The 68,020-nt window shown below is 50.3% G+C and overlaps 1 protein-coding gene across 2 annotated transcripts; it reads left to right on the top strand.

Moving 5' to 3' along the window:
• Positions 1–7,547: 7,547 nt before the first annotated feature.
• Positions 7,548–36,417, top strand: GRHL3 (grainyhead like transcription factor 3). Of its 2 annotated transcripts, XM_069875526.1 has the most exons (17): positions 7,548–7,710; positions 8,328–8,590; positions 18,180–18,366; positions 19,047–19,108; positions 20,632–20,965; positions 21,268–21,347; positions 23,197–23,350; positions 24,168–24,279; positions 25,023–25,117; positions 26,788–26,946; positions 27,531–27,609; positions 28,012–28,145; positions 29,030–29,064; positions 29,753–29,841; positions 29,984–30,069; positions 31,220–31,284; positions 35,522–36,417. In XM_069875526.1, exons 1-17 carry the CDS (start codon positions 7,666–7,668, stop codon positions 35,634–35,636), a joined length of 2,094 nt encoding a protein of 697 aa, XP_069731627.1. In that variant the 5' UTR covers positions 7,548–7,665; the 3' UTR covers positions 35,637–36,417. The 2 variants fall into 2 exon arrangements, with proteins under 2 accessions (XP_069731627.1, XP_069731628.1); XM_069875527.1 differs by lacking the exon at positions 7,548–7,710 and having other exon boundaries at positions 8,335–8,590.
• Positions 36,418–68,020: the final 31,603 nt, after the last annotated feature.

Below are 68,020 nucleotides of genomic sequence, written 5' to 3'. Positions count from 1 at the left end.
AGATCTTGAAGTGAAAAAAGATTGAGTGATTTAACAAAGCTAAAACAACAGTTTGTTTTGTAGTAAATATGTGCTTCGTGCAGGAGGCATTTTCTGTGAGGAAGGAAAATCCCCAAGTCCCAGGGGCCAGTTAGCAGTGCTAACTGCTACCCAAGATGTTCTGGGTGCGTCTCTTTTAATGTTGCAAAACTACCTGATATTTTTCCACGCCACGGGATGGCTAGTACCTTGCAGTGACCTTTCTGCTAACTCCCACCGACAACCTTCCCCGAGAAAGGAGTTCTAGCCCTTCAGAGGCTGACAAAAATTAAACTCTCTGCTGGATCTGCTGTGCAGGAAGGCTTGTGGATTTGTACATTTGACCTGGATGCTGGGCACTAGAACAATCTAATAAGTTATTCAAAGTTTTGGTTGGATTTGTTATCTGGAAAGGTGACAACGCTGATACGATTTGGACTCAGGTTTAATTTAAGATGGCAAGATTTTTCACCATAGATGTTGGATTATGGCCTGGCCAAGAACAGTAGGCAATATGAGCAGGTAGCATGAATGAAGCGTGCCTTTATTTGGTATCAAATATGATAGGCAGGTGCCAGCTAGGGAGCAAAGAGAGCTTGCCCTCCACTAGAGGGTGGAATAGATAGGTATCTCTTTCTTTCTCAGCTAGACTTCAGAACCATGGGGAGGATGTCTGGGAGATACTGCTGGTAGCTTTGGGCTCCTCCAAGCTACCATGTCTCATTTCGTGTACAGTAGCTCTGATAGGGAGAGATAAGAGTGGAGTCCAAGTTCCTTGCAGCTTTTGGTCTCTTTGGCAGAGGTGTCAGCAGGAGATGGGCTGCAGTGTGTGGGCTCTAGCAGGTGAAGACTCAATACCTGGCTGTGATTACCTGCAATCCGCACCAGACCATAGGTTCATCCGGGGGTGGATGCAGCTGCAGTGTGGGTGGAGGGGGGCTGTGCAGCTGAGGGGTGCTGGAGTGACAAGTCCCATGGGCCCCTGATAATGCTTTCTTTCCCTTCTGCTACTGCATCCTGGTAGAGTGCCATCACGGCAGTGGTGTGCAGCACGAAAGGGGAGTCAGAGAGCCACTGACTCGCTCCTGCTGTCAAGCGAAGGTGACATCCTGCAGTGAATGCCTTCAGCCGTGCTTCCTCCATAAGTTCAAAAGATCGAGTTTCCCTTTTCTTCAGCCCAGAACTGTATTTTTTCACAGGAGGCTTCAACACTGCCAGCTTTGCTCGGGTTTTGCTGCAGCATCCAACGCACTGTGAGCTCCACATATTCTGTGAAGGAAGCTCTCCTTTTCCTTTGATGGCTGCATGTTAGCATGACAAAGCTAGAGCCCTTGGGGACGGAGCAGGGCCAACCCTGGGCCAGTTTGCAGGAGGTTTTCAAAGGGAAATCTCTCTCCACCTGTAAAGAACTGAGAACTAGAGCTCTAAGTACCAGGTGCTTCTCCCACAGGAGTCTGATTAAAGGTTTGTGCTGTGTTACCCGTGCAGTATCAGCCAGCCAGCTGTTAGCTGGTGACTCATGCAGGGCCTTTGGCAGAGGTTTCCAGTTTTCTCAGTGAAAATGAGATTCAGTTCCCACAGTTGATGTACCAAGCCCCTGCCCAGCCTCACTTCTCCCCTCCCTCTGTGTTTGTCTTTTCATTTGAATGCTTCAGGAGCAGAGGGTGTCTCCAAACCAGGCCTGGGATCTAACACAGAATCTCAACTCCAAGGACAATTTTAGAGTCAAATCAAGATTGTGGAGCCAACAACTTCTTCCTCTTCTCTATAAATAATCGGATCCAACAGCTGTCTGATCAAGGTATTGTGGGAAAGTCAGCTCCTGCCAAAGTACTGAGACAGAGAAAAGCAAGACAACTGCTGCTGCGTGCCAATTCTGGACATCTCAAAACATTCCCTGTACCTGTATCCCATGACTGATTCAGTTAAGTAATGACAGGTGTAGAAGAGAAGTGAGAAATGATTAAAACTGACTTTGATGACAGTCCTGGTCAGCCTTAGCACTAATGTCATGAGCTGTGGCACAAGCCAGGTCCCTGGTAGACGTAGGATTGGCTTTAAAATTGCTTAACCTTGCAAGGTGTGTGAGGGAGCTATTTTCATTTCTGTCTCTTCATTCCTAAGCCTGTAGGGACTGGGTTTTGAGGCATTTTGCAACAGTTATGAAAGGTGGATTTTTATGTCGAGAAAACTTTCCCATGAAAACTTTCTCAATGGTGAGACCGCTTCTTGAATACTGTGTTCAGTTCTGGGCCCCTCACCACAAGAAGGATGTTGAGGCTCTGGAGCGAGTCCAGAGAAGAGCGACGAAGCTGGTGAAGGGGCTGGAGAACAGGCCTTACGAGGAACGGCTGAGAGAGCTGGGGTTGTTTAGCCTGGAGAAGAGGAGGCTGAGGGGAGACCTCATTGCTTTCTACAACTACCTGAAAGGAGATTGTGGAGAAGAGGGAGCTGGCCTCTTCTCCCAAGTAACAGGGGACGGGATGAGAGGGAATGGCCTCAAGCTCTGCCAGGAGAGGTTTAGGCTGGACATTAGGAAAAAATTTTTCACAGAAAGGGTCATTGAGCCCTGGCAGAGGCTGCCCAGGGAGGTGGTCGAGTCACCTTCCCTGGAGGTGTTTAAGGGATGGGTGAACGAGGCGCTGAGGGGCATGGTTTAGTATTTGATAGGAATGGTTGGACTCGATGATCCGATGGGTCTTTTCCAACCTGGTGATTCTATGATCATGTGGTTACGGGAAGTCAGGCTTTAAAAAGGAAACTAAATAAACTAATAACAACAGCGAGTGTCAGTGGATTTGTGACGAAACCATGAAAGGTGGCAAACCTGAGACATTATGAATTCCAGATGTTGCACGCAGGTAAGTATCTCTGGCCTGAGCTTTTCTAATTAGCTGCAGGGACTAAGTTGTCACATAAAGATGTCTTTCAAGGCTCCCTGAAACAGTTCAATGTAGTCCACCAAGACGGACCGATATTCATTCATATCTCCTTTTTTATACGCTACTTGGGATATACTGAATGAAATTGAAATCTCATTTCTGTGCTGTGCTTAGAATCAAATCAGAACTGGCATCTCTGCAACGATGTGAACGGAGCAGACACCGGGATCCAGACACTATTTGTGCTTCAGCTGGAGCCTGAATCTGAGCCCAGTCCTTGCTGCTGGGATCTAACCCGCTGGCTGATAAGGGTAATTTAGGCTGAGCAGTTTGGGACAGCTCTGCCAGTGACATTTCCATATCTCTGCTCAAGAAGGGCTGATTAAGGATAAATGGAGTCGACTGAGGTATCTCAGACCAAACCCATCTCTGCTGTAGCGTCACTGGCTGACATCAGATAACTTCCTGAAGGGAGGCAGCTTTGATCAGGCTGCAGCAGTGCGGGAAATGGTTGGGAGCAATACCTGATGTTTTGCATATGGTCCATTTTAAAAACTGTTTTCATGTTTAAAAACAAGTTGCTCTCAGTGAGGAATCTCAGCGCTGTGGTACCTGTGGGCCCAGTCCTGAGCCCTTCCTTGCTCTGCTGGCATGGTCGACAGAAACTTCTGCTCCTGGTGTGGTAATCCCTGGGGAAGAATTAAATTTCTTGGGTTTTTTTCAAGGTGAAATGTGCATTTGTGTTTCAAGGTGCATGCCTGAGACACATGATGGGAGGGAAGCTCCACAAGTTAGGTATGGCTGATGAGCCGCAGCAGGTGTTCACTGTTGGGTGCTGGGGTTTAGAAGACAAAGTTTACTTGCAGCCAGTCTGAAATCCCTTTTAAATAGGACCCAATTTTCCTTAGTGAAACCTTCCCCTGACTCCTTCCCTGTATGTATTTGTACATGAGTGTCACAGGAAGTCTGGGCCTGGGCAGGAAATTTGGCTGAAGTGGAAAACACTCTTGCTACACCTTCAACCAGCTCCCTCCTGCTAGAGACTAAACTAGCAGGTCCGTTCACTGTTGTGGGTTCCTTCTGACTGGGTTTGGATTTATGGGTGTCAGCTATAGTTACCTCCAGAGTGAGAGCACCGGCCACGCTCACGTTGGAGCATGCAGAGAGAACAAGTGTGTGTTCCTGGCATGAAGTTATGGGGGACTTTGCCTCAGCTGTCCAGACCCTGTAGGACTTCGGTCCGCACAGCTGCCCCACGAGGCCTTTTCCGAATGCTTGGATCCTTTTGTAGGTGAGAAAAAGTGAAGCTTTTTCCGCAAAGAGAAGCTGGCTGAGACAGTGGGTCGTGTTTGTTTGTTTAAAATGAAGGTGGATGCCCTGAAGACTGTTAGCTGGGTCAGTTGTTTGCAACCCAAACTTGTTACTGTGTAAAAACTGGTAGAACTAGATGAAGACAACAGGAATTTTCCTATAGCCCCCTGGGCTACAACAGATAGTAACAAACTAGCTTGACTCCATTAAAAAGATATTTAGCATCGAATCATGTTGTTTAGTGGTACTAGGATAGGGCAGAGCCAGCTGGCTTCTCAGAAACCCTGCAGGTAGAGGTATTCACTTAACTGGAAAGCAACTGCCGAGGATGGGTCAGTGAGGGGTTCATCTCTCACACTTGCTTCAGAAGACCAAATTCTTTTTTTCCTTTTCCTCATTATTATTGTGACAATAGAGTGACTTTTGTAGCCTGTGTTGTACTATGTGTTGTACAAACAGAGCAAAAGGGCAGTCCTCCCAGGCTAAGACTTGCAGCCCGAAGAAGTTCCGGTTCAGCTTTTTGTTCTGCCTTCACAAGGAAGAGGCTCTAAGAGGCAGAGGGATTCTTGATGGGAAAGTGTCTGGTCTGGATATCAAAGGTTTTTACAAACTTACGTGGCACTAGCTATACTTTTTGCTGGAAAAGCACCTAAAGCTGCCATATCTCCCTTCAGCGAACAGCTCCCATTAACATGCTTCAGGCTGCTTCCTTTTACTGCGTATTAATTGTTGAAGTATTTTAATAACCTTTGGTCAAAGGTTCCTGGAACAGCCAAGAACATCACAGGACAACTGGAAAGGATGTTTGACAGCTGTCAGTGGGAAAAGCCGTGTATCCTAAAGGGATAAAAGCCTTTGCTTTGATGTTTCTTACAAGTTATACAGAAAAGAAGCCAGAGTGGGAACAGGGAGCGTGAGATGACTTATCGTAGGTCACACTACAAATTGGTGGTGGAGAGAGAAATAGGAACACTGGGCTGGCGTGGTCACAAGGCTGTGTTGCACCTTGGGCAGCTCCTACAGATGCAGATCTATTCTGCCCCTGACACAGCAGTGGCATCTGAGGGCTGGTGACCCCATGAGTGATGTCTTCCATCACTGGAGCTGCTGATCTCTTGCTAATGAAATGCAGCGAATCGCAGTCTGCCCTTGGGTATTTAAAGAGGGTTTAACAATCCAAACACAAGCACAACCTTGTTGCCTTAGAGAGGGTGTAGCTGTGAGCAAAATTTGGCCCTCTCTTTTAAACTCTGCAGTTTGTCTTGACTGCTGCATGCTTTATTTTTAGAGCATCATAAAGGGCTTTTGTTCCAACGTATATTTAACAGGGGAGTGGAAGGGAAATGGGAGGATTTTGTGCATAGAGAATGTATCTCTTGGTCTCTTTCTTCTAACCCACCCCCTCACCAGATACTCTTGTAGGGTGGAGTATAAATGAAAAAAAAAAAGGAAAATAATAATTAAAAATACTGAAATCATAGTCAAAGGGATTGTCTAGGCGCTCAGGCCTGGAGGCCTCTCAGGCGCCATAAAACAGACATTATCACAAAAAAGACAAGGTGCCCAAGAGAACGGAAGAGGCACAGCAAGGGTGGTCCTGTCAGGCAGGAGCTGGTGGGTGCTGGAGGCAGTGTGGTGCCCAGGCAGTACTGTCTGTCCCTGCTTCCCACCAGGATGCCTCACATCTAGACTGGTGTGTACTGGGGCAGTTCTTATCTTCCTTTGCTGTAACTAAAGGGAGGCAGTGAGGGTCCTGTCTGCGGGAACACTGGTGACAGGGGGTTGGTAACATTTTCATCTGGCCTTGAAAATATGTCTGAGAAAGGAAGCTCAAGGTGGTGGTACCATAAGGAAGACAGTTGTGTACGGGCCCCACAGCGCTGATGCAGAGGGGTTGGTTTCTGCTGTCAGCCATTTTACTGAGGCCAAATAATTCCTGGAGGCCGAGAGAGTGCCTCAGTGCTGCGGGCAGGCGCAGGGCTGATTGCATAAGAAATAAGACTGTATGCGAGAATGAGCACGCATCTTCCTAGCTGGCAAAGTTTTTCAATCCGCCATTGTGGTAAGTTCCTCACAGGAAAAAGGTGAGGTCCTGGCCCAGTGGGAACAAAGCTTAGAAAAACTTAATGCGTAAAAACAGGATTAAGAAAGCTAAGAGAGGCAGTCACAGCTGCCATTTTGTAGTCCCAGTTAATTTGTTCAGAGGAGGATCTGTTTTCTTGTCCTTTCTACTAGTCCTTTAGAGCTTTCCAAGGCACCTCCTGATTTCTCAGGCAGCTGCGCTGAAGCAGGACAGAGCATGCAGGCTTGCCGATGACTGGCAGGCAGGAACAAGACCGAGGTAAGTCCATACCAGCCCTGGATGTCTTCGTTTCCGTCTGAGCTGCGATGCAAGAACTGCAAGTGCAGCAGGGGTGAGCTTAAACCCACAAAGGTAGGAACGAGGCTTTATCAGCAGCTTGCTGGCTACAAGGTTTTCTTCCAGGAAGGCAGAAGGGTCTGTTTGTTTAATTTTTCTCTTGTCCTGAATCATCGAGCAGCAGACAACTTTATCTCTCTTGAACATTTCCATTGAGAGGTGGATTTGGCCTGGCCGTGATGGCACTGAGGCCCACAGGACACCTTTCACTAAGGCAAAGCCCATCACCACTCAGCTTTGCCAGACACATTTCTCCCTCCCTTTTATTAGACATGGGGTTTTTCCTGTGGGGGTCAGAATCCTGTGCCCTGCCATTCCCCTGCATGGTCTGGCTCAGCTAGAGTTTTTCCTCTCCTTCACTTTTGTTGCTGGAATTTGGTAAGTCTCACTGAAAGGTCAGAAGAAACGTGGAAATCCCCTGAAGGGTTGTTGCTATTCTTTGCACTGCCCACAGTCAGTGAAATATCCTTTCCCTGGATCTGGGTAATGGACAAGTAACCAGAACCATAATTCTGATCATCATGAACAGAGCAAAGTTTCCTTAATTTAGATGTGTAATCAGAATATCGATCAAATAATGCCACTACTGCATCAGGTGGCCATGTTCTCAGCCGGAAGCCATATAGATGTGTTTAAAGGGTGTTGTACCCAAATTAATATGCTCTGTCTTTGCCTCTGCCTGCGTAGACATGCCTTGTGCCTGCCTGAGTGGGCTGAGAAGGCCATTTGCCACCAGGTTGGGAGAGCTGAACTTAACTGTTCTGTGAAGGAAGGCTTACAGGTTTTCTTGTGTTCACCTGCTGGTGCAGGGCACTGAGTGGGACTGATGCAGTGAGCGAGAAGGTGATAGGGAGTGCGAATGAGTGGTGGAAGCCTTTCTTTTTCCCTTTGTTTTAAGGCTTGTACCAACTTGTCTCGTAAAAATCCTCTCTTGCCTTCCAAACCCAGTCAACATGAGTCACCCGCTGAGCCCATCCTTTGCCTCCTCATTGCAACACAGATGACAGAAACCATACAACAGGAGTGCTTGAATCTATGATGAGTTTTGTTCTATTGCATAAATCTTTTCCCCATTTACAGGTGAGTTGCTACAGAGATATTGCCTGGGTGGCATTCCTGCAGTCAGTTTCCAAATGGCGTGTGTCGGGGCTTCCCACTGCCATCCTGTGCAAAACGGAGTAATGCAATTAATTCTGTGCTTACAGAAAGTGGGACAGTGGGCATGAACATTACGGGAAAAGGTTATCCTGCAGACCTGCTTTCCTTACATACCTCACGTAATGCAAAGATTCCCTGAGCCAGTGTATTTGATGCATGTCTTGGCATCTAATAGTTGGGGTTTTAAAGTTACTTTTTTTAAGAGAAAAAAACACCTCTGGAGACTTTCTGGAGTAGGCATCTAAGAGAAGGTGAGTAAAGGAAAGAACAGGTTAGCCTGTCAGTACAATTACTATTTAGGAATGAGAGGAAACTAGGAGGCTTTTCTTCTTTCCTGATTTATTCCTTCATATACGCATATGTATTTTTGTCTGTATATTTGTGTATAAAGAAACAGCAGAGGACGAATCAACCTGCAGATTCATAGAGCTGACAGCTATTTGGCATCACATTGTATGGAACACATCCACCAAACTGAAACTAATTATCACAGAGATGAATAACTGATTCCACTCCTTTACCCTATCTTTTTCCCCCAGGGCTCTCCCCGCCTTCTCTGCCCTGCTCTCTCTGCCTGGGCCGGCAGGCAGAGGGTTACGCTGCACCTGTCTGGGTGTACCTGTCCTAGGGCACCTGTGCCGGCAGCCAATCCCCGCCTGTCCGGAATACCTGTACACAAAACTGCATCCCTCACACCCTGCACAGGCAATGTCTTTCTGCAGCTGGGACTAGGAGGGATAAGACATCGGAACTTACTGTCTGCAAGGATTCAGAGACGGGGAAATATGTCTAATGAACTTGAGTAAGTAGAGGTTTTCTGATTACCCACTCCTCCCCATAAGGGCTGAGGGTTTCTTCTGAGGCTTGTTCTAAGTGCTTTGGGTCAGAATGGATTAGAGTCCTTGGGTTAATCTGCCTGTCCAGCTGTTTCCAACTGGAAGTAAAAGAATAGGATGAGAGTGTTTGTAACCTTCTCTTCCTCACTAACCTGTTGCTGCTCTTAGGAGGAGTCATTCCTTAGTGGTGTTATTATTTAAGAGTTGTTTAAAATCATGATCCTGATTTTTTTTTCTGCAGGCTAAAACTTGACACTTGACATTTCTGTCTAGAGGCAAGTCTGCTCTGCCTCTATCCAAGACAATCGAACGTAAGCTGCGGTAATGCTGGGGGGCATTTGTTAGAAAATACCTTCCAAAGTATTTACCAGTTCCTAGTGTTTTGGAGGTGAGGGTTGTTCTGTGGTGGTTTTTTGTTGTTGTTGTTCTGGGTTTTTTTATTAAAGTAAATGGAATCACGTTATGATCCTATCAAGTAATTTTATTGGGTTTTTTTTTCTTTAACAAGAAAAAAATTTAACGTTTTGTTGATCCTATGTAACTCTTGCTTCTAATCTTGGGATCTCCAGAATATTTTGGGCTTTGGATGCGATGGTATGTATTTGCACAGCATACCGTGCCTCACATCTCTAGAATAAAAGCAAACAAATGTCATATTAGTATGACACGAGGTAGGAAAGGCTGGAGGAATACTGTACGATGGTAGTAAGTGCTGCTGTCAATCCAGTCTGGAAAAGCTATGAAGGTTCATAACAGTGTATGAAGTACTTGTGTATAATAAAGTATACTGAGAAATAGATGTCCATATATACACACCTGTGTACAGATATGGTGCTTTGGAAGGCATATTTTGAAAGGAAAACACATACCTGTATGTGTTTACAAGCCTGACAGAGCTGTTGTGACAGCTAGTCTCTTAATTATTAAGAACCCTGAAAAGCTGCAGCAATAGTTATTATTTTATGGAAATACTGGGATCAATATGCTAGGATTGATTAAGAATCAGTGGCCGCAGTTTTCACTTTCTGAACTTTTTGGGTAATTTATAGATAATGCTTTTTAAGCTTAAGAGTCGGGCCATGTGGTTTACTCTTCAAATGCTATGGAGTGTTTGTGTGTGTACACAGTGCATCGCAGAGTTAGATTGATGTATTGCTAATTATGTATTGGGGCAGTATGCTGCCTGATAATTACATGGCTGCTTGGCTCTTCTTTTACTAACGTTAACCCCTGTGCCTTGCACTTGAGAAAGGGGAGTTGACGGAAGCAGCATCCCTTTTGTGATTCAGAGCTGGGCTCCCAGGACTGACACCAATGCTGAGACAAGGCTGCTCCCAGCTCTGGGTGTGGGTGTCTTTGGTTTCCTCCGCAGGTAGAAGGGCTCCGTGCAACACTTTCCTGTTGGTTGAACTTGAGAACACATTGGCAGGTCTCCCTGAAAATTTCCCTTTAGTTCACTAGTCCATGGCTCTCGGGGGTGAGGCAGGGGAGGAGTTCCCTGGGGAGAACAGTCAGCAGGGTGTAAAGCTCCAGCCTGGCGGAGGGGCTAGGGCAGGCACAGCCAGCTGGCCTGGAGAAACTGTGTGGGGCTACACTGGGCCTGGAGCGCCTCACCCGAGCTCCCCAGGGGCTGGCAGGGAGCAGTGGGAGCAGGTGAGGGGTTTGTGGTATCAAAAGTGTAGCTGAAATGCTTAGATAGCCTTTGGGTTTATTTGTGAGGGGAAAAGGTGTCACTGGGGAGGAGGAACCTTGTGAAGAGGCGTTGAAGCCCAACATCTAAGCCATGGCGCTGTTGCAGGAGCTGTTAACCTCTGGTTAATCACACAGGCTCAAGTCATACACAGCGCAGCTTTGTAGTGGCAAGAGAGAGTTCTCAGGAGCAGTACTTTGAGGATTTGATAAGGGCAGCACTGCCTGTCTGTGTGTGACACAGCCATTGATCTGTACCCAACCCCCAGGACAGGCGGAGCACAGGGAGGATGGATCTGAGCTGTGAATATGTGCCCAAATGTAGTTGATTTTAAGGGAATTATGATATCCCTATGGACTGATGCTCTCACCCAAAATTACAGGGAGAATAGTCTCATCTCTCCCTTTGCTACTTTAATTTCACGGGAAGGACTGGAAAGAGACGAACATGGCATGAGAGAATGAGATGTTTTGCCTATTATAAAATGCCGTAACTGATAATTTCCATAGTCTTCTAAATTAAACTTATGTCTAACTCTGCAGTGTGTGGGCTTGAAAGGGTTAACTAGGAGTTACTCCCCATTGTGGTTTTGTGGTCGAAACCATGATCGCCAGGAGCAAATTTTTGTCGTGCATAAGGTGTGTTATTAAAACTTGAGTTATGCTTCTGGTGAATGAAAAGTTAAAGCCCTTTTATAAAATCCTGGCAGTAGAGCACACAAGGGATCACCTTGCTGAAGCAAGGTACACTTTCAAGGGAGACGTGGGTTTTATTTTCTTAAAGTTATGTAAAGAGAAAGAGAGATTTGTAAATTAAAGAAACAACAATCAAGTTACTGCTATACAATTCACAACAAAGGAGTAAAAGCCCTCTGAATAAACTCTAGGCTCAAAGCAGAGATAAATCAACATTTACATAGTACCTCTGCTTTGATGCTTTGGGTCACATTTTCAACTGATTGGTACAAGGTTATAATTCGAGAGATATCTGTAGAATAAAGACAGTTACACTGATGAGGATCTCCTCCTGCTTTGTTTGTCTGTTGCTTAGATTGCTGATCATTGCAAAGTATTAATCCGAAAACGCACTTGCATTGCACCTGCAAGCGCTTCAGTTCAGCTGATTGACAGGGAGATGGCTCCTCGTCAGTGCTTGGATCTTTGAATAGCATGTGGTCAAGAGTGATAAAGGCTACAGCCAAAAAATATGTTAATCAGTGGGATTGGTTGTATAGCGTATGATTATATCCTGACTGGGACTCCATTGCTAATACCCAGTTTCAAAGGTCTGGAGGATAAGAACATGTGTGGCTTGTTTGTTGTTATTCCTTTAGGTGTGACGTTGTTCTGGCTGCTAGTTGCGATTATGGTGTGGGTGAGGGTAGCTCTGATCCAGAAATGTCCCTTGTCCCCAGAGTGTTCATAATAACAAGTGTTCAGAGGAGAAAGGCAGGTGTCCTTTCCCAGGGTACTTGGTTCCTGAGTGCCAGCCACCTGCTGTGTCAGGTTTTTGTTTCTTTTCAGTCTTTGCTGCCTGAGTTGTGATGCTTGCTTCCCAGAAACGTTGTTTAATAGGATTATGCCTAGAATGAGATGAATCGTATTTGTTTGGTGAAAACATTGTTTGAAACACATGATGCTATTTTTTTTCTTAAGGAGCAAAGCAAGAGGCGTGTCTGACCCTGGGGGACACGTGTTCACAGGATACTCTGAATTAGCATTCATTAGGGTGCATACAAAATATGTCAGCCAAGCACGTTACAGGAGATCTAGGCAGCTGAGATCTGACCAGCCTGAAAAGTCCCTTCAGAATGGGAAGAAAGAGGAAAACAAAAGGGGAGAGCCAACCTCGGCTCTCGACACCAGGCTTGCAGAGAGGCTGCAGTGCAGCTGAAGAAGCACAGCTGCTGCCAGGCATTGAGCAAGGACAACCTGATAGGGCAAGGGAGCAGGCTGTGTCACCTGAGGCTTGTGTCAGATGTCCTGCTCTGACACTCGCTTCCTGTGCCTGCTTGGGTAATGCACCAAGGATTCACCTCACCCACCTTCAGCCAGTTTAAACCCAGGTGCAAGGTTGGTTTGCTGACTGAATTTGCAAGCAAAAGGAAGAGATCGGTACATCCCACCCTAAAATGGGAGGGTTGAACTGTCTTGTTGGCTCTCGGTGCACGTAGGAAGCCTGAGGCTCAACCCATAACTCTGAAATGGCAAGCCTCCTGTGAGGTTACATTAATCTCTACTGCTTTCTTAAGTGAGTGCTGAGGTACACACAGAAATGTGTGACGTCATTTAGTGTGTTACTGCAGGATCCTGCAATAGGGTATGATGAGGGGAAGTATAGAAACTTGAGTAAATCCAGGCTTTGTTCTCAGTCAGGGCCTCTGGGCCTGCTACTGTATTAACAACTCATAGTAATTGGTTATTAGATTAAGACCAGATTACCTGAAAGAAACAGACTTTGTCGCAAAAGATTGTATATCCCTTTTTTGCTACAGTTGTTTTTTTTTAATCCAAGTCTTGTCAAACGGTGATTTTTTTTGTTTGTTTAAAAGCCACAGCTCTGGGCGTCAGTGAATATACGAGAATTAAAAAATAAAATAGCAAGTAGCAAGGGTTTCATGTGTGGAAGCTGGGGACAAAATCCATAAGTACTGAAACCAAGAAAAGGTTACCGAAAGCACCTAAACTCTTATGGTGTGTGAAGGGCTGGGAGCTTCAGTGCAGTGTGTCTGTTATATGTTGGTGGAGATGAAGGTTTGTGTTCATGAATACATGTATATGTAAGGTATCCTCATTTGTCTACAATGAAAATAGAAGAGTGAAGTATCAACCAATATTTCAGAGGTGCCAGGTGGTAGCAGATGCTCAGTCAGAGGCACTGTTAGGGCCTAGTTTTTCTGTCCTCCGTTTGGAGGTAGATCACCCTGAAACTCAGGACACCTCAAAACTAAAGCATCTGGCATCACAAACTGCTTTTGGGAAAAATCAGATGTAATTCTTGAACTGCAAACTAATTATGTGCTGTAATTTGTTGTGTTAGGCAGGGAGGGCAGTAAAGCAGGAATCATTTGTGAAATGTGATTGCGTGGGTGGATACCTCAAGGATGATGCTATCAGGTAAAACACAATACCAGCTGGTGTCCCCCAGACATCACTCAACGCCAAATGGTCTCATGGAGCCCTTCAGGCTAGGAAGGGAGGAACCAGTCCAGTGCTAACGAGGTTTTTAGCAGAGGTCTGGGTCTGATTCTGTTCTCTCATCCTCACTGAGCAGCACTGGATAAGTCATTTTAATGTCACTCCCCACACCTCAGTTTCTTCTCCTGTGATAATAAATAGCGTCAAAAGCAGGGAGCTAGGCTGGTGTGAAGGTGGAAGGACACTGAGCTCAAATCTTGGGTTTGTGGGTCCTAAAGAGCTGCAAATAACCCAAGAGGGCCAAGAGACAGGTGAGTTCCCTGCACGTTACCCAAGCAATGCCTGCTCCTAGAAGGTTTGTCTGACCCCATGATGCTTTGGAGTCAGCCTGCAAACTGTTTCAACTGATTTCAGCTCCACAGGAGAGTTGGGGTAGGGTATTCAGACAAAGAGCTTGTCAGGGCTCTATCTCCCTGAATGTCAGTGCAACACGCATCATCCTGGTCCCCACCCTCCTCCATCCCAGTACACCTTCCCTGCTACCTACAACCAGAGCCAGCTGCATGGCTAACCCATCTTCCTGGGTGGCGCTGAGCACCACTGGCTTCCATCGATGCTGAGGACTCTCAGCACCCTTTTGGGAAGCGAGCCATTTCTCAAAGATGTTCATGATGGCCCCTTTTCTTTCCATTGCAGCCACCACACATTTCTCCACTAGTAAAGACAGGTAGATGCCCTGTTGTGTGCATCTGTGCAGGATCTCTGTTTGAGTGCAGTGGGGTTAGCCTGTCTCGTGGGTGTGCCATGCAGGTGATGTATGTTCTGGAAAGGAGAGGCTTATGCACTGTCTCTGGGGAGAAACAGGTTGAGGGACAGCTAGGAAACATCCAGCTGTTGTGCTGAGTTAACATACTGCCCTACCCTGAGGCTGGTCATCCTGCTGAAATGCCCCTCAAAAGATCCAGTGACAGAGGCCATATTGTTATCTGGCTGCCAGAGAAAATATTTCAGTCCAGCAGACAGTGCAGGTCAGGGTCTGTGAGATTAGTGGTCTCCTTTGATGCTTGTGGATCGATGCTGTATTATATTTGGCATCTAGGCAATGTTTTTCATCTTCAGTCCATGTGTGTGTTATGTTTCTCTTTGCATTTTTTTTTTTCTGGTTCTGTCTCTGTCTGGATTTTTGCCCGACTCTGAATGCGCCGGTGGCAGCATGCTTACTGGTGGCTGTACTGTCACATCATCTTCAGTAGTGCTTATTTATTAAACTTGCAAAGGTAGGCTAAGATCAGAATTTAGCTGAGAAGTTTGGATTTAGCGATGGGGTCACTCTGGGATGCTCTTACTTGGCAAAGGGGGCTGGTTTACAGGCTAAAACCTCTGCCCCAGAAAGCAGTCATGGTATATGCTGCTCTTCATCAATCTACTCTCTTGTGGGTGGTGTTGATCCTTCCCCATGTTACCGATAAGAGGCTCTTGGGGTAATGAAAGCCCCTTCCCACCCCACAAACTTCCTGAAGTCCTGTGGGCTGGGGTCTTTTTTCTGTGGCTTTGAATTTCTTCTGCTGGTTGCCATGGATTCTCTGCTTCTTTGACAATGTGATGTTTCTTTGTAGCCATCAACATCTGGCATGGCTAGTATTTAGGTTGGAGGCTTAATCAGTTACAGGGGAAAGAACAAAGACAAGAAACACAAAGCTTAAAGGCTCACACAACCACCCCCTGAAACCCAACAAAAGGCACAAGGAATACAAATGTTTCTTTCCGGCTTGGCTTATCTCCCCACCTAGACTCCTTGGGCATATTCTCCTGTTTCAGCATAGCCCTGAGTGTTTATTCATAACCAAGAGGCCACTGTTAGAGTAGACTTGGCAGATAAATAGGGGAAACAGAGATTGGGTGGGATGGAACAGGGAAAGAGGGCTGGTATCATCTTGTGCCAAGTTCTAAACTGTTTGGAAACAAATAGACTGCTCCCTTCCCAAAATCATGGACTACTTTGCACATGATCCTGAGGCTCCAGCGGGGTGAGTCTGTGCACACAAGAAGGGAGGCCACTGGTCCCACATGTTAGTGAGGATGGGTTGGTGAAACACATTGAGCCACTGTGCCAAGGTGACTGCCTGCAAAAGGAAAGTTGGTTTTGCCAGAGAGCAGACAGTTTGCGGTAGACAAATATGGTATAGCCACATGGAAAGGGCATCACAAGGAGTCATGAGTATAAAGTGCACATGTGTTTGCATCTGGATTTGGATGTCCTTTTCCTGCATCTCTACTCCGCAAAGACTGCTCATGCTGAGTTGGAAGTAGGCTGTAGAAGCAAACTGACCTGACAGTATGCTGTAGCTACAGGAACTGAAATGCATATGATGTCAAAAAGGTGCCTCTAAACATGTCATCATGTCTGCTCATCTCTTCAGATAACCCTCTTTCCTCAGGTATTGGTTAGCCCGGTTGACCTTCTGGAACAGGGCCAGAGCCAAGCTAAACTCCTGGAAAAATAAGGTGGGATGGATTCCGTGTTATGTCTCCCCTGCAGAGCTGGCAATTCACACAGCTCCTCTCAAATATATTGCAGTGACTGCTAGGGATCATGCAAACTCTAGAAAGGAAACAGAATGGCTCCCATCATGTCACTTTTGTCCAAGTCCTCAGTTGGGTGAATCAATGCAAGTTCCTAGCGCACAGTAGGAGCTGCTCTGTTGCTGTGCTCTCAGCCCACTGACTTCCAAGGACCGTGCTGTTTGTAAGCACTACAGGGTCCTGACTGAAGTCTCCAGTGAAATCTCGCTGAAGTAGCCTATAACATTGCTGTCCTAATGTTTCACTCCAGAAAAGATTCTGCTGGAGTCTGCTGCTTTGTAGCCGGAGTACCATAAGGCAACATCTGCCCACATTTTAGTGCTCTCCAGTTCAGGGCATGGCATAGGAACTTAGGAAAGTGCCTTTGCTTTAGTATGCCAGGTCGAGGGTAAGGCTGGTTTTCCGTTGTGCCATCTCTGCTGCAGGAACTATTTCTCCAAGCAGAGATGTGGGGCATGCAGTGGTGATGTGGGGATGTCTGCAAGCGGCACAGCCAGAGCTACCCAGCGAAGCCAGGAGCCGCGTGTGAGAATGAGATGCACGATCCTATGGCACTGTTCAAACTTGTATTCTTCATAAACTGCACACAGCTACAAGCAGTTGAGATCTCAAGCTCCCCCTCCAACTTCCCTTTGCCTCCCAAGTGCAGACCAGATGATAAAATGCAAAAACATCAGCTGCTCATGCGTAGAGTGGTTGTGCCAGGCCAAAGTGACAAGGTGGGGGGCAGGGACAGAGTCGCACAACAAGGAGTGCTTCAGCTGAGGGCTCAGGTGAGGGAGAATAAAGCTCCAAAGCATTTCTCATTTTAAAATCTGTGCTTTTTTTTAAGCTCCTGAACGCTTCATTGCCACATCTTACTGTAGTGTGTTTATCTATATTGATTACAAGTGATAGGAGCTGAGCCTGAGCCTGAAAGCAAGCTCTGTTGCTGCCTATTCTTCCTTGAGAAGATCGGATTCAGAATGGGTGAGGATTCCTGTCCAGACAGGACTGAACAGCTCATTGCCAAGTCGACAGCAGTGAAATCTGAGTCATGCCGATTGCTCGCCTTGGAGACAGCAGCAGCACTGAAGGGGAGGGAGGGCTGCGTGAGAAATGCTAAAGACAATGAAACTCACAAAACACCTGGTGAAGTTTCATGCACAGGGTGAAACTGGTGTTAGTACATCATCCCGACATACGAAAAAGAAGAGGAACAAGCTCAGCAGCTCCGTTATACCAGCATGTGTTGGGAGCTGGCAGTGGCCAGAACCGTAACATGGAAGCAGTGGCTCTCTGTACCAACCTGAGAGCTCATGCACCTGCTGCCACGTGAGCACTGCCATTAGCAGAGTGATTACCAGTTTCTCTCCTGTGCAGCTCAGACATGGAGGGACTTTGTGGAAGCAGCACATTCTTTTACAGAAAGGTGACAAGGGCAGGAGAGGCAGCCCTTGATTACATTATTTCGGTGCGCTGCTTCTCAGCTCCTGAAGTCCCATGAGCCTCACCTTTGTCAGAATTTTTTTAGTGGAAGGGAGGGTTTTGTGATCTGCCTGTCTTCTTCCCTCTATGTAAAATTGTATACAAAGGACTAAAAAAACCCCTAAGTTAGCTTGGAACCGAATTTAAATAAACCATGAACTACAGCAAAGAGAAATGATGGCGTTTGGTTTCGTCTGCGTAGGTAGGTCAAGTTCTCTGAACACTGAGCGGTCACGTACATCACATTTGTTGGCTGCAGTGGCCCTTAGCTCCAAATTCAAGGATAAGTTTTGCAAAGTCTCCTGATCATGTTGCATTCAAGTTACTGGCCAACATCCCACCTTGATGGTGCGTGGACTGGCTGGGGCGTAGGATGTGCTTGCTGAGGAAGGAGCAGTTGCAGTTGATGCCACTGTATTTTGCATCCCTGGGGCAGGAGGAGGGAAGCAGAGGTATGTCTGCCACTCTGCATAGCCCCGCTGGGTAGACTCTGGACTAGTTTTGCGCATTGCTGCAGGCAGAAGAATTGGTAATCCCAAAGACTCTGAGAGTTAAGGACCAGGAAAGCATCCCTCCTCAATTCCAGCAGTGCCTTTGGGCAACCCTTTGTGCATTCAGCTGGGTGGCATGAAAATTTGTGTGGAAAATCATTCATTCCATTTCCTCTGTCTGGCTCAGTTTTAGATCTGTGCGTCTGATGAAGAATGACACCACGAACTTCCAGAAATTCCCCTATACCAATGAAGATGAAGCCTGGAAAACCTACCTAGAGAACCCCTTGACTGCGGCCACCAAAGCTATGATGAGGGTGAATGGAGATGATGACAGCGTGGCTGCCCTGAGCCTCCTCTATGACTACTACATGGTGCGTTCCCATTGGGCCTGGGCCTCTTGGGGGGAGTTTGTCCCAGAGGAGAAGGTAAAATAACGTGCTCAGCCACCTTCACAGGGTCACCATCTCCCAAACTCTGCGCTGTTTATGCAATGAACCTGGTAACACCCCAAGGCACAGAGTGCCACTATTATCCCCAGTGCATGGATGGCAAACTGAGACACAGAACACCATCAGACTGTAGAGGTAACCAGCACAAGGCAGAAAACGGAACCTGGGTATCTTGAGTCTCAGCCTGGTGGTTTTTTTTGTGTGACAACTTTCATGTTAGAAACAGTAATGCTTTAAGAGACATGGAGCTGGAATAGCTAGGTGTCTTGTAGGCCCTAGCAAGTTTTTTTTTCCAGTGTTGCTGTAGGAAGGGGCTTCAAGAAATGTGGATAAGATTTAGCCTTAATTGAAATTAATAGAACTGATGTTCCCATTCACTTGGTGCTTTTGAAAGTCCTTTCCGGAACAAAATGATGTGGCCTGCCTAATGTTGCCTTGGGAATCCACGTCTAGACCCCGTAAGAGAGCCCATGTCTCCTGTGTCCTCAGCTGGTGTTTTACCTATAGGACTTCACTTGCTGCAAATGCAAGTCTAATTTTGCCTCTAATTTCCATTAATAAAATGTAAAAATAAACAACCTGTTTGTTCTGCCTTGTTCTAGGTCCCAAAGGAGAAGAGAATTCTTCCGTCTGGTGTGATGGGACGCAATGAACTAGGAAAGAGGTTAGCCTCATTCTTTTGCTCTCTATAGCTGTCTAATTCTTCTGCAGCTGCTTGCATGCATGATGGGTCTCTTAGCTTGCATAAAATAGACATCAAAGCACAGTGTTATTAACAACAGTGGAGGTTATTAACCCTGAGACGTATATTAAAATTCTTTAGGCCAGATCCCAAGCAGGTATAAATTGAGCTGCACCCAACTGAGGATCTGTCTAGCTGCATTCAGAGGAGTTGCACAGATCTGCAGCAACTGAAAAATTTGTCTTTATTTCCTACTTTGCTGTAGTTGGAAAGGAGAAAGATATTAAGCATTGGTGGCAAGAAGGGAATGACCGAGTCCTCTTCCATCCTCTAGGCTGATAAGAGTTTCTATTCTGGTTGCTTCCAGTCTCACCGGATTCTCTTTCGTGGCTCCCATTTGTCCTTTGAGGTTCTCAGTTAATTAACTATTAAATTAATGGCCTATTTGCCACTATGAGTTCAATTCCCCTTCCTGAATGCTGTGTACTTTGGTAACCTTTTCTGGTTGTCTGTTTTTAACTACTTGACCGAATAAGCCTCTCGACCAATACTTCATTCCTTCCGTATAGGTAAGCTGAGTTAAGCTGTTTTCTGCTCTCTGAAAGGCCACTGCATACTCGACAGTGGTGTTTCCTATTCACTACGGAAGTTTCAGCACATACCTGAAGGTGAAGCTCTCGAAGCAGAGGGGGCGGGGGCTACTCATTCAGCATTACTTCCCTTTAGGGTAGCTCATTCTGCCAAGAGATGTGGGGGTTGGTTTGTTTTCTGAGCATGGTAATAGGAACAAGAAGCCACCTTTTCCCAGCTCAGCTAGAGCTGCAGAATCAGCAGGGTCACAGAATCACTGTTGTAGAAGGATCCACTTCTTGGGATGCTGCACAAAGGGATGGCTTCCATGTGTGTGAGGAGTGCAGTTTTGTATGTCTCTATCACTTGATAGCTCCTATACTTAGTCTTTTCTGCACTGAAGTCTGGGCCATACAGCTTACCTCCAGTACTGCATCCCTGTCACTTTTTCCACTGATCTCATGCTCACTGGGAGTTTTGCTTCCTAAGCTCCCGGACTCTGTGAATTTGTACAAGAATCAGATTTTCTTAAAAAGACCATTTTAAAAAATCGACTTTAAGTTGTCAATAAGCCCTAAAAAGACTAAGATAAACCATGTAGCAGTTATCTCTTGTATTGTCCCTGCTGCTCTGAATGTTTAATAGCCTAAATAAAAAAAATAATGCACATAGGCCTGTATTCTCTGATTCCTTATCTGCTGAGAACCTCCGTCTCTTGCTGATTGCACTACGAGCTGTGCAGGTGGGTGGAGATCACCCAAAGCCTTGTCAGATCTCCTGTATCAAGCAGGAGATGCACACAGCTGACTCAAGGTCACCTAGCAGCTGCAGTTTGCTTTCCAGCAGCACAGCAAAGCATTTGCCTCTTGCTGTGACAACTTGCTGGGGTTGTCCACCCTCTGCCTTGGTTTAAGACAGGACCCTTTCTCCACCAGGCACTGCCACGGAATGGAGTATGACCCAGAGATTGCATCCTTTGATGGCTCAGCCCATCTCATGAAGCTTTTGTCTGAAAATTTTTCCATGACCCAAGAATATTGTGAGCCACAGAAGAAGAACGGCTTAAGTCTTGAAGGCATCCCTGCTCCTCACAAGCAAGCCACGCTTCCACCAGGCACTAGCAAGCTGGATGCCAGCCCAGACAACTATATGGTCCCTCCAGGGGATGTATATGACAGCTCATTGAACTCCCTCTTCGAGACCATTCCTGTAGCCCCACTGCAGCAGAGGTGGCAGCCAGACAGCACTTTCAAAGAGGATCCCCAGGAGGTCAGACCTGTTAGTGGGTGCATGCTGGCAGTGCAGCCGAGGGGGTTCTACATGAGGCTGGCTCTAGTTTAGTGTTTGATCGTGCTGGAGTCAGTGGGAGCTTTGCTTTTGCATTTAAAGTTTGATGCCATCATTCCTATGGAGTTGTTGGGATTTTTACATTGATTCTGGAAGCAGGGTAAGGCTTTGAAATGAAGGTCTGTGTTTGATCTGTGGCCTCTGTTGTAATATCTGGGAGAAGGTAGATGGACAAAGTACTGTAAGATTCCACTTCTGACTGTTTTGTTTCCACTTGTCTACAGTCGCTACTCTTCAATGATATCCTCAAACCCCAGCCAGAGCCACCTTGTCCCGAGAGTTATGCTACGGATGGTGTTAAGAGGTAACTGCCACTCCATTGTCTCTGGGTTTCCGGTGCACTTGGCTGTATCCCTTTCCATGCCCCAGTGCCAGTCTTGCAACGACCACTGCAAACTTACAGATACCACATTTTTGGAGAGTTGCGTCCCCCTGGTGTCTTAGAAGCAACTTGCTGTTCTATGACTTTTTAGACACAAAGCAGTGATGGATTTTAGTGTTTGTAGTTTGAAGCAGGGATTACAATTTGAAATTATTTGCTGGAAAGGAGTCAAACACAGGCTTAGATTCAAGTTACTACATAAAGATGTGCCAGTTCATGTTTTTATCTTGAGGCCTGTGTGGTTCAGGCTGTATTCTGTTGGCCAAACTGGTGTGAATTCAGTGCCAGCTGCTTCCACTGCTGTGGTCACATCACATCAGCACGTTGACCTGCACGAGGAGAGACATGGCAATGAGGTCTTCCATGTGAGGGTTTCCTGTTCATTACAGCCCCTTCCTGGGGAGCACTGCTTGATTTCTGCCCTACAGGTAGGTCCAGGTGGCTGCATCGTCTTTCCACAAGCTACTTGGGGTGGGATAAATGACAGAGAGAATGAGGATTACAGTCAATGAGGGTGTTAAGTGTCCTCCTCATGTAGGGTCTAGGTTCTCACTTTGGATTTAGCACTGTTAGTCAGCCATGATTTTAAAGGTGCCACTGCCTTTCATTCCTAAAACGTGGGAGATTTCTTCCTCCATTCCACTCCTCTCTCAGGCAGAGCTTTCGTGCTCTGGATACTGCCTTGAACCTCCAAGCAGGTAACACTATTCCACCTCCCACTTTTTATTTGCCTCCTGAGTCACTTGAATCCATGACTCAGCTGTCAGATGTGGAGATTTTCATACGGACAGCAGTTTGCGCTCATGAATGAGAGACTTTGTTTGCTGTTTATTCATGAACTAAATTTCTTGGGCTCTCCTGGCTCTGGATAAGAGGAGCTGCCCAGCCTATCTTCAGGGATGGCATTGCAGGGGAGACAGAGCAGAAAAAGGAGGTGGATTGGTGAATACATAGGAATATGATGATCTTCAAATCCAGGGCACTTGTAGAGTCTGTGTGAAGACTTGTGTACAGGTGGTGGCTTGCACAGATTCCTCACAGAAGAAAGCAATTTGAGCTACAGTGCCATGGTTTGAATGCTCATAGGTTCTAGAGAATGCCCAAGAGCAGGGCTTCCTGAAAATCAAGCTCTTCTTTTAAATTTGCTTGTCAACAGTGACACCTCCCTCTATGTAACACTACAAATCTTTCCTCTAAAGGTTGAATTTGCTGCCCACCAGACTGTGTGTTCGACAAGCTGGGCTGCTAAGTCCATTCTTAAGCACCTGGATAAACAAACAGGTGTCAATGTCCTGCACATCCTCCTGTTTCTACAGGACCCATTAGGACACAGTCTTCCTGGGTTAGCTGTTTATGAGTGTGAATTTGGAGACAGGAATCTGAGTTTAGGATGCTTTAAAAGTCTCATCACAGGTACCTGGTTTTGTTTGTTTTGATTTAGGCTTCTGATTGTGCAATAGTTCTGTAGCCATCCACAGAACAGTACTGGTTACCATAATGTACGGGTATTTTTTAAGCCAAAACCAAAGGGTAACATGAGGTTCTCTGGCAACTGCTGCTCCCCAGGATGTTGGGGAGGATCAGTATCTGCTAGGCTGAGAGGTGCTTATTCACAACTGTAGGGGCATGTGAGATGGGTAATAGGGCAGAGATTCCTCTGTGTACAGTGTCTGCCATCTGTAAGGGTGGAGACTTGCATGTCTCTTGTTTTGCTTTTGGAGTGAAACAGCAGTGTGTGCTTATTCATCACTCTCTCTCTGTTCCATACAAGTGACTTTGAATACACTCTGGGGTCACCCAAAGCCATTCACATAAAATCTGGAGACTCTCCCATGGCCTACCTCAACAAAGGACAGTTCTACCCCATCACGCTGCGGACAGCCGGAGACAGCAAATGTTTACACTTGTCCTCAAATAAAGTTAAGGTAAGAGACAAGCTGACAATTTTGCTTACACATGCTGTAATCAGACATCCAGCAATTGTACTGGCCTGGGAACAGAGCTGAACATGAAGAGTAATGGCTTTGCGGCTCCTGTTGGCTTAAAGCAATGAGTGGGCTGGATTCACTCATAGCAAGATAATCTTCTGAGGCATAGCAACAGCCTTCATGTTACCTGGCAGTTGAAACCTTTCACAGAAAAGTCAGGGATGCCCAAAAGGCCTACCTAGCTGATGGCTCACTCTGGGCCCTGATGGGAAGACTTCTGAGCTGGAGAAAGGCTCTGCATCCGGCTCCTGGGATGTGTGGCTGGGCCTCAGAGACACCCCCCGAGACTAAGCTGAGCTTGAATTCCCAGAAAAAAACCAACCCTGGTCGTCTAGTCCTGGGTGGCATTTAAGGGCTAGACTTTGCTCAAGATTTACAGGACTCCTGAAACCGAGAATGGCTAGAAAAAGACATTTTAGGCTGTGCCAGCCTAATACTTAACTGCAGCACTGCTGATATTCCCCCAGCGCAGGGTCCTTGTATGCCTTGGAGTCAGTGGAAAACTCATGGGCAGCTTGACTAGAGGGCATACAGGGCATCTCAGATTTGCTCCTGGCCCTCTCACTGCCTGCATGCATGACCATGTTCAAATCCTTTCCCTTGCCTGCCTCAGTTTCCCCAGCAATAAAGCATTAATGATGATGCTAAGCTGCCCTTGGGAAGTGCATGGATGCACTGGATGGAAAGAGCAATGCAGGCACCAAGCATTAGCCTGCAATGTATACTAACATGGGATATCCTTGCTGTGTTACAGAGTGTTGTGATGATTGTTTTTGACAATGAAAAAATCCCGACAGAGCAGCTTAAGTTCTGGAAGCACTGGCATTCCCGACAGCCCACGGCCAAGCAGAGAGTCATTGACGTTGGTATGAGCAGAGCTGTTTGATTGTGATGGCTGGGTGGGGTTGATAACTTCTAGCACCCTCCTTTTACTGCATTTCTAATACACAATAACACAGTTGAAGCTCCAGAATCTGGCCTGGGGGAAAGTTGAGGGGAGCAGGCTGAATATGCTGGCTTCTGATTCTTTCTCGCAGAGAAGCTCCTGCAGGTTTAAGATAGTGTTTGCTAGGTGAAGAGACTTGTGCTAGGAGGCCAAGGTACATCAAAGAGCCTCAGTCAGAGAGACAGAAACTGCTAAACTATTTTGGCTCTTACAGATGTGACCTGTGGCCTCTTGGAGTCTAGGAATCTCAGCTAGAAAAGGTTTCAGTACGGCTCATCCTTCTCCACTGCCACCACATAGGCTTTACCGTGTGTTGTGCTGGGCTAGACAGAAGTTTTGTCTGTCCGGCTAGGCGCCTCACTGAGCACCTTATGGCTCAGTGAGACAAACAGTTGTTGAAGTTAGAAGCAATCTACATTGACTCTGCATAACATCACTACTAAAATAGCAGTCATCAGCCAACACCTTTGAGTCATTTCTGGCCTATCCCTTATACATGCGCACTAAGGTTTATCCAGTGGTATCAAAGGTGGCCTCTAGTATATTACAAGGCTTCTTTTAGCATTTAAGTCAGTGAGAGGCAGGCTTTTGGGAAGTGGAAAGCCTAGGGAGCATAACCATTTTTGCAGCTGGAGTGTAAACTGCTTCTCCATTGCCTTTCAGCTGACTGTAAAGAAAACTTCAACACAGTGCAGAACATCGAGGAGTTAGCCTACAATGCACTATCCTTTGTGTGGAACATCCACGAAGAAGCAAAGGTACAAAATGATTGTGGAAGGTAAATAGGAAGCCTTGGTCCACAGCAAGGCCCAGGCATGCACCTCCCTCTTCTCAGCTGAAAGACAGGGAGAGTTTAAAATCTAAACAATTCCATTCCAGTGGCCCCAAGTAGTGTTTGTCTGCCAGGGCAGTGAGGAAGGATACCGCGTTTCTCTGTATGTTTAAGCATTGCCATTAGCTAATAAACACTCTGGGTACACCTGAAACTGTCTCAGAGATGGTTTTTTAGGACTGATGCATAACTCCAAAGAGAGCCTTTTGCAGCAGACAGCCTAGATCAGGGCTCTGCTCACATGTAGGTGAAACCGATTTGAATAAGTCACAGCTTAGGGAACAAAGACCCTCCTATCAAGACGGCATTTTAGTGCAGAAATGACTGGCCACACTTCTGTACCTTGTGCGATGTGGAAAGGAGCCAGGCAGGTTACAAGATCCCTTTTGACCCTAAAATCTGTAAAGCTTTTATCAACACCTTTCTAGCTCAGCTGTCTCTTCTGCATCTCTTGAGAGTCTCTCATTAACGCTTTGTATCTAGTGTGGATTGAAAGGAGCGTATTAGAAAAGATGAAGTGACTAAGACAAAAAGAAAAGCATAAATACCTCATCTCTCTGAAGCTGGTAGCTTGGGAAAACTCTGGTTTGCTTTGAGATCTCAATAAGCCCTTCTTTTAGCCCAAAGGCGACCTTGGTCTTTTAAAATCCAAGAGGTTAACAAATGTCTTCAAGGCAAAGTTGTCAGAAATGGAAATATGTCAGGTATGTGGCAAGCCCTTGGGGGCACCCCAGCAAAACTGGATTTAACTCTTAGCAGAAACTCTGTACCTGCACTGTCCTGGGGCAGGTAAAGGTGAGACTTCAGAGAGCTACAAGGACTGGGAGCCGCGACAGGAGGGGTCATGTATTTGCATCTGTAGCACCTGTTACTTCTGTTCTTGCAATTAAACTTCACATCACAGTTAAGTGGTTTTCTTTTCTATATATAGGTACTGACTAGATCTGATGTTAGGTTTCAGAGCTGAACTCCTCAGCCAGAGCCCTGCTGAGGGTGCTGTGGGAGCTTTACCAGATGCAAATCTGACCCCAGAATCCAGGAGAAATTTCAAGGTCACAAAAAATGAGTTGGTAATTTGGGGACACAATGTGGATTATATCTGTGCTCAGCTTTTCTTCACGTATTTCCACTGGAGGTAACTCCATCCTAGTAATAAAGGACACCAGCGTGGGATGAGTATTTATTTAACTAGCAGCAATGATTTGTAATTCCTGAAGCTGTAGTCTATTGCTCCTCCCTTCCTCCAGGGCATTGGTGTCTGGGGGTCCCTTGTTCAAATGGAAGGTCAGAAATATCAATGAGAACATCCCCAGGCAGACTTTGCATCTGATCTGCTTACCTGAGCTGATGGGAGTTGATAGCCTGTTAATAAAGAGACATAAAGCTGCAGTAGGAGTTGAGGAGGGGACTGTGGCCAGGAAGGACTGATGGTTGCACTCATTTGGGAAATGAATAGCTCACATGCTTGGCTGATGCTGGGAGGGTTGGAAGGATGTCTCAATACCTGCTTTTGTTCCTGTCCACCGCTCTCATTGCTGCTGGTGAATCGTGTTTTCAGTGCCAGCAAGCCGTATCAATCTCCGTTCCTGTTTGCAGGTGTTTATTGGAGTGAATTGCCTGAGTACTGACTTCTCCTCCCAGAAAGGAGTGAAAGGTGTCCCGCTTAACCTCCAGATAGACACTTACGACTACGGCAATGGAACCAGCCAGCTGGTGCACCGTGCTGTCTGCCAGATCAAGATATTCTGCGATAAGGTATCACTGCTTTTCCTCCAGGCTGTCTGAGAGGGATTTTGAACTGATGGCCAGTGACTCCAGAAGGAAAACCGGAGAGTCTGTGAGAGTTTAGAACAGCCTAGAGGTCAGGACTGAGGAACAGAGATGGCTAGCCCCCTCAGCTGTGGGGGACGGGACAGCAGGGATGTCTCTGCACTGCTGAGGCCTTTGTAGTACAGAGTAACTAGAAAGTTTTCCCTGTATCAGACCTACCTGGGATTGTCTCTCATACTAAACTCTATCTTTGACAAGTCTCTAAATAGCAGAAGAGATGAGAATATCTTTGGGGTTCTTCCCCAGCCTCAGATATCAGCCCATTGAAAAATTCCTCACAGCTATTTTATTCTGCATTTTTCATCTTTAGAAGGAAATATTGATTTTGTTTTTTAATTTGTAAGTATCAGAAAGTTCTGGATGGCCTGTAGACGTTCTCCGAGATCAACGCTTTTTAATAAAGGCTGCCTTTACCTTAATGTGCTTATCTCCCAGAGGTGGCCAGTAAACCCTGTCTTGCTAATGTTAAAACTCTCAATGTCCTAATTTTTGCCTTATCTTCACCACAGGGAGCAGAGAGGAAAATGCGGGATGATGAAAGGAAACAGTTCAGAAGGAAAGGAAAATGCCTGGATTCCAATAACAATGGTCAGTGATAATGTTTGTTACCTGATCTGAAGCGTGCTGAAATCCATGTAGGCCTGTCCATTAACTTCTGCGAGATCTGGCCCTCGTTATTTCCAAGCCTGATGAAATCAGCACCTTTCAGAAATAGCTTGTCAGTCAGGTCCTCTCCTGCTCTCCTACCGAGACTCTCAAAGACTTTTATTAATACTAGCCAACCTTTCTGAATTGTCTCGGGGTCTTGGCAGGGCACCTTCCCTAGGGCAGACAGTGCCGTGCAATGTCTGAAGACCTGGTTCTCTGGGGTCCTGGCTTTTTTCTAGTACTTCTGTTGTGAGGCCTTGGGCAGGTGCCTTCCCGTTTATGCGTGTAGTTGCCTCCTAAATTGCCATCTGAACTGAGATGAACTGGTCTTTCCATCTGTAGGTCTGAAAGGCTGTTTGCTCTCTGGCTTCAGAGGGAATGAAATCACGTTCCTGAGGCCAGAGACTGACCTCGAAACCCAGCCAGTCCTGTTTATCCCCAACGTCCATTTTTCAAACCTGCAGAGGTGTGGCACGGTAAGTCCCTTCAAGAAACAACCAACCTGTTGCCCTCATCTGTCACCCCCATCATTTCCAAACTGATCAGTCCCCCAGACATGACTTGTGTTGTGTAAGGAAGCAAAACCAAACCACAATTCTTACGTGGAAATGTGGTGAACTTGAAGATGTAGCGGTCGGAGAAGCCTAGATAGTCATGCAACAGTGATGGGCAAGATAACCTTTCCAGGTTCCTTCCAGACAGATATTCCTGTGGTTTACAGGCATCATCTGCAGCTTCCTCAGAGGACTGGTATAGTAACAAAAATATCAGCAGAAAATAAACTGTAGAAAAATGCAACCATATCAGTCCTTGCATATGTGGGACATCTCTCGCTTGTCCTCTACCCTTCTCTATCCTCTTGAGCCTGAGAAAACCTAGAACCAGCGTCCTTCAGAGGTCATCAAGTGTTCCTTCAAGAAACTACTGTCTCAGTTTGTAAAAAAGGGGGAAAAGCCAACTGTGACAATACTGTAGAATCCTGTTTCAGTGGCTGCTGTACCGATGCATCAGCATCAAAACCACGGACTAAAAGAATCTGGTTTACAACCAAAGAACTCACTGAGGACCTTGGTCCCTGATCCCAAGCAAGTTAAGAGATTTGATCTGCTTTTGGTCTACCTAGATATGGGTTCAAGTCTCTTCTAGGCAGAGGACAATCCAGATAGGTTCTTTATATGAAATTTTGTTTAATGTAAGAAACGCATACAGATGTTTGGGTTTAATTGCTTAGGCAAAATTATGGACTGGGAGGAGGGAAATCATATTTAAAATGTGCCCAGTTGCCTTCTCCCTAGTTTAACTGGCACACAATGATACTGTGCAAACTAAAAAAAAATCGATGTTTTCTTTCTGTTTCAAGGTGCTCTCCCCTGCTGTTCCCAACTCTGCAAACAGGTAAGGATGAAGCAATTTGTATTTTCTGTCCGTCAGCTGCTCTCTTTCTTTGGACATGTCATGGTTGTCTGACATGCATAGGCAGTATATAGGTCAATAATAACACAGCACAGTGCCTCTCTGATGTCCTGAGTGTCAAAATATGTGTTAAACTTTGGCCTAGAATGTACTTAAGGGATGCACCAATGCAGATACGTTTCTTCCACTATCAATGAGCCACTCCAGCATGAGTCTGGTCCTTGACTGTCCTGCTATTCTTATGGAGGCGGTTTCTGAAAAAGAGGTGATGATGGTCACAGAACTATCACTGAAGGGTTCTGGTAACCAGAGGCCGATACTGCTGTAAAATAAACTGGGGTGAAGTAGAAATCACGCTTGTAATGTGTCTAGAGTAGGGAGAGCCCATATTTACCCTAGGCTTGATCACTGTCTAGTGTCATGAAGGTGCAAAAGGCTTTTGTTTATTTATGATGTAATACCAAAACCGCTGCCTGCACTCACTGCTGTCCCTATATGTGTTAGGCAAAATTCTGATGGACACTCTGCTGCCGTAATTACGGAATAGATATTTAATTGCTGGATGTTTGTTGGAGTAGTCGGTTTCTCAATCAAAAGTCGAATTCCTGGAATTGTTTTGTTTGCTGCTGTTGTTCTGTCCTGTTGAGCATATAGTATTCCTTTTTTTTAGGCTGCCCTTGAAACGGAGTGGTGTCTCATTCGCAGATGAGTTTGACACGATACCTCCAAAGCAAACCAAGGAAGAAGATCCTCAGAGAGGTAATTCCTGGAATGGGAACTCTTCTTGAATGTGGTGTCTCATTTGACCCAAGTAACCCTGGATCTTGAATTACATGAGGCCATATTGCTCTGAGAACGTGGTATAGAGCCATCATTCTGTGCTGTGCTTTATCTCTTTCAGTCTTGTTGTACGTGCGAAGGGAATCTGAGGAAGTGTTTGACGCTCTCATGTTGAAGACACCAGATCTTCAGGGCCTCAGAACAGCTGTAAGTGTTATCCACAAACTGCGGCGCATGAGCAAACTACAAATAAAAGGATGCTGATTCTTGGCATAGGGGACGCTGGATATGACTGCTTATATCTCATGTATGCTTTCTTTTGAGAATGGAGATGGAAATAGTGAGTAGCAGGTTAAGTCTGCACACAGCTCCTGGCATGAACAGTGTGTTGTTAATGCTGCGGTGTGGAGTAGCACACTGTAAGGCAAGATGTTTTGTTCAGAACATAATGTGAGTCTCCACTTGTGACAGTGCAATCATATTTTCCATTGTAAAACACCCTTTCCATCCTCAAGGCTGTAGATGTGCAATCTGAAGCCAATTCTGGCCTCACACTGGAATTCCCTGTGTTGGGTTTGAGAAGCATAAAGACACATTTCTGTGATGATTATCGGTAGCATCTCTGATAATCCACCTCGCTTTGGGGTTTGCTGGGAAGGAAACAAACAATAAACCTCCCAGATTTGGGATGGATTTATGGCTACACTTTAAGCTCTGTTGGTTTTACAAAGTTCTAAAAATGAAGAGTTTGGAAAATGTCAGGACAGTGAATTCTTTGCCATCTTCTCTCCCCCCACCTCCCACCCCCAACAGCAAAAAATCTCTCCATAAAATACTTGTGAAAAAACTCCAGAACACCCCTGCCACCCTAAAACTGTAACTGTACTTGCCTGGGAAGGCTCTGCAGGAAAGCTTTGAAGTTTGGCTTAAAACCTACGCAAAAGCTGCAGTCAGACGCATCCACAGTTACACACTTTCTGTGGTGTCTCTCACCTTTGGATGCATCAGCAAATGAAGAGCTCAGCGCTTTCTCTGCCCAGCAGGGTAAAGCATCAAGCCCCAAACAGGCCAGGGAATGAGAGAAAGAAAGTGAAGATTATTCCCCAAGATTCTTGACCTGGCAGTAGCTGTCAAAAAGAGAACCAAAGCTGAGCTGCAGCTTGCCCATTTGCCCACTGCAAGACATAGATGTGTTCAAATTGTCCCTATCCAGATCATTGCTTTGTCACTTTCTTCTTGAGTAAAAGGGAGGGGGTATCCTTTGCTGCTGAATAGACCCAGCTCAGGGTTATCTTTGACTTTTATCATAGGAATTTCATTTTACAAGTACAAAGAATTGCCATGTTTTCTCTCACAGATTTCAGAAAAATATGGGCTTCCTGAAGAAAGCATTTATAAAGTCTACAAAAAGTGCAAAAGAGGGTAAGCTAATCTCTCATCTGCTTTTATGCTGTTCCTCTAAAACCCCATTCTCCTTGGTACCTTGCCATAGGCTGAAGTAGAATTTTAACAAGATAATAAAAAGTAAAGCCATGCGAGGTCTGTGCTATTTGGTGCATATAAAACTCAGATCTTTCTGAACTTTAAAGATTTGGGATAATGCTTGTTTGTATTATATTTGTTTGGAGTGTAAAATCTCCCAAGGAAAGGAAGTTGGGTGAAGGAGGAATTGTTTAGATAATTTAATGACTGATCCTTTGCGTCTCAGCCTGAAAGTCTGAGGATATGGAAAACTTATCTTACTGCCATCAGAGAGTTATAAATGTTTGCTTCTCCAAACCAAAGTGTCCTGGCTCAGCAGGAGACTATACCAGCTCAATAAGAGCATGGGCAGTCCCTGTGGAGAAGAGGGGAGATCTGAAAGGGGGTTTCTTTTCCCAGCTGTGTCATCTGGTTCCCAGACCAAGGAGGTCAATAGGAAACTTCACACTCACTTGGGAGGTGATGGATCAAGCCCTTCTGGGCACTAGTGACTCTTGTGCAGCCCCTGTACAGAAATGCAGGTCTCACTTGACACTTCCTAGGCACTTCTGAGAGACAGGTATAGCTCTGCAGGGATGTCAGGTGAGGTTTGCAGTAAATGTGAAATGGCTTCTCAAGTGATTTCAGCATGGTGTTTATTAGTGACTGATCCATGTGGATCTCACCCATGGCTGAGAGGAAATGGTGCTGATTTGCATGAGCTGGGGACAAGCTGCTGAGTCTTCCCTGGGAGGCACCAACCTTGACGTGGAGCCGGGCGCTACTTTCTGAATTTTTTTTCTGGACTAAGACCTCCATCAGGGTTATCCCTTCTCTGGCAGTGAGTTCTTAGTCGAGCTGATGGAAAGGGAACAACTCATAAGCTCCCAAGCTTACTTTCATAAAGCTAAATACAGAGCCCTTCTTGCAGAGCGAGCAAGATACAATCAGGCTTTGGAAGCAGCAGTGGCTACCTGCAAGATGAACTCGTTGTTGCTGGCCCTGCTGCAGAGTTTGAGCATGGGGAGAGACGGGGAGAAAAGCAAGGTCCCGCATTATGCAGTCCTGCTGTTCTCACTAAGAGAGGGCTTTGCATAGGAAAACAAGGAAGCTCTGCTTCTGCATTTGCTTTCTGGTAACAGTGAGATGAGAAAGTCCTAAAGCTCCTTGGATGTGGTCTTCCAGCTCATTTGGTGTAACCATAACTTGATCCCCATGGGCCTCAGCCTGTTTGCTTCAAGGCAAGCAGAGCGCAAATGAGTCTTAGAGGCAGCTGCAGGGTGGGAGTGGGGAGAGGTAGTGGTTACTCCTTCCGGCTGTGATATGGGTGTCACTGAACTGGGAAGCTGTTACAACCCTCTCACCTCTAAATCCACAACTGAGCTACATTTCCCCATTTAGAAGGGGTTTTAGATATGGTCCTAATTTTAAGATGATGGTTAGGCCATAGTGAGGTATCTGAATTTGTCAGGAGGCTCTTCTATCTGTTCCTGACCTCAGGGTCCTCAGCGCTGTCAGGTGCTGCTCATCCACTAGCCCCAGAAATGGAAATAGTCTCCCCAAAGAAAAAGAGCAACACCGGCAGCCTGAAGAGCAGTGTTGTCCCATACTCCTTCAGTCAGAGTTTGATCTTGAAGCAGAACAGCTGCGAAGGACAAGGCTGGTCAGTTTATTATTACAGCTTTAGGACTGAGGCAAAACTGAGGTGTGTCAGCTGTGGTGGTGGCTTGTTACATTGCCGTCACAGGTCATTAGACTGTCATCAGACAACAGCTCCTCTCTGGTAACTCCAGCTTGGGCTGGAGCGTTCTGAGCCAGCTGACTGTGTGCATCTGCCCCGTAAGAGAGATCCAAGTGCTGAGGAGCTTACAGGTGGACCAGGAAATGGCACTGCTTCAGGGAAGAGGCCTTTGTTTTGCTTTGATTTTGTTCATTACTTGATCTGATAAGTAGTGAGTGTTGTTTAATAATGACTGGGAGGTCATTATTAAATTACATGGGCAGATGTGCTTTCTATTTCCTCCCTAAAATGGCGGAGCCAAGTGGTATCTGCTTAAAAGAAATGGCAACACAAGGAAATTAGAAAAAAAAATATTTGACACCTCGTTTAATGGAAGCCGGACATGACCAATGTCATCGGCTACTGCCAGTGTGGGGTGCATACAAGATTTTCTCCAATCTACTAGATGGCAGACACTGTTTCTTCCTCCCGCAGATTTAATTTTCTGAGTAATTTTATCCTATGGCTCCATCCTAAACAGTCCTCTCCTAGTAATTACAGCTTAAGGGTCAGGTCTTCAGCTGGTGTAAACGTGTGCAGCTCAGTGGTACCATCTGGATTTACAGCAGTGAGGAGCTACCCTTAGCCATGGGCCACCTTAGCATGATGAGCTCATTCAGATGAACTCAGTCTCAGGGTGACTCAGGAGCAATAATAAGAGATTTCATATGTTGGTGAGGTTTGGTCTAGAAAAGCAATACGGGACTCAGATTCCTAATCAACACTCCCTTGAATCTTCTGTGGTTGAGAAATTAGATGGAAGCATGGTAGGGAGAGGCACAGGTGACTTCTCTGGCTTCCCGCATTCAGATAGCCAGAGGTAATTGGAGCAGCTCTGTTGCGAGGGTTTTTGTGACAACCCACCCCATGGTATCCGTGCTGTCTCTTTGGGTCGCTGTCGGAGGCCAGAATCCCTGGGACCCAGGAACAGGGGAGGTGGGCCCTCTGCCCCCCGGCACCACTCCTGTTCGGTGCCAGGAGGTGAGATGCAGCCCTGAAGGTTGTAATTCATCAGAAAGACCCCTGGACAGTTTCAGACCCTTTGTCTCAGCCTCCCCCTGTGTGGGGTTGGATGCCTTCCGTGACTGTGCCGTGACAGCATGAATAGCCTGTTGGTAAAGTGTTCTGTGCAGTGCTGAAAGGCAGCGCTGTGTTGAGTCCTGGGACAAAGCTGACACTGGAACAGACTGGACAGTTTGGGCACACTGGGCTGGGGCTGTGACTGTGACAAGCCTGCCTGTAGGTGCTGTGATCAGATGGGCAGGAGATAGTCACTGCAACCTGCTGTGGTGCATTAACTGCCAAGGCATTCCCTGGAGGGACACCGGGCCCAATGCACGTGCTTGTTAAGACTGTTAGATGCTCAGCCTTTTCTTTTTCTTATTTTTAATTTTGGCTTGTGGAGTATTGCACTATTAATGCTATTACGCCATTAATGACCCCAGCAGGAACCTGGAGAGGATGTGCTTTCTGCAATGAAAGATAGTTTCCTCCAAACAGTTACAAATTTCACATCTGATTTATGGGAACCCAGTGGGGTGATGCAAAGCTGCCCCCATTACTTCCATTACAATAATGAGGGGCTCTTGCCTGGCACAGAACCACAGCTTCAGGTTTAAATCAGCTGTTGAAATGTTTCCATCTCCCCGTGTCTCCATGTAATCCGTTCCAGGTCAGAGAACCTGTGTGTTCTGCAGCAAGGTTGGAGGTGCCCCCTTGAGCACGGGGAGGGATCTGCCAGCGGCTGGCCCAGCTGGCTGCCTACACTTGGCCTGCCTTGTGTGCGTTTTCCTTGCAGAATGGGCTCCCAGGCAATGCTCAGGGCACGTCTGCATGGGAGGTTGTTCTGGAACAGGAGAAAGGCGTCCTATTCCAAACCACTACCATCTTAGTCTCAGAGCAGTTTCAGCTTGCTCAGAATAATGCACCCCTAAAAGCACCCAGGCAAGAAGTGAGGAGTGAGCAATTCTGCTCTGAATTCACACCCTGCTGTAATTCAGATTAATTTGCCTGTGTAGCAAGTGCCTAGGCATGTCAAGGGTGGAATTGCAAAAAGCTCTGCAAGATGTTTCTTTGTGTTGTACTATGGCTTTAATTAGAGGGGCTGAGCCCCTCCAGATAGATTCAGTGGCCACCGCAGTGCCTTCTTGTGCCTGCTGTGACTTGGAGCAGCCTGGCAGCGGCCAACTCACCTGGCTGGCTGGCAGTGAGGAGCACAGCCATGATAATGCAACACTGATCAGTAACAGGGCAGTAAAGGCAACTTCTAACGGGGATGTTGTGTGGAGACATTTCAGAGAGTGTCACCCTGTGCCATTAGGCTTTGTCAGTGATGCTATTCCCAACTCCCCCTGCTAAGATGCTCCGCAAACCTTTTGATGTGCTGCATCTGAGCCAGACGTTCTCCCTCTCCTGCAGGATCCTGGTGAACATGGACAACAACATCATCCAGCACTACAGCAACCACATGGCCTTTCTCTTGGACATGGTGGAAGCAGAAGACAAATTCCAGATTATCCTCAAGGAGCTATAAGGAGCCTCAGGCAGCACTTACTGGGATTTCTCTCAAAGCTGGCAAGTTTGACCCAGCAGAACTCAGTGCCTCAACTTGTTGCCTTTACTTGAATACACTGCCTCTGGGAAGAGCCTCAGCCTTATGCTGCTGGGCCAGAGGCTGCTTTGAAGATCTGTTATCGATGTGAACATGGAACTCTTCTCCGTTGACTTTATTATTATTATTATTATTTTTATTTTATTTTATTCCCTTCTGGCGATGGGCCTGACCTTCTGTTTCATAGCTGGGAACGTGCAGCCAGCTAACACAACATGGCTGTCGGAGCCTGGGCAAAGGCAGGGGCTGCCTTTGCTCAGTGTTTGCCTTGGCCCGTGACTGATCCAGCCCTGGGTATTGGCTTTCTCCCAAACCATCAGTCATGCAGAACCTTCACACCATTTCCACCAGGGCTGAGCCCAGCTCTGAGCTTCTCTCTGTCCACACAGACTTTCACAGATGCATGTAAAACTTGCTGTTGAACGGACACTGCCTGCTCCCATGCCCCTCCCACCTTGCCACATCTCTGATTGTAAATACCACAAAGGCCTCCATAGCCCTTGTTTATACATTTCTGATGTATGGTTCCTTTTATATTTTATATATGGATAAACATGTATTGTTTTATATTTGACTCAGTACAGTGACACAGAGCATTTCAAACACAGGCTGCTTCACATTTATCTGTGAACTACTTTTGTAACTGTGTTGTTGGTTTTGTTGTTTTGAATATTCTGTAGTAATAAAGGTTCAAAAGCAGAAAAGCAAACTGTTTTCACCCAGCTCTGGAGGTTGGAGTTAAGAAGGGCTGTGCCAGAGCTGGGGCAGGGAGATGACTGGAGAGGCATAGAAAGGACTCAAGGCTGATTTTGCACGGCATACTGTTTGACAGCACAAGGAGTTTGTCCGTTTGAATGATCTCCATGCAGGGGTGAGAGACAGCAAGCACTGCCACTCTGCTCACATCTTCAGCAACTGCTTCCACCAGTGCAGCAGAGCAGCGCATGGTCTCCTTCTGAACCTGCACACCAAGCTCTCCGTCCCAGCCCATCCCAGCAGAGCAGCTCTACTGCCTCTGGAGTAGGTTTACCACTGGAGGGGGTTTGAAATGTTCAAATACATCAGGCTGCTGAATGCTGGATTACTCGAGTGTTATCACAATGAGGAGGCCTCTAAGATGAGGCTAAGATAAATTTGAAGGTCTACCAACACATGAAGATCTCTCCAAGCACTCTACGCTCCTTCTTCGTATCATAAACTCCTCCTTCAGCGAGATTTCTCTGACTCATGTTAGTTCTGTAAGGCCATGCCTGCAGTCTTGGCGTGGCAGAATTTCAGCACCAGTTAAAAATGGGCACACCAGGAATTCTCCAATGCTTAACTTTCACGACTGTGAATCCTACAGATTCACTCCTCACCCTGATGTATCAGGCAGATACAGGGGCTCTGGGAGCGGTCTGCCACAGGATTCCATGTGCAAGGCACCCTACCAGCACTGCCTCCACAGGGCTCAGCCCGGGGAGGGGAAACCCATCTTGCCTGACCGCGTGGACAAGTGCCAGCTGCTCAGGTAAGAAAAGAGGTTTCTTGCTGCCTGTAGGGGAGAAAGCATCCTCTTAGAGACAAGGGGGTCAGTGGTTCAGGGGAAGTACTTTGTCCTCCACGCCCTTGGAGAGGCCTGAACACAAGGAATCGGTAGGAACAGCTGATGGACAGAGCTGGGGGTGCCCCAATGGCTTGTGCTAGGTTTCTGCATGGTGCCAGTGCTCTCCCCCTTGAGCTGTCATTGCTGTGGTGGTGGCTGGGGCCTTGGGGACACCGCTGGTAGTAGAGGCGGCTTGCTCTGCCTGCAGTCTGGGGGGATTTTTGTGCACACATCATCATGAGCTCCTGGTGACCTTTCATCCCTCAGTTGCTCTAAAAGTCTGATTTTTTTGGCCTTACCAGTGCAAACACAGCATTGCCTGTCTGATGCCTTTCTTGGTTACAACAGTCTAACCCATTAATTCTAGTAGTGTTACTCCTGGTTTACAATAGCAAAAGCTATATCAGTGGCTGCTTCAGGTTCCCAGCAGAACAGATGAGTTTTGCTGCATTTTACAGTGGGCCCTTTTATACAGGCTACGAACCTGTCCTAAGTTTTGTTGGGTGAGAACTGCCCTGGCTGGAGCTGTGCATGTCTGCACTGTGCAAATGACTCCACCCCCTGCATTCTGTTCACGGGATGGAGGTAGAGAACCAGGCACTTCTGCTGTTCAGGTTCTGGGTAACCCTTTGTCAGGTTTTAAATCACTGTAACTCTGCTGCGTGCAGGGAAATGCCGGTTGATTCATGCCAGTGTAAGAGCAGACACCGTTGCCGCCCCCTGCCACTCCTTCTGAGGTTGGGTGTTTTGCTGACTGGCTCAGTATCGTTCATCACTTCTAGCAAAGGCAAGTTGCTATAGAGGTTGCATAAAGCAGAGCTCCCAAATATGTGAAAGCATTCTTGACTCTTTGCCCGGAGCCCACCAGTTCCTTTTGAAGATTAAGATATGAGTGATGAAGGAGATTCACCTCTGAGTGAACAAAGGTCATGTGAAAGTATGAACTTACTTGCATTTTGCAAAGGGTTCACATTGAAAAATGGGAGCAGCTTCCTCTGGAGCGGGATCCACTCTGGGCTGTTGACAGCTGGTTTGTGCTGACTCAAGTCAGAAATGCTGAAGTCCACTGGCTTGTAAAAGGTACCTGGCAAAGGGTGTTGGGGCACACGCATCCTATACTGTGGAGTTGTGACACATACTTTGCACAGGCACCGGTTGCTTCTGCTGTATCAAGGCCAGATGCTGTGCAGTAAACCCAGAGTCCATCACTGAGTAAGCAAGCGGCAAAGGTGCAGGCTTTGCCTGCATTGCCCTTCCTGTACATTTCTGCCTTGATAAGGAAGGACTCCCCCCTCAGGTAATATCCCCCATGGGTACAGTCAGTCTCTATGGTCAGCACTTGCTTTCTCTTCGGTTTATTAGATGAAAGCACCAGGAAAAGTCTTTTTGCAGCTCCCATTAGCTGCAGTAATTATTTGACTTCTACAAAACTGGAAACTTTCAATCACCTTTGGTTAATGATCACCTTCCAATATACAGTACCAAGTGCTGGTAATTAGCTGCAGAACTGTCAGCCAGCCAACTGTGGCAGGCCAAGGACAGGATTGCTTACTGTGAGTTAGCATCTGCTAAGGAGTTGGATTGAAGTCCCGTTTGAGGAACCCTGCTCTGGTGTCCGGGTTCTACTGCGTACAGTTGCTGGGAGCCACTTCCTACTGTACCAGTAGATGCAGGAACACTCCAATGAGTGCTCTGGGCAAATAATTGCCTGCAATGACAGAGCTGCGTGAAAGAAGAGAAACACAGCAGCTTGTGAGCGGAGTTGTACCTACAGCTACCAGCCTACAGCTTCCCGCTCTTTTTACAAAACCCTTGTTATGGCTGCTGAGAGATGTAGTAAAGATATGCCTGCTGGGTAAGAAGAACCGTGGGCTTTCCCATGTTCTCATTCTTTTCCACGGCCAGGAATTTATTGTTGATCTTAATCTTAGGTCAGGCAATGTCCCTGAATGGTGACAATAAACTTACTTGAACAATCTGCTGATAGGCAGATTTATTTGTCCTCTCATAAGGATACCAAGGGGGAGGAGGGCTTAGGAAAAAGGAGTTCCCTTTCATGCCTTTCAATCTCTTTGACAGAAGCAGTAGGAGGGAATACATGGGAATGGTGGTTCTGGCTTGAAGGAAGTAATCGAAACTTTTACAAGCCTCTCTCTGTTTAATACAGAGTTTTGTCCCAGAGCTTTGACAGCTTGGGACACTGCTTTCTTATTTCTCTCATTTTTTCTTCAAATCTTTGTCAACTTGCAGCTGTCACTATCTCAAAAGCAGATCCCCCAGTTACTAGACAGTAGTTCCTTTTCACCTGAGAGCCAGGGCCATATAAAGACTGCAGGATCTGGCCTTCTTTTTCTTCTCAGATGTCTCTTTGTCTATAGTCATAAATTATCAGACGCTGCCATCTTTTAAATAAATAGCTTCCTGTTCGGCTTCTTGTAGGTTAGATACTATCTCCTGCAGTAAATCATGAGTCAGTGATTAATTCAAGAAGGTCGTTCCCAGAAGCAAATTTTTACAATGTTAAAAATAATATGATGCGAATCCATTATTGTATAATATAGAAAATAATTATGGTCTGCAAACTAGTTTAATCAACTCAGAACATGCTGGGGCAGATCTCAGTCACAGCAAGTCATTATAAGAAAGTTCAGTCTTAGCATATAGGTTGTATGAGCAGATACCATTACACCGCGTCAGCTGAGGCTCAGTAACCCCTCTGGAGCCACCCAGGACCCCTGTAGAGCCCCCTGGGACCCCTTTAGGACCTTCCAGGACCCCTCAAGGACCCCCAGGAGCCCTCTGGAGACACCCAGGATCCCTTGGGAGCCCCATGGGACCCATTTAAGCCTTTCCAGGACCCTTCTAGGACCCCCAGGACCCCACTGGAGTCCCCTGGGACCATTTAGGATCCCAAGGACCCCTCCAGAGACCATCAGGACCCCTCTAGAGATCTTCTTGACCCTTCCAAAGGCACCCAGACCTATCTAGAGCCCCTGAATGCCCATCTAAGGCCCTCAGAACCCCTGTAGGGACCCCCAACACCCCTCTACAGCCCCCTAGGACCCTTCTAGTACACCTAGAGGCCCCTGGGACCCTTTTAAGGCATTCCAGGACCCTTCTAGGACTCCCAGGACCCCTCTAGAAACCACCACAACGCTTCTAAAGGCACCCAGACCTACCTAGATCCCCCAAATAACCATCTAAGGCCCTCAGAACCCCTGTAGGGACCCTCAGCACCCCTCTGTAGCCCACTAGGACCCTTCTAGGACCCCCAAGACTCCTCTAGAGCCCCTGGGACCCCTTTAAAGCATTCCAGGACCCTTTTAGGACTCCCAGAGCCCCTTTGAGGACTCCCAGGACCCTTCTAAAGGCACCCAGACCTATCTAGAGCCCCCGAGTACCCACCTAGGGCTCACCAGACCCCTTTAGTGACCCCCAGAAGACCTCTAGTGCCTCCTGCGACCCCTTTAGGGCCTTCTAGGACCCTTTTAGACTACCAGTACCCCTCTAGAGCACCGTGGGGTTATTTTAAGGCCTTCCAGAACCCCTCCCGGACCCCTAGGGCCCCTCAAGAACCCCCTGGGATCTCTCTAAGGCCTTCTAGGACCCCAAGGACCCCCCTAGAAACCCGCCAGCGGGTGACTCAACCGTGCTGCTGCAGCCCGAGCCGTCCAACCCTGCTCTCTGCTGCCACCGAGTGGCCGAAAGGCGGTCCTGCTGCCCGGGTGTCCGCACGGTGGAGCGAGAGAGTCACTGGGGGACTTCAATATGACGTGTTGGTGGCTTAATGAAAGTTTTTTATGTAAGTAGCACGCTCAGGCTCGATTTAAATTGTATAAGTTAACTGCATATAAATTTGTGGGAATGTATGCTGGCCTAACGATGTGGCCTTATCAGGTTGTTAGGGAGAAGTTTGGAATACATCAAGGTCGAGAAGCAGCTACAGCGTGAGAACAAGAAGGCCGTCTATGTGCAAGATTACTTATACAAAAACTACTAGGGGAAACTTTGGGCTTTAGCCAAGCATTATGTAAACACTAGACAAGATAGCAGAAAAGTACAAAATGCTTGCTTGCTTGCTAATAAACAACTTGATTTCCAATCATATTGATTGTGATCTTGCCCGGGGTACCTGCACGGGTTCAGTCCCCCACATTTATACATGACCAATAATAATATTCTTACACACCATTTAGATAGAATTGAACATTGATTAAACGTATTTGATCTGTCTCATGCAGCAGCAAAATCACAGAGACTGTGCTATTTCTCAGCAGCTGAAGAAGCAGCAAACCCTAAAGGGCATTTTCAACTCTTTGTTATTGATCCTCTTCTTGCCTTTTCCCACCAGTCTTACCATCGCATACAGCCATGTCTTTTGTGTAGGCATCAGGCTAAAATGTCCACGCTGACAAGTACAATAAAGCTATAGTAGAGAAGTTAAAAATAAAACCAGACCCCAGAAATAAGAGGAAAGGCTGTGAAACTCCTATATTTACAACAAGTACAGACACAGTCTTTGCTTTTATTAGCTGAGTTGCGGCCCTCCCTCTTACAGAACTAACTCAATACGATCACTGCTGCAACAGTCAGGCTCTGACTGCAGGGATCTGTGAATCCTAGCAATGTACAAAAAAGCAAGTCAGCTAGGGTCCCGTGCCTCTAAGTGGGGCCTTTAGAAGGGCCCTGGGGGGGGATCTAGAAGGGTCTGGGGGCCTTTAGAAGGGCCCTGGGGGGCTCTGGAAGGATCTGGGGGCCTTTAGATAGGCCCTGGGGGGCTCTAGAAGGGTCTGGGGGCCTTTTGAAGTGCCCTTTGGAGCTCTAGAAGGGTCTGGGGCCTTTTTGAAGGGCCCTTGGTGGCTCTAGAAGGGTATGTGGGCCTTTAGAAGGGTCCTGAGTTGCTCTTGAAGGGTTTGGGGCCCTTTAGAAGGGCCCTGGGGTTTCTGAAAGGGTCTGGAAGCATTTAGAAGGTCCCTGGGGGGCTCTAGAAGGGTCTGGGGTTCTTTAGAAGGGCTTTGGGGGGGTGGGGAGGGGGAGAGGAGAAGAAAATACCCTAAAGCTCTGCCACTTCAGACATCCTGAAGATATCAAGACACGGATCTTTTCATCAGCACTTCCCTGAGCCGAAGCTAAGAGGAACATTTCCTCCTAGGGCTCTTATAAAGCCACGTGTGTACATAAAGAAGAGCTTACTTGTTTGAGAGGAATTAGGATCCCTACGGATAGACAGAGGATTATAAAAAAGGACGGGGATTAGCCCAAAGATTCAGAAATAGCCAGAGGAGCAGGAAAGGGGAGTGTCAAGATACAGAGTGAATGGAAAAGCTGGAACAGAACAGTTATCAGTACAAAGGGACAGAGGAAGAAAGAGAGGGATGAGAAGAAAGGATGGCAAGGCACGTGCAGGCACAGAGAAAGAACGAAGTCCACAGACCAAGCCAATAAAATTGTGTGGGGAAAAAAAAAGGGAATGCAGATTAGCACAAAGACGGAATAGGAAAAAAAAGAACTATGGACACAGGACAGATGCCAAAGACTGAAAAGGATGAGAAAACAGAACAGAAAAATGAAAGAAAATGGGTACAGGGATGCCAGAGAACAAAAATTGTACGGCAACGTGGTCAATGAAAGGAACCAAAAAGTCCAGCTCTAAAATGTTTGCTCCCTAGTCCCATCACTGGCACAACAAGCTATGTCGCAGTGAAAGCACTTCATTTCTTGTAAGGACCCTTCCAGGCATTCAACGGTATGGTTCTCACTAAGAACGTAAGTCAGAATTAATAAAACACAGCTGCTCCCCAGGCCCTATTTATAACTTTGAGGGCTTCACACCCCCCCCCCCCCGCCTTGTTCACAGGTGATGGGTATGAAGGCCCAGGGCGTATATAAGCCACAGGCATTTCGTCAGGCAGTCATTCAGCTTCTGATTTTCCTTGAGGTCAGAGCTTTGCTGCTGTTTCAACTTGCTGTAGCTTTTGATGCGGATATGCTGGAAGGGTAAGCTCTGTTTTTACAGCATGTGCAGCTGTAGCTACATTTATTTATTTTTGTATACAGGTGTATGTTTGGTTTTAGGTCAGTGATTTTGATTGAGTGTTGGAGGGAGTAAGATGTTTTAATACTTTCTTTTCATTCTTTTTCTTCCTGGATGCTTGGTCTTTGCGGAGGATTTCTGTTCATGGGATGATTTGTTGCTGTTCCTCATTCTGTGTGGGATTGGTCCTAGAGTCTCTGCAGTTTGCAGCAGGAGCCTCATGGGTGATAATAATCTGAAATTCAGTTTGTCAGCTTAGGGTGGGAAGTTGAGTCTGTGGGCTGGTAGAAGATAGAAAGGGCCAGGGGAACCCTGGGAAGGGCTCAGAAGAACAAGCTCCTAAGCAACAGCAATACAGAAGGGTTTGGGGGGTTAAAATATGGGGTAGGTTCTGTTAGGAAGGAGCGGGGTTCTTTCTCTGACCCTTTGGGGTGAAAAAGGGCTTTAATGGTTTAGGACTGGGGAAATGGAGATGGGTTCATCAGTCTTTCTTGGGTCGGTTTGGCGGTTAGATGCAAGCGCCGTTCAGGTTTCCGTTGTTCTCGTCTCTCTGCAGTTGATGGGACGTAACAATGAGGTTGAGACACCAAAAAAATGTAATCCCTAGGGCTCTGAGATATCTGCTCCGTTGTACCTTCTACTTATTGTGTTCCTTGATGAACTTCTTTGCATCCATCCTGTCTCTATCTATCTGAATATCAGAGACCTCGCTACTTAAAGGTATGGACTCGCTGCCTATCTGCAGTGCAGGATTCTGTCCCTCCTTTCCCTTGCATTTCTTACAGAAGAGGGTGTATATTATTTTGGTTTATAATCAGCAGTTAACAGCTGAGCAACTCTTCTTCATCTGGTCTGTGGGCACGCAAGCCCCCCATATTAGTAGAGTTTTGGGTTTTTCCTGAACTTACCAGTGAGATTTGCTCTATTATTGCTCACAGCAGTTGTTACCTTGTTCTTGTTATTCATTGTGGTTTTTTATGGTCATTGAGTTTCCAGTTTAGGTCTTTGAGTAGTCAAATTCCACTGTTGTGAGTTTTTCCATTGGCGGACCGCCTCTGTAATTCCAGTCTCCATTGCTGTGTGGTGAGTGTGCTGTATTTTTAGGTCTTCTGTGTTTGTTCTTTTTGAAAACCAGTAAAGGTTATATTTCTTCAAGTTCTTTTTGTTCACTCCTGCGACTAAAGTCTGGTAACTTCCTAGAATTTGGATCCCCGTGGCTCATCTTTCTTTCTACTACTGCATTCCTACAATGGGAGCGGTGGAGAGGAGAGGTAAGCAGACTGCATGGAATTCTGGGGCACAGGTGAGGTAGTCAGGCTTATTCTCATCATATTGGGGCTGACGGTGAGGAGGAAGTTAAGCATGTCTCAAAGAGCAAAGTAGTATTTGGCAGCTCAGTATTTACTTTTGGTTTGGCAGGCACTGTGCGGGCCACCTCGGGAATGGGAAGAGCATTTGAGATGAGCTGGGTAGTTGGGAGAAGGAGCGTGGGACACTACTCACAAGCGCAACAGTAATTCTTTTTATTTACTTACTGCAGATGATAACTGATGCACCATCTGACGTTAGGACTGCTGCAGAGCAAGTGGAACAACATGGCAGTTAAGCAGAGGAAGCTGTCCCATGAAACACTGACATGGATCAGTGCTCTGCTGACAGTCCGCACTATTTTAGTTTTCTGTATGTTTTTTTGCAGATGGCAAAGAGAAACCCAGCAACTGTAGGATCATCCCAGTGAGCTGATGCCATTGGAGTTTTTCTGCTGCGGATGTCTCTTAGTGGTCTGAAAGTTAACTTGAGGGACCAGGGCTGGGGTGGGCTGTGGCAGAGAGGGGAAGATGGGAATGGCAGGAAGGGGTTTTAAAAGTAGCGTAGAGGAGAGGGCAGTACAGGGAGACTTCTCTTTGGGCAGGTAAAGGCAGAGGGGCCTACTTCTAAGCCCAAACCTAGCACGGGCAGGGCAGTTACAGCCTGTGTCTGTGGTTGTCTAGTCTCTGAAGTCTGTGTACAATGTCTTAAACTTTCTGCAGGTCTTGATGTCCTCTTGCTTTAAAGGAACATAGGATGTGCCTTGAGAAGCATTTCAAGGGTCTTGAATGCTCATACAGGTGTACAAGGCGTTGGCAGCGAGCAGCGTGGTGCCGACGGTTGGCACTGTGTTTTTCTGTTTGTTTTTTCTTGCAGATGCTGAAGAGGAAGCCCGTGACCGCGGGATTCTTTCCGTTAGCTGATGTGATGTGAGGTGCTTTGGCCGAGGACAGCTTGAGTCGCGGCCTTCTGAAAGCTAAGTTGAGGGACCAGAGCTGGGAAGCGGGAGGCGGGTTGGGGCTAGCAGGGAGGGGTTTTGAAGGTAGCGAAGGCTGTGCAGGGAGAGTCGTCTTTGGGCAGGTGAAGGCAGAGGGGCCTGCTTCTCAGCCCAAACCCCTGCACGGGCAGGGCAGTTCCAGCCTGTATCTGTTGTTGTCTAGTGTGTCTAGTCCCCGTGCCGTGTCTCAAGTTTTCTGCAGGTCTTGATGTCCTCTTTTGTGGTCAAGGCGTGCCGGACGCGCCTTGGGCGCCACGTCTAGGGTCCCGGATGCTCGTACTCATCAAGGCAGTGTCGATGGGGCACTGCTTTTCTTGCTTCGCGTTTCCAAAGCGTGGATCGCTCTTGCGTTTTGGAAGCATCCGGTCAGTCGACTCTTGCTGCGGCCTTGAAGCCCGCCTAGCCATCCGGGTTAGTTAGTCTTCCGATTTCTTGGATCCCTGTTCTGGGGGACTCGTTCGGCGCATCCTCTGCATCTTTAGGCCTTTGAAAGGGGCTTCTTGCTCGCTCATCTTCCCAGTTGCGGCCACACCTCTTTGGAACCATGCACGGTTCATGGCTTTTCCAGGGCTGCCGTAGGTTCTCCCTCGGGGCCCTGTCCATTGCCTTGCCCATTGGCAAGCGCGGTCCCGGAGTCCTCCTTGTTGCCGCGACTCTTCTTTTGTGCCCGGTTCACGACGTGGGTCTTGCGTGTTGGTGCTCTGTGCGTATTTGTGTCTGGTTGGAGCTGCTCTGCCCGGTGCGCCGGTGAGGTGATGATAAGAGTCAGCCGAGGTACAGTGGCCCGATTCTGTGCTTACTGTTTTGATGTGCCTAGACGTTGCAGTCTAGGGGCGTCCGTCACTTGGCAGAACTAGCAGCCCTAGGTGCGGCGGGTGAGGAGGGTAGTTAATGCTACTCTCTGGAGCCACGGTTGGGATGAACAAAACTGCGTGGGAGGAGGCTGTGGGAGTGGTAGCGAAGGGGTTTGAATGTGGAGGAACGGCAGATAATGTTTGGGTTTGGCTGGGGACTAGCTTTGCTTGCTGTAATGCCCAGTAGATAGGGTCTCAGTAAAAGCAAGCAGGAGGCTTGGAATGCTTCGGGCGTTGCTGAGGGCCAGGGTGACTTCCTCGCTCTTGTATTTTTCAGAGGTAGCGGCCCGACCTGTGCGCCGAGAGTCACGGATGGCGATGCGTGCGGGTAGAGGGCCGTAGCGAGGTGGGTCTGCTGTGGTGTTGGTGGGAAGATGTGACCGGTGGCTATACGACTAGGTAACGGGTTTTGGTTTTGCTTTGAAGGTGCAGGGCCACGGGCAAAGCAGTAGAGTGGCAGAGGAGCTGGCTTGGATGAGGAGAGCAACGGTGAGTTGTGTGAAGCAGCAGCTGTTGTTCATGCGTCCTCAAGTCCGTGAAGGTGCAGCCATCCTTTACTGCTTGTGGATTGCAGGTGGAGCGCGTCCTCGCCGTGGCAGCCCAAGACGAAGGAGGTCCGGTGGCCGAGCGGTCAAGGTAAGATAGAGGGAGATGGGATTGGCTGGGAGGTGCCTGTGTATTTGGGTTGTGTCTAAGCGTGTCTCTTCTTGCAGGTTCAGCATGCGACGTCAGAGGGGCCGAGCTTCACGTCAGCAAACGGTGTGAGAAGGTGAGGTGGTGTCCCAGAGCCAAGTGCCATGTAGCAAGTGAGCTGAGCGTTTTTGGTTTTGGCAGGTGCTGTTCGGGGAGCCTCTGGATCGGGGTGAGCGCCTGAGGGGAGACTGGGTTATCGTGAGGAGGAGCGTGGGAGTGTAGATTTCTCCTCGGCACAAAAGCACTTCTTCCTCTTGGCACTGCAGGTGTCCCGGGCCATGACAGCTGCCGGTCCTGCCGTTTGAGCGAGCAAGGTGCGGGTGAGCAGAATGCCCTGGCAGTTTTGCAGTGGGCGAGGGGGCGTAGTACAAGATGTTGGCAGCGAGCGGTGTGGCGCCGTCGGTTGGCGCCGTGTTTTTCTGTTTGTTTTTTTTTCTTGCAGGTGCTGTAGAGGAAGCCCGTGACCGCGGGATTCTTTCCGTTAGCTGATGTGATGTGAGGTGCTTTGGCCGAGGACAGCTTGAGTCGCGGCCTTCTGAAAGCTAAGTTGAGGGACCAGAGCTGGGAAGCGGGAGGCGGGTTGGGGCTAGCAGGGAGGGGTTTTGAAGGTAGCGAAGGCTGTGCAGGGAGAGTCGTCTTTGGGCAGGTGAAGGCAGAGGGGCCTACTTCTCAGCCCAAACCCCTGCACGGGCAGGGCAGTTCCAGCCTGTATCTGTTGTTGTCTAGTGTGTCTAGTCCCCGTGCCGTGTCTCAAGTTTTCTGCAGGTCTTGATGTCCTCTTTTGTGGTCAAGGCGTGCCGGACGCGCCTTGGGCGCCACGTCTAGGGTCCCGGATGCTCGTACTCATCAAGGCAGTGTCGATGGGGCACTGCTTTTCTTGCTTCGCGTTTCCAAAGCGTGGATCGCTCTTGCGTTTTGGAAGCATCCGGTCAGTCGACTCTTGCTGCGGCCTTGAAGCCCGCCTAGCCATCCGGGTTAGTTAGTCTTCCGATTTCTTGGATCCCTGTTCCGGGGGACTCGTTCGGCGCATCCTCTGCATCTTTAGGCCTTTGAAAGGGGCTTCTTGCTCGCTCATCTTCCCAGTTGCGGCCACACCTCTTTGGAACCATGCACGGTTCATGGCTTTTCCAGGGCTGCCGTAGGTTCTCCCTCGGGGCCCTGTCCATTGCCTTGCCCATTGGCAAGCGCGGTCCCGGAGTCCTCCTTGTTGCCGCGACTCTTCTTTTGTGCCCGGTTCACGACGTGGGTCTTGCGTGTTGGTGCTCTGTGCGTATTTGTGTCTGGTTGGAGCTGCTCTGCCCGGTGCGCCGGTGAGGCGATGATAAGAGTCAGCCGAGGTACAGTGGCCCGATTCTGTGCTTACTGTTTTGATGTGCCTAGACGTTGCAGTCTAGGGGCGTCCGTCACTTGGCAGAACTAGCAGCCCTAGGTGCGGCGGGTGAGGAGGGTAGTTAATGCTACTCTCTGGAGCCACGGTTGGGATGAACAAAACTGCGTGGGAGAAGCCAGTGGAGCGGTAGCGAAGGGGTTTGAATGTGGAGGAACGGCAGATAATGTTTGGGTTTGGCTGGGGACTAGCTTTGCTTGCTGTAATGCCCAGTAGATAGGGTCTCAGTAAAAGCAAGCAGGAGGCTTGGAATGCTTCGGGCGTTGCTGAGCGCCAGGGTGACTTCCTCGCTCTTGTATTTTTCAGAGGTAGCGGCCCGACCTGTGCGCCGAGAGTCACGGATGGCGATGCGTGCGGGTAGAGGGCCGTAGCGAGGTGGGTCTGCTGTGGTGTTGGTGGGAAGATGTGACCGGTGGCTATACGACTAGGTAACGGGTTTTGGTTTTGCTTTGAAGGTGCAGGGCCACGGGCAAAGCAGTAGAGTGGCAGAGGAGCTGGCTTGGATGAGGAGAGCAACGGTGAGTTGTGTGAAGCAGCAGCTGTTGTTCATGCGTCCTCAAGTCCGTGAAGGTGCAGCCATCCTTTACTGCTTGTGGATTGCAGGTGGAGCGCGTCCTCGCCGTGGCAGCCCAAGACGAAGGAGGTCCGGTGGCCGAGCGGTCAAGGTAAGATAGAGGGAGATGGGATTGGCTGGGAGGTGCCTGTGTATTTGGGTTGTGTCTAAGCGTGTCTCTTCTTGCAGGTTCAGCATGCGACGTCAGAGGGGCCGAGCTTCACGTCAGCAAACGGTGTGAGAAGGTGAGGTGGTGTCCCAGAGCCAAGTGCCATGTAGCAAGTGAGCTGAGCGTTTTTGGTTTTGGCAGGTGCTGTTCGGGGAGCCTCTGGATCGGGGTGAGCGCCTGAGGGGAGACTGGGTTATCGTGAGGAGGAGCGTGGGAGTGTAGATTTCTCCTCGGCACAAAAGCACTTCTTCTTCTTGGCACTGCAGGTGTCCCGGGCCATGACAGCTGCCGGTCCTGCCGTTTGAGCGAGCAAGGTGCGGGTGAGCAGAATGCCCTGGCAGTTTTGCAGTGGGTGAGGGGGCGTAGTACAAGATGTTGGCAGCGAGCGGTGTGGCGCCGTCGGTTGGCGCCGTGTTTTTCTGTTTGTTTTTTTTTTCTTGCAGATGCTGTAGAGGAAGCCCGTGACCGCGGGATTCTTTCCGTTAGCTGATGTGATGTGAGGTGCTTTGGCCGAGGACAGCTTGAGTCGCGGCCTTCTGAAAGCTAAGTTGAGGGACCAGAGCTGGGAAGCGGGAGGCGGGTTGGGGCTAGCAGGGAGGGGTTTTGAAGGTAGCGAAGGCTGTGCAGGGAGAGTCGTCTTTGGGCAGGTGAAGGCAGAGGGGCCTGCTTCTCAGCCCAAACCCCTGCACGGGCAGGGCAGTTCCAGCCTGTATCTGTTGTTGTCTAGTGTGTCTAGTCCCCGTGCCGTGTCTCAAGTTTTCTGCAGGTCTTGATGTCCTCTTTTGTGGTCAAGGCGTGCCGGACGCGCCTTGGGCGCCACGTCTAGGGTCCCGGATGCTCGTACTCATCAAGGCAGTGTCGATGGGGCACTGCTTTTCTTGCTTCGCGTTTCCAAAGCGTGGATCGCTCTTGCGTTTTGGAAGCATCCGGTCAGTCGACTCTTGCTGCGGCCTTGAAGCCCGCCTAGCCATCCGGGTTAGTTAGTCTTCCGATTTCTTGGATCCCTGTTCTGGGGGACTCGTTCGGCGCATCCTCTGCATCTTTAGGCCTTTGAAAGGGGCTTCTTGCTCGCTCATCTTCCCAGTTGCGGCCACACCTCTTTGGAACCATGCACGGTTCATGGCTTTTCCAGGGCTGCCGTAGGTTCTCCCTCGGGGCCCTGTCCATTGCCTTGCCCATTGGCAAGCGCGGTCCCGGAGTCCTCCTTGTTGCCGCGACTCTTCTTTTGTGCCCGGTTCACGACGTGGGTCTTGCGTGTTGGTGCTCTGTGCGTATTTGTGTCTGGTTGGAGCTGCTCTGCCCGGTGCGCCGGTGAGGCGATGATAAGAGTCAGCCGAGGTACAGTGGCCCGATTCTGTGCTTACTGTTTTGATGTGCCTAGACGTTGCAGTCTAGGGGCGTCCGTCACTTGGCAGAACTAGCAGCCCTAGGTGCGGCGGGTGAGGAGGGTAGTTACTGCTACTCTCTGGAGCCACGGTTGGGATGAACAAAACTGCGTGGGAGGAGGCTGTGGGAGTGGTAGCGAAGGGGTTTGACTGTGGAGGAACGGCAGATAATGTTTGGGTTTGGCTGGGGACTAGCTTTGCTTGGCTGTAATGCCCAGTAGATAGGGTCTCAGTAAAAGCAAGCAGGAGGCTTGGAATGCTTCGGGCGTTGCTGAGCGCCAGGGTGACTTCCTCGCTCTTGTATTTTTCAGAGGTAGCGGCCCGACCTGTGCGCCGAGAGTCACGGATGGCGATGCGTGCGGGTAGAGGGCCGTAGCGAGGTGGGTCTGCTGTGGTGTTGGTGGGAAGATGTGACCGGTGGCTATACGACTAGGTAACGGGTTTTGGTTTTGCTTTGAAGGTGCAGGGCCACGGGCAAAGCAGTAGAGTGGCAGAGGAGCTGGCTTGGATGAGGAGAGCAACGGTGAGTTGTGTGAAGCAGCAGCTGTTGTTCATGCGTCCTCAAGTCCGTGAAGGTGCAGCCATCCTTTACTGCTTGTGGATTGCAGGTGGAGCGCGTCCTCGCCGTGGCAGCCCAAGACGAAGGAGGTCCGGTGGCCGAGCGGTCAAGGTAAGATAGAGGGAGATGGGATTGGCTGGGAGGTGCCTGTGTATTTGGGTTGTGTCTAAGCGTGTCTCTTCTTGCAGGTTCAGCATGCGACGTCAGAGGGGCCGAGCTTCACGTCAGCAAACGGTGTGAGAAGGTGAGGTGGTGTCCCAGAGCCAAGTGCCATGTAGCAAGTGAGCTGAGCGTTTTTGGTTTTGGCAGGTGCTGTTCGGGGAGCCTCTGGATCGGGGTGAGCGCCTGAGGGGAGACTGGGTTATCGTGAGGAGGAGCGTGGGAGTGTAGATTTCTCCTCGGCACAAAAGCAATTCTTCCTCTTGGCACTGCAGGTGTCCCGGGCCATGACAGCTGCCGGTCCTGCCGTTTGAGCGAGCAAGGTGCGGGTGAGCAGAATGCCCTGGCAGTTTTGCAGTGGGCGAGGGGGCGTAGTACAAGATGTTGGCAGCGAGCGGTGTGGCGCCGTCGGTTGGCGCCGTGTTTTTCTGTTTGTTTTTTTTTTCTTGCAGATGCTGTAGAGGAAGCCCGTGACCGCGGGATTCTTTCCGTTAGCTGATGTGATGTGAGGTGCTTTGGCCGAGGACAGCTTGAGTCGCGGCCTTCTGAAAGCTAAGTTGAGGGACCAGAGCTGGGAAGCGGGAGGCGGGTTGGGGCTAGCAGGGAGGGGTTTTGAAGGTAGCGAAGGCTGTGCAGGGAGAGTCGTCTTTGGGCAGGTGAAGGCAGAGGGGCCTACTTCTCAGCCCAAACCCCTGCACGGGCAGGGCAGTTCCAGCCTGTATCTGTTGTTGTCTAGTGTGTCTAGTCCCCGTGCCGTGTCTCAAGTTTTCTGCAGGTCTTGATGTCCTCTTTTGTGGTCAAGGCGTGCCGGACGCGCCTTGGGCGCCACGTCTAGGGTCCCGGATGCTCGTACTCATCAAGGCAGTGTCGATGGGGCACTGCTTTTCTTGCTTCGCGTTTCCAAAGCGTGGATCGCTCTTGCGTTTTGGAAGCATCCGGTCAGTCGACTCTTGCTGCGGCCTTGAAGCCCGCCTAGCCATCCGGGTTAGTTAGTCTTCCGATTTCTTGGATCCCTGTTCTGGGGGACTCGTTCGGCGCATCCTCTGCATCTTTAGGCCTTTGAAAGGGGCTTCTTGCTCGCTCATCTTCCCAGTTGCGGCCACACCTCTTTGGAACCATGCACGGTTCATGGCTTTTCCAGGGCTGCCGTAGGTTCTCCCTCGGGGCCCTGTCCATTGCCTTGCCCATTGGCAAGCGCGGTCCCGGAGTCCTCCTTGTTGCCGCGACTCTTCTTTTGTGCCCGGTTCACGACGTGGGTCTTGCGTGTTGGTGCTCTGTGCGTATTTGTGTCTGGTTGGAGCTGCTCTGCCCGGTGCGCCGGTGAGGCGATGATAAGAGTCAGCCGAGGTACAGTGGCCCGATTCTGTGCTTACTGTTTTGATGTGCCTAGACGTTGCAGTCTAGGGGCGTCCGTCACTTGGCAGAACTAGCAGCCCTAGGTGCGGCGGGTGAGGAGGGTAGTTAATGCTACTCTCTGGAGCCACGGTTGGGATGAACAAAACTGCGTGGGAGAAGCCAGTGGAGCGGTAGCGAAGGGGTTTGAATGTGGAGGAACGGCAGATAATGTTTGGGTTTGGCTGGGGACTAGCTTTGCTTGCTGTAATGCCCAGTAGATAGGGTCTCAGTAAAAGCAAGCAGGAGGCTTGGAATGCTTCGGGCGTTGCTGAGCGCCAGGGTGACTTCCTCGCTCTTGTATTTTTCAGAGGTAGCGGCCCGACCTGTGCGCCGAGAGTCACGGATGGCGATGCGTGCGGGTAGAGGGCCGTAGCGAGGTGGGTCTGCTGTGGTGTTGGTGGGAAGATGTGACCGGTGGCTATACGACTAGGTAACGGGTTTTGGTTTTGCTTTGAAGGTGCAGGGCCACGGGCAAAGCAGTAGAGTGGCAGAGGAGCTGGCTTGGATGAGGAGAGCAACGGTGAGTTGTGTGAAGCAGCAGCTGTTGTTCATGCGTCCTCAAGTCCGTGAAGGTGCAGCCATCCTTTACTGCTTGTGGATTGCAGGTGGAGCGCGTCCTCGCCGTGGCAGCCCAAGACGAAGGAGGTCCGGTGGCCGAGCGGTCAAGGTAAGATAGAGGGAGATGGGATTGGCTGGGAGGTGCCTGTGTATTTGGGTTGTGTCTAAGCGTGTCTCTTCTTGCAGGTTCAGCATGCGACGTCAGAGGGGGCCGAGCTTCACGTCAGCAAACGGTGTGAGAAGGTGAGGTGGTGTCCCAGAGCCAAGTGCCATGTAGCAAGTGAGCTGAGCGTTTTTGGTTTTGGCAGGTGCTGTTCGGGGAGCCTCTGGATCGGGGTGAGCGCCTGAGGGGAGACTGGGTTATCGTGAGGAGGAGCGTGGGAGTGTAGATTTCTCCTCGGCACAAAAGCACTTCTTCTTCTTGGCACTGCAGGTGTCCCGGGCCATGACAGCTGCCGGTCCTGCCGTTTGAGCGAGCAAGGTGCGGGTGAGCAGAATGCCCTGGCAGTTTTGCAGTGGGTGAGGGGGCGTAGTACAAGATGTTGGCAGCGAGCGGTGTGGCGCCGTCGGTTGGCGCCGTGTTCTTCTGTTTGTTTTTTTTTTCTTGCAGATGCTGTAGAGGAAGCCCGTGACCGCGGGATTCTTTCCGTTAGCTGATGTGATGTGAGGTGCTTTGGCCGAGGACAGCTTGAGTCGCGGCCTTCTGAAAGCTAAGTTGAGGGACCAGAGCTGGGAAGCGGGAGGCGGGTTGGGGCTAGCAGGGAGGGGTTTTGAAGGTAGCGAAGGCTGTGCAGGGAGAGTCGTCTTTGGGCAGGTGAAGGCAGAGGGGCCTACTTCTCAGCCCAAACCCCTGCACGGGCAGGGCAGTTCCAGCCTGTATCTGTTGTTGTCTAGTGTGTCTAGTCCCCGTGCCGTGTCTCAAGTTTTCTGCAGGTCTTGATGTCCTCTTTTGTGGTCAAGGCGTGCCGGACGCGCCTTGGGCGCCACGTCTAGGGTCCCGGATGCTCGTACTCATCAAGGCAGTGTCGATGGGGCACTGCTTTTCTTGCTTCGCGTTTCCAAAGCGTGGATCGCTCTTGCGTTTTGGAAGCATCCGGTCAGTCGACTCTTGCTGCGGCCTTGAAGCCCGCCTAGCCATCCGGGTTAGTTAGTCTTCCGATTTCTTGGATCCCTGTTCTGGGGGACTCGTTCGGCGCATCCTCTGCATCTTTAGGCCTTTGAAAGGGGCTTCTTGCTCGCTCATCTTCCCAGTTGCGGCCACACCTCTTTGGAACCATGCACGGTTCATGGCTTTTCCAGGGCTGCCGTAGGTTCTCCCTCGGAGCCCTGTCCATTGCCTTGCCCATTGGCAAGCGCGGTCCCGGAGTCCTCCTTGTTGCCGCGACTCTTCTTTTGTGCCCGGTTCACGACGTGGGTCTTGCGTGTTGGTGCTCTGTGCGTATTTGTGTCTGGTTGGAGCTGCTCTGCCCGGTGCGCCGGTGAGGCGATGATAAGAGTCAGCCGAGGTACAGTGGCCCGATTCTGTGCTTACTGTTTTGATGTGCCTAGACGTTGCAGTCTAGGGGCGTCCGTCACTTGGCAGAACTAGCAGCCCTAGGTGCGGCGGGTGAGGAGGGTAGTTAATGCTACTCTCTGGAGCCACGGTTGGGATGAACAAAACTGCGTGGGAGAAGCCAGTGGAGCGGTAGCGAAGGGGTTTGAATGTGGAGGAACGGCAGATAATGTTTGGGTTTGGCTGGGGACTAGCTTTGCTTGCTGTAATGCCCAGTAGATAGGGTCTCAGTAAAAGCAAGCAGGAGGCTTGGAATGCTTCGGGCGTTGCTGAGCGCCAGGGTGACTTCCTCGCTCTTGTATTTTTCAGAGGTAGCGGCCCGACCTGTGCGCCGAGAGTCACGGATGGCGATGCGTGCGGGTAGAGGGCCGTAGCGAGGTGGGTCTGCTGTGGTGTTGGTGGGAAGATGTGACCGGTGGCTATACGACTAGGTAACGGGTTTTGGTTTTGCTTTGAAGGTGCAGGGCCACGGGCAAAGCAGTAGAGTGGCAGAGGAGCTGGCTTGGATGAGGAGAGCAACGGTGAGTTGTGTGAAGCAGCAGCTGTTGTTCATGCGTCCTCAAGTCCGTGAAGGTGCAGCCATCCTTTACTGCTTGTGGATTGCAGGTGGAGCGCGTCCTCGCCGTGGCAGCCCAAGACGAAGGAGGTCCGGTGGCCGAGCGGTCAAGGTAAGATAGAGGGAGATGGGATTGGCTGGGAGGTGCCTGTGTATTTGGGTTGTGTCTAAGCGTGTCTCTTCTTGCAGGTTCAGCATGCGACGTCAGAGGGGGCCGAGCTTCACGTCAGCAAACGGTGTGAGAAGGTGAGGTGGTGTCCCAGAGCCAAGTGCCATGTAGCAAGTGAGCTGAGCGTTTTTGGTTTTGGCAGGTGCTGTTCGGGGAGCCTCTGGATCGGGGTGAGCGCCTGAGGGGAGACTGGGTTATCGTGAGGAGGAGCGTGGGAGTGTAGATTTCTCCTCGGCACAAAAGCACTTCTTCTTCTTGGCACTGCAGGTGTCCCGGGCCATGACAGCTGCCGGTCCTGCCGTTTGAGCGAGCAAGGTGCGGGTGAGCAGAATGCCCTGGCAGTTTTGCAGTGGGTGAGGGGGCGTAGTACAAGATGTTGGCAGCGAGCGGTGTGGCGCCGTCGGTTGGCGCCGTGTTCTTCTGTTTGTTTTTTTTTTCTTGCAGATGCTGTAGAGGAAGCCCGTGACCGCGGGATTCTTTCCGTTAGCTGATGTGATGTGAGGTGCTTTGGCCGAGGACAGCTTGAGTCGCGGCCTTCTGAAAGCTAAGTTGAGGGACCAGAGCTGGGAAGCGGGAGGCGGGTTGGGGCTAGCAGGGAGGGGTTTTGAAGGTAGCGAAGGCTGTGCAGGGAGAGTCGTCTTTGGGCAGGTGAAGGCAGAGGGGCCTGCTTCTCAGCCCAAACCCCTGCACGGGCAGGGCAGTTCCAGCCTGTATCTGTTGTTGTCTAGTGTGTCTAGTCCCCGTGCCGTGTCTCAAGTTTTCTGCAGGTCTTGATGTCCTCTTTTGTGGTCAAGGCGTGCCGGACGCGCCTTGGGCGCCACGTCTAGGGTCCCGGATGCTCGTACTCATCAAGGCAGTGTCGATGGGGCACTGCTTTTCTTGCTTCGCGTTTCCAAAGCGTGGATCGCTCTTGCGTTTTGGAAGCATCCGGTCAGTCGACTCTTGCTGCGGCCTTGAAGCCCGCCTAGCCATCCGGGTTAGTTAGTCTTCCGATTTCTTGGATCCCTGTTCTGGGGGACTCGTTCGGCGCATCCTCTGCATCTTTAGGCCTTTGAAAGGGGCTTCTTGCTCGCTCATCTTCCCAGTTGCGGCCACACCTCTTTGGAACCATGCACGGTTCATGGCTTTTCCAGGGCTGCCGTAGGTTCTCCCTCGGAGCCCTGTCCATTGCCTTGCCCATTGGCAAGCGCGGTCCCGGAGTCCTCCTTGTTGCCGCGACTCTTCTTTTGTGCCCGGTTCACGACGTGGGTCTTGCGTGTTGGTGCTCTGTGCGTATTTGTGTCTGGTTGGAGCTGCTCTGCTCGGTGCGCCGGTGAGGCGATGATAAGAGTCAGCCGAGGTACAGTGGCCCGATTCTGTGCTTACTGTTTTGATGTGCCTAGACGTTGCAGTCTAGGGGCGTCCGTCACTTGGCAGAACTAGCAGCCCTAGGTGCGGCGGGTGAGGAGGGTAGTTAATGCTACTCTCTGGAGCCACGGTTGGGATGAACAAAACTGCGTGGGAGAAGCCAGTGGAGCGGTAGCGAAGGGGTTTGAATGTGGAGGAACGGCAGATAATGTTTGGGTTTGGCTGGGGACTAGCTTTGCTTGCTGTAATGCCCAGTAGATAGGGTCTCAGTAAAAGCAAGCAGGAGGCTTGGAATGCTTCGGGCGTTGCTGAGCGCCAGGGTGACTTCCTCGCTCTTGTATTTTTCAGAGGTAGCGGCCCGACCTGTGCGCCGAGAGTCACGGATGGCGATGCGTGCGGGTAGAGGGCCGTAGCGAGGTGGGTCTGCTGTGGTGTTGGTGGGAAGATGTGACCGGTGGCTATACGACTAGGTAACGGGTTTTGGTTTTGCTTTGAAGGTGCAGGGCCACGGGCAAAGCAGTAGAGTGGCAGAGGAGCTGGCTTGGATGAGGAGAGCAACGGTGAGTTGTGTGAAGCAGCAGCTGTTGTTCATGCGTCCTCAAGTCCGTGAAGGTGCAGCCATCCTTTACTGCTTGTGGATTGCAGGTGGAGCGCGTCCTCGCCGTGGCAGCCCAAGACGAAGGAGGTCCGGTGGCCGAGCGGTCAAGGTAAGATAGAGGGAGATGGGATTGGCTGGGAGGTGCCTGTGTATTTGGGTTGTGTCTAAGCGTGTCTCTTCTTGCAGGTTCAGCATGCGACGTCAGAGGGGCCGAGCTTCACGTCAGCAAACGGTGTGAGAAGGTGAGGTGGTGTCCCAGAGCCAAGTGCCATGTAGCAAGTGAGCTGAGCGTTTTTGGTTTTGGCAGGTGCTGTTCGGGGAGCCTCTGGATCGGGGTGAGCGCCTGAGGGGAGACTGGGTTATCGTGAGGAGGAGCGTGGGAGTGTAGATTTCTCCTCGGCACAAAAGCACTTCTTCTTCTTGGCACTGCAGGTGTCCCGGGCCATGACAGCTGCCGGTCCTGCCGTTTGAGCGAGCAAGGTGCGGGTGAGCAGAATGCCCTGGCAGTTTTGCAGTGGGTGAGGGGGCGTAGTACAAGATGTTGGCAGCGAGCGGTGTGGCGCCGTCGGTTGGCGCCGTGTTTTTCTGTTTGTTTTTTTTTTCTTGCAGATGCTGTAGAGGAAGCCCGTGACCGCGGGATTCTTTCCGTTAGCTGATGTGATGTGAGGTGCTTTGGCCGAGGACAGCTTGAGTCGCGGCCTTCTGAAAGCTAAGTTGAGGGACCAGAGCTGGGAAGCGGGAGGCGGGTTGGGGCTAGCAGGGAGGGGTTTTGAAGGTAGCGAAGGCTGTGCAGGGAGAGTCGTCTTTGGGCAGGTGAAGGCAGAGGGGCCTGCTTCTCAGCCCAAACCCCTGCACGGGCAGGGCAGTTCCAGCCTGTATCTGTTGTTGTCTAGTGTGTCTAGTCCCCGTGCCGTGTCTCAAGTTTTCTGCAGGTCTTGATGTCCTCTTTTGTGGTCAAGGCGTGCCGGACGCGCCTTGGGCGCCACGTCTAGGGTCCCGGATGCTCGTACTCATCAAGGCAGTGTCGATGGGGCACTGCTTTTCTTGCTTCGCGTTTCCAAAGCGTGGATCGCTCTTGCGTTTTGGAAGCATCCGGTCAGTCGACTCTTGCTGCGGCCTTGAAGCCCGCCTAGCCATCCGGGTTAGTTAGTCTTCCGATTTCTTGGATCCCTGTTCTGGGGGACTCGTTCGGCGCATCCTCTGCATCTTTAGGCCTTTGAAAGGGGCTTCTTGCTCGCTCATCTTCCCAGTTGCGGCCACACCTCTTTGGAACCATGCACGGTTCATGGCTTTTCCAGGGCTGCCGTAGGTTCTCCCTCGGGGCCCTGTCCATTGCCTTGCCCATTGGCAAGCGCGGTCCCGGAGTCCTCCTTGTTGCCGCGACTCTTCTTTTGTGCCCGGTTCACGATGTGGGTCTTGCGTGTTGGTGCTCTGTGCGTATTTGTGTCTGGTTGGAGCTGCTCTGCCCGGTGCGCCGGTGAGGCGATGATAAGAGTCAGCCGAGGTACAGTGGCCCGATTCTGTGCTTACTGTTTTGATGTGCCTAGACGTTGCAGTCTAGGGGCGTCCGTCACTTGGCAGAACTAGCAGCCCTAGGTGCGGCGGGTGAGGAGGGTAGTTAATGCTACTCTCTGGAGCCACGGTTGGGATGAACAAAACTGCGTGGGAGAAGCCAGTGGAGCGGTAGCGAAGGGGTTTGAATGTGGAGGAACGGCAGATAATGTTTGGGTTTGGCTGGGGACTAGCTTTGCTTGCTGTAATGCCCAGTAGATAGGGTCTCAGTAAAAGCAAGCAGGAGGCTTGGAATGCTTCGGGCGTTGCTGAGCGCCAGGGTGACTTCCTCGCTCTTGTATTTTTCAGAGGTAGCGGCCCGACCTGTGCGCCGAGAGTCACGGATGGCGATGCGTGCGGGTAGAGGGCCGTAGCGAGGTGGGTCTGCTGTGGTGTTGGTGGGAAGATGTGACCGGTGGCTATACGACTAGGTAACGGGTTTTGGTTTTGCTTTGAAGGTGCAGGGCCACGGGCAAAGCAGTAGAGTGGCAGAGGAGCTGGCTTGGATGAGGAGAGCAACGGTGAGTTGTGTGAAGCAGCAGCTGTTGTTCATGCGTCCTCAAGTCCGTGAAGGTGCAGCCATCCTTTACTGCTTGTGGATTGCAGGTGGAGCGCGTCCTCGCCGTGGCAGCCCAAGACGAAGGAGGTCCGGTGGCCGAGCGGTCAAGGTAAGATAGAGGGAGATGGGATTGGCTGGGAGGTGCCTGTGTATTTGGGTTGTGTCTAAGCGTGTCTCTTCTTGCAGGTTCAGCATGCGACGTCAGAGGGGCCGAGCTTCACGTCAGCAAACGGTGTGAGAAGGTGAGGTGGTGTCCCAGAGCCAAGTGCCATGTAGCAAGTGAGCTGAGCGTTTTTGGTTTTGGCAGGTGCTGTTCGGGGAGCCTCTGGATCGGGGTGAGCGCCTGAGGGGAGACTGGGTTATCGTGAGGAGGAGCGTGGGAGTGTAGATTTCTCCTCGGCACAAAAGCACTTCTTCTTCTTGGCACTGCAGGTGTCCCGGGCCATGACAGCTGCCGGTCCTGCCGTTTGAGCGAGCAAGGTGCGGGTGAGCAGAATGCCCTGGCAGTTTTGCAGTGGGTGAGGGGGCGTAGTACAAGATGTTGGCAGCGAGCGGTGTGGCGCCGTCGGTTGGCGCCGTGTTCTTCTGTTTGTTTTTTTTTTCTTGCAGATGCTGTAGAGGAAGCCCGTGACCGTGGGATTCTTTCCGTTAGCTGATGTGATGTGAGGTGCTTTGGCCGAGGACAGCTTGAGTCGCGGCCTTCTGAAAGCTAAGTTGAGGGACCAGAGCTGGGAAGCGGGAGGCGGGTTGGGGCTAGCAGGGAGGGGTTTTGAAGGTAGCGAAGGCTGTGCAGGGAGAGTCGTCTTTGGGCAGGTGAAGGCAGAGGGGCCTGCTTCTCAGCCCAAACCCCTGCACGGGCAGGGCAGTTCCAGCCTGTATCTGTTGTTGTCTAGTGTGTCTAGTCCCCGTGCCGTGTCTCAAGTTTTCTGCAGGTCTTGATGTCCTCTTTTGTGGTCAAGGCGTGCCGGACGCGCCTTGGGCGCCACGTCTAGGGTCCCGGATGCTCGTACTCATCAAGGCAGTGTCGATGGGGCACTGCTTTTCTTGCTTCGCGTTTCCAAAGCGTGGATCGCTCTTGCGTTTTGGAAGCATCCGGTCAGTCGACTCTTGCTGCGGCCTTGAAGCCCGCCTAGCCATCCGGGTTAGTTAGTCTTCCGATTTCTTGGATCCCTGTTCTGGGGGACTCGTTCGGCGCATCCTCTGCATCTTTAGGCCTTTGAAAGGGGCTTCTTGCTCGCTCATCTTCCCAGTTGCGGCCACACCTCTTTGGAACCATGCACGGTTCATGGCTTTTCCAGGACTGCCGTAGGTTCTCCCTCGGAGCCCTGTCCATTGCCTTGCCCATTGGCAAGCGCGGTCCCGGAGTCCTCCTTGTTGCCGCGACTCTTCTTTTGTGCCCGGTTCACGACGTGGGTCTTGCGTGTTGGTGCTCTGTGCGTATTTGTGTCTGGTTGGAGCTGCTCTGCCCGGTGCGCCGGTGAGGCGATGATAAGAGTCAGCCGAGGTACAGTGGCCCGATTCTGTGCTTACTGTTTTGATGTGCCTAGACGTTGCAGTCTAGGGGCGTCCGTCACTTGGCAGAACTAGCAGCCCTAGGTGCGGCGGGTGAGGAGGGTAGTTAATGCTACTCTCTGGAGCCACGGTTGGGATGAACAAAACTGCGTGGGAGAAGCCAGTGGAGCGGTAGCGAAGGGGTTTGACTGTGGAGGAACGGCAGATAATGTTTGGGTTTGGCTGGGGACTAGCTTTGCTTGCTGTAATGCCCAGTAGATAGGGTCTCAGTAAAAGCAAGCAGGAGGCTTGGAATGCTTCGGGCGTTGCTGAGCGCCAGGGTGACTTCCTCGCTCTTGTATTTTTCAGAGGTAGCGGCCCGACCTGTGCGCCGAGAGTCACGGATGGCGATGCGTGCGGGTAGAGGGCCGTAGCGAGGTGGGTCTGCTGTGGTGTTGGTGGGAAGATGTGACCGGTGGCTATACGACTAGGTAACGGGTTTTGGTTTTGCTTTGAAGGTGCAGGGCCACGGGCAAAGCAGTAGAGTGGCAGAGGAGCTGGCTTGGATGAGGAGAGCAACGGTGAGTTGTGTGAAGCAGCAGCTGTTGTTCATGCGTCCTCAAGTCCGTGAAGGTGCAGCCATCCTTTACTGCTTGTGGATTGCAGGTGGAGCGCGTCCTCGCCGTGGCAGCCCAAGACGAAGGAGGTCCGGTGGCCGAGCGGTCAAGGTAAGATAGAGGGAGATGGGATTGGCTGGGAGGTGCCTGTGTATTTGGGTTGTGTCTAAGCGTGTCTCTTCTTGCAGGTTCAGCATGCGACGTCAGAGGGGCCGAGCTTCACGTCAGCAAACGGTGTGAGAAGGTGAGGTGGTGTCCCAGAGCCAAGTGCCATGTAGCAAGTGAGCTGAGCGTTTTTGGTTTTGGCAGGTGCTGTTCGGGGAGCCTCTGGATCGGGGTGAGCGCCTGAGGGGAGACTGGGTTATCGTGAGGAGGAGCGTGGGAGTGTAGATTTCTCCTCGGCACAAAAGCACTTCTTCCTCTTGGCACTGCAGGTGTCCCGGGCCATGACAGCTGCCGGTCCTGCCGTTTGAGCGAGCAAGGTGCGGGTGAGCAGAATGCCCTGGCAGTTTTGCAGTGGGTGAGGGGGCGTAGTACAAGATGTTGGCAGCGAGCGGTGTGGCGCCGTCGGTTGGCGCCGTGTTCTTCTGTTTGTTTTTTTTTTCTTGCAGATGCTGTAGAGGAAGCCCGTGACCGCGGGATTCTTTCCGTTAGCTGATGTGATGTGAGGTGCTTTGGCCGAGGACAGCTTGAGTCGCGGCCTTCTGAAAGCTAAGTTGAGGGACCAGAGCTGGGAAGCGGGAGGCGGGTTGGGGCTAGCAGGGAGGGGTTTTGAAGGTAGCGAAGGCTGTGCAGGGAGAGTCGTCTTTGGGCAGGTGAAGGCAGAGGGGCCTACTTCTCAGCCCAAACCCCTGCACGGGCAGGGCAGTTCCAGCCTGTATCTGTTGTTGTCTAGTGTGTCTAGTCCCCGTGCCGTGTCTCAAGTTTTCTGCAGGTCTTGATGTCCTCTTTTGTGGTCAAGGCGTGCCGGACGCGCCTTGGGCGCCACGTCTAGGGTCCCGGATGCTCGTACTCATCAAGGCAGTGTCGATGGGGCACTGCTTTTCTTGCTTCGCGTTTCCAAAGCGTGGATCGCTCTTGCGTTTTGGAAGCATCCGGTCAGTCGACTCTTGCTGCGGCCTTGAAGCCCGCCTAGCCATCCGGGTTAGTTAGTCTTCCGATTTCTTGGATCCCTGTTCTGGGGGACTCGTTCGGCGCATCCTCTGCATCTTTAGGCCTTTGAAAGGGGCTTCTTGCTCGCTCATCTTCCCAGTTGCGGCCACACCTCTTTGGAACCATGCACGGTTCATGGCTTTTCCAGGACTGCCGTAGGTTCTGCCTCGGAGCCCTGTCCATTGCCTTGCCCATTGGCAAGCGCGGTCCCGGAGTCCTCCTTGTTGCCGCGACTCTTCTTTTGTGCCCGGTTCACGACGTGGGTCTTGCGTGTTGGTGCTCTGTGCGTATTTGTGTCTGGTTGGAGCTGCTCTGCCCGGTGCGCCGGTGAGGCGATGATAAGAGTCAGCCGAGGTACAGTGGCCCGATTCTGTGCTTACTGTTTTGATGTGCCTAGACGTTGCAGTCTAGGGGCGTCCGTCACTTGGCAGAACTAGCAGCCCTAGGTGCGGCGGGTGAGGAGGGTAGTTAATGCTACTCTCTGGAGCCACGGTTGGGATGAACAAAACTGCGTGGGAGAAGCCAGTGGAGCGGTAGCGAAGGGGTTTGAATGTGGAGGAACGGCAGATAATGTTTGGGTTTGGCTGGGGACTAGCTTTGCTTGCTGTAATGCCCAGTAGATAGGGTCTCAGTAAAAGCAAGCAGGAGGCTTGGAATGCTTCGGGCGTTGCTGAGCGCCAGGGTGACTTCCTCGCTCTTGTATTTTTCAGAGGTAGCGGCCCGACCTGTGCGCCGAGAGTCACGGATGGCGATGCGTGCGGGTAGAGGGCCGTAGCGAGGTGGGTCTGCTGTGGTGTTGGTGGGAAGATGTGACCGGTGGCTATACGACTAGGTAACGGGTTTTGGTTTTGCTTTGAAGGTGCAGGGCCACGGGCAAAGCAGTAGAGTGGCAGAGGAGCTGGCTTGGATGAGGAGAGCAACGGTGAGTTGTGTGAAGCAGCAGCTGTTGTTCATGCGTCCTCAAGTCCGTGAAGGTGCAGCCATCCTTTACTGCTTGTGGATTGCAGGTGGAGCGCGTCCTCGCCGTGGCAGCCCAAGACGAAGGAGGTCCGGTGGCCGAGCGGTCAAGGTAAGATAGAGGGAGATGGGATTGGCTGGGAGGTGCCTGTGTATTTGGGTTGTGTCTAAGCGTGTCTCTTCTTGCAGGTTCAGCATGCGACGTCAGAGGGGCCGAGCTTCACGTCAGCAAACGGTGTGAGAAGGTGAGGTGGTGTCCCAGAGCCAAGTGCCATGTAGCAAGTGAGCTGAGCGTTTTTGGTTTTGGCAGGTGCTGTTCGGGGAGCCTCTGGATCGGGGTGAGCGCCTGAGGGGAGACTGGGTTATCGTGAGGAGGAGCGTGGGAGTGTAGATTTCTCCTCGGCACAAAAGCACTTCTTCCTCTTGGCACTGCAGGTGTCCCGGGCCATGACAGCTGCCGGTCCTGCCGTTTGAGCGAGCAAGGTGCGGGTGAGCAGAATGCCCTGGCAGTTTTGCAGTGGGTGAGGGGGCGTAGTACAAGATGTTGGCAGCGAGCGGTGTGGCGCCGTCGGTTGGCGCCGTGTTTTTCTGTTTGTTTTTTTTTTCTTGCAGATGCTGTAGAGGAAGCCCGTGACCGCGGGATTCTTTCCGTTAGCTGATGTGATGTGAGGTGCTTTGGCCGAGGACAGCTTGAGTCGCGGCCTTCTGAAAGCTAAGTTGAGGGACCAGAGCTGGGAAGCGGGAGGCGGGTTGGGGCTAGCAGGGAGGGGTTTTGAAGGTAGCGAAGGCTGTGCAGGGAGAGTCGTCTTTGGGCAGGTGAAGGCAGAGGGGCCTGCTTCTCAGCCCAAACCCCTGCACGGGCAGGGCAGTTCCAGCCTGTATCTGTTGTTGTCTAGTGTGTCTAGTCCCCGTGCCGTGTCTCAAGTTTTCTGCAGGTCTTGATGTCCTCTTTTGTGGTCAAGGCGTGCCGGACGCGCCTTGGGCGCCACGTCTAGGGTCCCGGATGCTCGTACTCATCAAGGCAGTGTCGATGGGGCACTGCTTTTCTTGCTTCGCGTTTCCAAAGCGTGGATCGCTCTTGCGTTTTGGAAGCATCCGGTCAGTCGACTCTTGCTGCGGCCTTGAAGCCCGCCTAGCCATCCGGGTTAGTTAGTCTTCCGATTTCTTGGATCCCTGTTCTGGGGGACTCGTTCGGCGCATCCTCTGCATCTTTAGGCCTTTGAAAGGGGCTTCTTGCTCGCTCATCTTCCCAGTTGCGGCCACACCTCTTTGGAACCATGCACGGTTCATGGCTTTTCCAGGGCTGCCGTAGGTTCTCCCTCGGGGCCCTGTCCATTGCCTTGCCCATTGGCAAGCGCGGTCCCGGAGTCCTCCTTGTTGCCGCGACTCTTCTTTTGTGCCCGGTTCACGACGTGGGTCTTGCGTGTTGGTGCTCTGTGCGTATTTGTGTCTGGTTGGAGCTGCTCTGCCCGGTGCGCCGGTGAGGCGATGATAAGAGTCAGCCGAGGTACAGTGGCCCGATTCTGTGCTTACTGTTTTGATGTGCCTAGACGTTGCAGTCTAGGGGCGTCCGTCACTTGGCAGAACTAGCAGCCCTAGGTGCGGCGGGTGAGGAGGGTAGTTACTGCTACTCTCTGGAGCCACGGTTGGGATGAACAAAACTGCGTGGGAGGAGGCTGTGGGAGTGGTAGCGAAGGGGTTTGACTGTGGAGGAACGGCAGATAATGTTTGGGTTTGGCTGGGGACTAGCTTTGCTTGGCTGTAATGCCCAGTAGATAGGGTCTCAGTAAAAGCAAGCAGGAGGCTTGGAATGCTTCGGGCGTTGCTGAGCGCCAGGGTGACTTCCTCGCTCTTGTATTTTTCAGAGGTAGCGGCCCGACCTGTGCGCCGAGAGTCACGGATGGCGATGCGTGCGGGTAGAGGGCCGTAGCGAGGTGGGTCTGCTGTGGTGTTGGTGGGAAGATGTGACCGGTGGCTATACGACTAGGTAACGGGTTTTGGTTTTGCTTTGAAGGTGCAGGGCCACGGGCAAAGCAGTAGAGTGGCAGAGGAGCTGGCTTGGATGAGGAGAGCAACGGTGAGTTGTGTGAAGCAGCAGCTGTTGTTCATGCGTCCTCAAGTCCGTGAAGGTGCAGCCATCCTTTACTGCTTGTGGATTGCAGGTGGAGCGCGTCCTCGCCGTGGCAGCCCAAGACGAAGGAGGTCCGGTGGCCGAGCGGTCAAGGTAAGATAGAGGGAGATGGGATTGGCTGGGAGGTGCCTGTGTATTTGGGTTGTGTCTAAGCGTGTCTCTTCTTGCAGGTTCAGCATGCGACGTCAGAGGGGCCGAGCTTCACGTCAGCAAACGGTGTGAGAAGGTGAGGTGGTGTCCCAGAGCCAAGTGCCATGTAGCAAGTGAGCTGAGCGTTTTTGGTTTTGGCAGGTGCTGTTCGGGGAGCCTCTGGATCGGGGTGAGCGCCTGAGGGGAGACTGGGTTATCGTGAGGAGGAGCGTGGGAGTGTAGATTTCTCCTCGGCACAAAAGCAATTCTTCCTCTTGGCACTGCAGGTGTCCCGGGCCATGACAGCTGCCGGTCCTGCCGTTTGAGCGAGCAAGGTGCGGGTGAGCAGAATGCCCTGGCAGTTTTGCAGTGGGCGAGGGGGCGTAGTACAAGATGTTGGCAGCGAGCGGTGTGGCGCCGTCGGTTGGCGCCGTGTTTTTCTGTTTGTTTTTTTTTTCTTGCAGATGCTGTAGAGGAAGCCCGTGACCGCGGGATTCTTTCCGTTAGCTGATGTGATGTGAGGTGCTTTGGCCGAGGACAGCTTGAGTCGCGGCCTTCTGAAAGCTAAGTTGAGGGACCAGAGCTGGGAAGCGGGAGGCGGGTTGGGGCTAGCAGGGAGGGGTTTTGAAGGTAGCGAAGGCTGTGCAGGGAGAGTCGTCTTTGGGCAGGTGAAGGCAGAGGGGCCTGCTTCTCAGCCCAAACCCCTGCACGGGCAGGGCAGTTCCAGCCTGTATCTGTTGTTGTCTAGTGTGTCTAGTCCCCGTGCCGTGTCTCAAGTTTTCTGCAGGTCTTGATGTCCTCTTTTGTGGTCAAGGCGTGCCGGACGCGCCTTGGGCGCCACGTCTAGGGTCCCGGATGCTCGTACTCATCAAGGCAGTGTCGATGGGGCACTGCTTTTCTTGCTTCGCGTTTCCAAAGCGTGGATCGCTCTTGCGTTTTGGAAGCATCCGGTCAGTCGACTCTTGCTGCGGCCTTGAAGCCCGCCTAGCCATCCGGGTTAGTTAGTCTTCCGATTTCTTGGATCCCTGTTCTGGGGGACTCGTTCGGCGCATCCTCTGCATCTTTAGGCCTTTGAAAGGGGCTTCTTGCTCGCTCATCTTCCCAGTTGCGGCCACACCTCTTTGGAACCATGCACGGTTCATGGCTTTTCCAGGGCTGCCGTAGGTTCTCCCTCGGGGCCCTGTCCATTGCCTTGCCCATTGGCAAGCGCGGTCCCGGAGTCCTCCTTGTTGCCGCGACTCTTCTTTTGTGCCCGGTTCACGACGTGGGTCTTGCGTGTTGGTGCTCTGTGCGTATTTGTGTCTGGTTGGAGCTGCTCTGCCCGGTGCGCCGGTGAGGCGATGATAAGAGTCAGCCGAGGTACAGTGGCCCGATTCTGTGCTTACTGTTTTGATGTGCCTAGACGTTGCAGTCTAGGGGCGTCCGTCACTTGGCAGAACTAGCAGCCCTAGGTGCGGCGGGTGAGGAGGGTAGTTAATGCTACTCTCTGGAGCCACGGTTGGGATGAACAAAACTGCGTGGGAGAAGCCAGTGGAGCGGTAGCGAAGGGGTTTGACTGTGGAGGAACGGCAGATAATGTTTGGGTTTGGCTGGGGACTAGCTTTGCTTGCTGTAATGCCCAGTAGATAGGGTCTCAGTAAAAGCAAGCAGGAGGCTTGGAATGCTTCGGGCGTTGCTGAGCGCCAGGGTGACTTCCTCGCTCTTGTATTTTTCAGAGGTAGCGGCCCGACCTGTGCGCCGAGAGTCACGGATGGCGATGCGTGCGGGTAGAGGGCCGTAGCGAGGTGGGTCTGCTGTGGTGTTGGTGGGAAGATGTGACCGGTGGCTATACGACTAGGTAACGGGTTTTGGTTTTGCTTTG

Source organism: Phaenicophaeus curvirostris, chromosome 23, assembly GCF_032191515.1.
Source record: "Phaenicophaeus curvirostris isolate KB17595 chromosome 23, BPBGC_Pcur_1.0, whole genome shotgun sequence".
Classification (NCBI taxonomy): Eukaryota; Metazoa; Chordata; class Aves; order Cuculiformes; family Cuculidae; genus Phaenicophaeus; species Phaenicophaeus curvirostris.
The sequence above is the reverse complement of the archived record's forward strand: the minus strand, read 5'-3'. Positions and strand labels throughout refer to the sequence as shown.

What these genes read in the sequence shown, in the direction of transcription:
- GRHL3 (XM_069875526.1), top strand. Translation starts at nt 7,666, where the DNA reads ATGATGAGTTTTGTTCTATTGCATAAATCTTTTCCCCATTTACAG. An exon ending in TCAAAGAGGATCCCCAGGAG is followed by an intron (nt 20,966 to 21,267) that starts GTCAGACCTGTT and finishes ACTTGTCTACAG; the next exon opens with TCGCTACTCTTCAATGATAT. An exon ending in GTTCCCAACTCTGCAAACAG is followed by an intron (nt 29,065 to 29,752) that starts GTAAGGATGAAG and finishes CCTTTTTTTTAG; the next exon opens with GCTGCCCTTGAAACGGAGTG.